The 60948-nt window shown below is 31.1% G+C and overlaps 2 protein-coding genes across 6 annotated transcripts in view; both read right to left on the bottom strand.

The window, feature by feature from the left end:
* Window positions 1-362: 362 nt before the first annotated feature.
* LOC134708512 (bridging integrator 2-like) lies at window positions 363-43059 on the bottom strand. Of its 3 annotated transcripts, XM_063569123.1 has the most exons (16): window positions 42938-43059; window positions 31254-31334; window positions 29309-29363; window positions 21675-21769; window positions 20463-20558; window positions 19318-19425; window positions 18459-18544; window positions 17633-17708; window positions 15661-15758; window positions 14472-14492; window positions 13284-13579; window positions 12898-13002; window positions 10971-11104; window positions 9750-10121; window positions 7786-7887; window positions 363-5672 (listed from the first exon to the last, which is right to left on the bottom strand). In XM_063569123.1, exons 1-16 carry the CDS (start codon window positions 43004-43006, stop codon window positions 5592-5594), a joined length of 1875 nt encoding a protein of 624 aa, XP_063425193.1. In that variant the 5' UTR covers window positions 43007-43059; the 3' UTR covers window positions 363-5591. The 3 variants fall into 3 exon arrangements, with proteins under 3 accessions (XP_063425193.1, XP_063425195.1, XP_063425194.1); XM_063569125.1 differs by lacking the exon at window positions 12898-13002; XM_063569124.1 differs by lacking the exon at window positions 14472-14492.
* Window positions 43060-58756: 15697 nt separating this feature from the next.
* Window positions 58757-60948, bottom strand: part of LOC134708511 (uncharacterized) — a 10691-nt gene continuing 8499 nt past the window's right edge. For all 3 annotated transcript variants that reach the window (XM_063569119.1, XM_063569122.1, XM_063569121.1), the window contains 2 exons: window positions 60133-60838; window positions 58757-59575 (listed from right to left, as the gene is read on the bottom strand). In XM_063569119.1, the coding sequence (XP_063425189.1) occupies window positions 59324-59575; window positions 60133-60838 (958 nt within the window). In that variant the 3' untranslated portion in view covers window positions 58757-59323. The remainder of the gene's footprint in view (window positions 59576-60132; window positions 60839-60948) is intronic.

The raw sequence follows: 60948 nt of genomic DNA, 5'->3' as shown, positions 1-60948 counted from the left end.
ACAGCTATTATAACTATGGATGAACGTCTAAGATCACTCAGTCATCAAAGCCCCAAATTTTCATTGGCAGTTAATTCCTTACTTTCAGACAATGCCAAATTATCATTTCAAACAGCTTTTCTGTCCCAGGTTTTCACTCTTTTTTTTTGGGTTTTAATAGTATTCATCTTCTCCCAAAATTAAGCCTTTCAGCAGTTCTGATCCTTGGATCACTTATATTTGAAACAAAACATGATCCAGACATAAACTGATCACATCAAATCAGTAAACTAACCTGGTTTTATTGACATCATTTTAAACCATGGTTTAATGTCCTTGTTTTTCTTTCCAACAAGGCTATAAAAAACACTCAACAAATAATGTATATTTATGTTAACTTTATATCACAATGTATATAATTAATATGTACACATATTACATTATATACAATAATCAACAACTTAAATTGCATCAATATAGGATATATTGCAGGTTCCAAGATATCTGATCTTTATAAAGATGGTTTCATTGCAGTAAGTACATCAAATAGGGTGCAATTGTCATACTGTGAAAGTGCTCAATAAGTTACAACTTTATTATATGCCTTTAAGTTACAGCATAAATTATAGTTTTAACCAATTTCTTTTTAGTAGACAGTCCTGTTCTGATTATTACAAAATAATTAAATATTAAGAAAGAGATAACTAAAACTGAAAATTAATTTACCGTCAGGAGGTTTACTGTAGATTCATTATTATTCGTTGGATACAAATTTTCGTGGATTTTGTGGGTTCAAGTGAACCACAAACTTAAATATTAAATGAAAAACAAATTTTCAAAAGGCTTGTATGCAAATGTCAGCAAAACAATGGAATCAAATGACCACGAACTATAAAGTTCTCTCTCGTCCACAAAAAATTGGTACCAACGAAAAATAAATGAATCCATAATAACTATTAGCTCTTCAAACGGTTGAATTTACTGTATTATCATACATTGTTTAGAGGAACACTGTAAAACTGAACTTTGCCTACACTTTTAAAATAGTATTTAAATCAATCATTATAAAAATAATAAGACACAATGTCAAATAATCTACAGTAAAATCTGTGATAATAATCAGTTCATTCCGTATTTAGCAAATATGAACTAACCAATATGAAAAAGTCAATGAATTCTAACTATATTTTACTAAGAAAATAAAATGAATATTTTTGGTTTGAAATGGTTATTGTAAAAATTATGGTTGGAAGCACAATGCGAATCTTTAAAAGCACCATGTTCTATTGTTGTAATTGTCTGATTAGATTTCTATCAGCAAAGAATATAAGTACAGTTTCTTCATTGGATAGTTATTTTGCATATTTCTTCAAAAAATAAAGAGTTTAAATACCAGAGTCCTTACATCCAATTATTGTATTACAATACATTTGTAATAAATCATGATTTCAAAATCAAATTTTGTTCAATACACTTAAATGTACTACAAAAACAAAATTTGTATATAAAAAAAATATTTGAAATTTATTCAAATTGACTTTCTTTTTTTTTAAATAAACATGCAACATATCCATAGTATATATAACACATGAGTATTTTCAGTAGACACTATGTACAATACACATAAAATATTAATATATGGAATATTACTGTGAAAATATGAAAATATATCTGGAATGTGAATGATAAATATATATATATATATAAACAATAAACTTTTTGTCTCAAAAATATAATCCAATGCAAGTAAATATTTTATTTTTCCTCTAATTTATAATCTCACAACAATATAGGTATAACCACATATATAAATTATTATCTTGATTAGACATATAATATTTTGCCAATTAGTACTTTTCTCAAACCTGTGATACTTAAAGAACGTTTCCTAGTCATGTTTTGGATTTTGTCAGATTTTCGGACTCCTCTGTTTTTATCCATTTGAGTGCATAACCAAAATTTGACCCCCTTTTTTCTTTTTATAAATGTTTCATCTGTATAATTGTAAGCCATCTGTAAAAGTTTTATAAAATATTTGTTATATTTAAGTTGCTTTTGAGAACTTAAACTAGTCAATGATAAAGCTATGAAAATTCAAGAGAGAACATTTTCCAGCCAAAATTTCAATGGCTAATATCTCGAAAAACAAGCACATTGACCTATATTTTAGTTTTGCTCTTTTGGTTCCTTTATTAATCCCCTATCAATATATTAGTGTTTTGAAAAGCTTGTCATTTTGAAACTGAATAGCAAACTTCTGTAAGAGAATCACTGTGTGATTGGTTGTTCTCAGCTCTAATTTGGTCGAAATTTAAACTAAGAATTTTGCCAGTCATTTTTTTTTCAAATTTTTTAAATTTTTTCAATCATTTAAGTATGTCTAATGCATCACATGAAAAGAACTAAATATTTTGTAAACCCTAAAAGAAAACCTTCTTACTTTGTCTTTTCCTTAAATCAACCCATCAAATTTATCGGACATGCAGATATCTATTTTTTAGCTGCTATTCTGTTTAATTGGGGTAGACTAGAAAATCTTTTATAAAATATATGGTTTTTTTTTTGTTTGGTTAATTAAATATATGAGTTTCTGAATTTCTAAAGGCTGTTCCGTTAACAAACATGGTACAAAGAGAAGACACGTGGAAAATAGGTTATCTCGTAAAAGAGTTTTAAAAATTTTCCTTTTTTTTTTCACTGTCCCAAAAAATATTGAGATATAAAAGTGACTTCCAAGTGTCCCTTGCCTGTTTTTGAGTACCAATTCGAAAGAGTATTTTTAAAGGCTTTTAAAGAGTACATCCATAATTATAAATTACAAGAAATTGATTTTATGTAAATGCACTATTAATTAATAAACAACAATTGTGCATATTAACATATAATAATAAGTATTTAACATTTTAAATGTGATCAATTAACACAACAAACATTATGTTTTATAGACAATATGGCTGAACATGTAATATATTTTTGTAGGTGAATATCTTAAATAGCACTCTTATGTAGAATAAAATCTATTGCTTCAGCAATCAATGTTGTTAGTTTTTAAAATGTGATCAATATAAAATAAAAAAAATTTAATATGCCATTATAAACAAATTCTTAGATCCTCATCCAACCAAATGAGATGAAATATAAATAAAAATGTGGTATGATTGCCAATGAGACAACTCCCCACAAGAGACCAAATGACACAGAAAGTTGTCAATATACTGCCTTCAACAATGAGCAAGACCAATACTGCATAGTCAGCTATAAAACCTTTTTCCTAAAAACCTCTATCAAAAGGGAAAAAAAAATTTCAAAATTTGCGGTCGTATAAAAACAGACAAAAAAATCAGATTTATATTTTATTTTTGATTCTGAAAAAAGTTTGGATGGATGGGAATCAAGGAATTTATAATTTTTCATAATGGCAGTATATTCTCTACATTAAAACTATTTATTATTCAATAAAAATTACATTTTCATGAGAACAAAAACTTTTTCCATAATCTTATAAGCTGCAATGCAGAAACATAAAACAAAACCCTATTATCAATTGTATTTAATCTAACTTGACAAATTGACTTAAATTACCAACATGTACAGTAAGATCTTACAATAATTCAAGAAAAAATTCTATCAAAAATATAATACCCTGCCAAATCATTAAAATCTAATAACTTGTATTCAGTACTTTTTTAATGAATTTAACCTTTAACCCTGTACATTCCTTAACCCTGGGCAAAAGAAGATTTATCACTGAACAAACCCATGAATAGAAAAACCATCTTAATCAACTTTTTTGTACTTACATTTTTCTTTTTCAACCCTCCTTCCTCTGAAAACAAGTTTTAAAACTTACAAAATATCAAAATATAAGAATGTCCTTTTTCTACAGGCAACTTAAAATCACATGTTGATACACAACTCTTAAACAAAATACTATTGTTCTAATAATTCATATATAGTTTACAAATAGTGATAAAAAATGTTGTATCCTAAATACCAATGTAGAGTATTTTATAGTAATTTACAATAATATATTAAAATAGTACTTTTATTATCTATATCTAAAATTGTATCCTACCTTAAACTTGTACTTCAGTTTACATTTATAAATTTCAACAAATGACTGAATTTTAAGGAAAACAAAATTTCACCAGCAAAGAATAGTTGTTTATTTTGTTTATTGATATACACATATATCCTCATTATATTTGTATCACAATCCATTACACATAAATAATACAACTTCTTTAAAATTAAAAACTGTGACCCTCTTTTTTTTGTTTACCTTACTGTATGTAGATTCCAAGCTCAGTGGTGAATTCTTTGGGGGTATAAACCCTTGTTTTGTTTGACTACTAATGCTATTGTATTGGGGGACATATGGTTGGAACCCCTTCTAAAAATGCCTGGAATGCACATGTTGCTTAACTCTCAAACAAACAAATTTCATATAAAATTCCTCCAATATTAAGATGGTTTACATCATAATTAGGAAAGGTTACATTTTTTTCCAAAAAATGAAAAGAAAAATTATAAACTTAATCATTAAAATCTCAATCTGCATTTTAATCTCATATTTTGTTTGTCTGAGATCTGTTCTTCAAGTTCAAAATCTAACTGCAATATTTGCACAGTACACTTTAAAAAAATGTCAAAGGGTTGGTTTACTTTTTTGGTTTTCTAATCATACATAAAAACATTGCTTTTTCTCCAATGAAATAAATGCTTCAATCGTTTGGTTGTATTATGATTCAAAATATTCAAATTTTTGACATAAAATGTAAAATTAAGGTAAAAATTGAAAAGAAAATAAATACCACATTTAAATGATGTTTGTAATTTTTGCAAATTAGCATATGATTTGAACATGACAATTTTATACAGTGAAAAACTTATAAAATATAGCTGACAATTGTTACACCAAAACAACATAACTACAGTGAACACTGAATAAATGTAGTGAATAATTACTGATGTTATAGCACCATAACATTATTAAGTAGAACAGAAACTAAAAGGAACTAATCGGTGGGTTAATTAACAATTGCAGATAATAACATGATTTTTTTTAACTCTGTATGCAAACAAACCAATTCTAACCAGCCATGGCATGAATTCTCTAAATCTGTATTTAAACCAGTTTTAACCAGTTTAACAAATCAACAATAATCTGATAGTCTAAATCTGCTTCTTAAACCAGTTGCAACCAGTTTGATAAATTGTTCCTGTGCTCTCTCCTAGCATAGCCATCAGGATCTTAGCACACAACATTTTAATTCAATAATTTGCAACTTTACCCAGCAAATCACAATATATGTAACCTCTTGGTAGTTTAATTTAATGTAACTTCACATTTTTAAGCTTACATATTTGTGAAGCAACCTTGAGTGGATAAATGTTTCAATCAACAAGGTGGCGAGGTAGTATCTATGTTAAACATGAGCTGTAATATTCAATCAAAAAAATATTAAAATCTGTGTTGATAAATATTACAAATAATATACTTTACAGTGAAACCTGTAACCTAAACCCCCTGTGTTTGGGCCTCAAATGATTGATTTATGAAATACATAATACAAATATAGTATGGCATCTTTTAAAATCTATCTTTTCTGTCAGACCTTCTTTGTAAAGTTTTCAGGAAATACCCCTTTCTTTCCATCACTTTTCCTCATACCAAGTAACCAACCATCATCCTATAATTAAAAAGAGGTAAAAATTAATAAAGTTATAACTTCAAATTAAGTACAATAAGCATTCTGTGGTCCGCTACCTGTTAGAAATTCATTGTACTGGAATAAAATGTAAACTTGATCTATAACTTGTAATGGTGTAAGCGATTTAAAAAATATCAAGTCAATATCTTAAAGCATGACGAGTAAAAACTAGATATCATTGAGATGGAAGCCATCTCTGTGGGCCCCGCTGTCAATAACATGGGGTAAATAAGTTGTATAGATAATCTGATATGAAGCATTATTTGAAGTTATTACATAGTCTCATGTGTGATATTAATCTAAGATTTTAAGTTAAAACTTAAAATATTCTCATCTTACTTTCATAGTATAATAGTGATATGACTGCATGATGTGAACTAATTGTTGACTACTCTAAGGTGACTTGTGGATATATGGATTGATGTTTGAACAATATGTTTAAAGGTGCTGCCTAATTGATATTTGTCACATATTTTTAGAATTATGCCTTCAATATATTATGACCCACCAAGTATAAAGTATGAAATATTAACGGTTCTCGAGAGGTAGAGCGGACACAATTTGTTAAGAACAACGAACGGATGGACAGACCGACAGACTGACCTTAGACCTAGGATGCATACATTATGACAAATTCTCTGGTGTTGGTTTATATATATGTTAAGTTGAAAATGTTTGTCAGGTATAAAGTATGAAATAATAACAGCTGTCCTCTCAAAATATAGTGTGGATCAAATTTGTTAGCGATGGACAGACCAACAGACAGACAGACCTTTGACCTAGGAAGTGGTACATACATCATGACACACCCTCTGGTGTTGGTTAAAATGGATGTCAAGTATAATATTTGAAATCATAATGGTTCTCAAGATATAGAGCGGACACAATCTTCACCACAGGACACAGGATTGTCAACTGAAACCAAAGTTTTTTTGATGTTGACCTTTCACCTAGGAAGTTGTACATACATCATGACACGCCCTCTGGTGTTGTTTAAAATGGATGTCAAGTATAAACTTTGAAATCATAACGGTTATCTAGATATGGAGCGGACACAATCCCACAGGACACGGGGTTGTCAACTCTAAACCTAAGTTTTTGACCTTGACCTTTGACCTAGGAAGTTGTACATACATCATGACACACCCTCTGGTGGTTGTTAAAATGGATGTCAAGTATAAACTTTGAAATCATAATGGTTATCTAGATATGGAGCGGACACGATCTTCACCACAGGACAGGGGGTTGTCAACTAAAACCAGTTTTTGACCTTGACCTTTGACCTAGAAAGTTGTACATACACCTCTGGTGTTGTTTAAAATGGATGTCAAGTATAAACTTTGAAATCACAACGGTTATCTAGATGTGGAGCGGACACAATCCCACAGGACACGGGGTTGTCAACTCTAAACCTAAGTTTTTGACCTTGACCTTTGACCTAGGAAGTTGTACATACATCATGACACACCCTCTGGTGGTTGTTAAAATGGATGTCAAGTATAAACTTTGAAATCATAATGGTTATCTAGATATGGAGCGGACACGATCTTCACCACAGGACAGGGGGTTGTCAACTAAAACCAAAGTTTTTGACCTTGACCTAGAAAGTTGTACATACAACATGACACACCCTCTGGTGTTGGTTGATAATCATGTTAAGTATTAAGTATGAAATCATAATGGTTCTCTAGATATGGAGCGGACACGAAAGTGTTACGGACAGACGGACGGACGGACGGACGGACAGACTGATCACTATAGGGCGACCCGACTTTTAGTCGGGGCCCTAATAATGAGGAAAGTTGATTACTGAAGTGAATATCTAAGGCTATGGACTATAACTTTGCACAAAATCTTCAGACCAGAAATTAAATTTAAACTTGATATTTGTAACTTGTCATGATAAAACTAAATTTCAATTTTCAAATCAATATCTTCAAGCATAACGTAAAAAAATTAGGAAGGAAAACTGATTATTTGAGTTGAAATTTTTAGTGAAAGATTTAAAATTCAGAAGGAGCACAAGAATGAGCTATTTCCCTCTTATTTAGTATAATCTTATTGCTACTAAGCTAACAATATGTGCAGTTACCTGATCATCTGGGTCATCAAATGGTAATACATAGATTAACTCTCCTGCTTCAAATGGAAGTTCATCTTCATCTTCATTTTTATATACATGTGTGGCTACTACCTGTAACAATAACCAACAATAAATATCATTAGTTAATATAAATATTAATGTAAACTAACGACCTTCAAACTTATTTAACTCCATTCTTTAATATGTCCTTGTCCCATGTCAGGAGCCTGTAATTCAAGGGTTGTTTTTTGTTGCTGTATATCTATTTTTGTTCATTATTTAGTCCATAAATTGTTGGTTTTCTTGTTTGAGTTGCTGTACATTTGTCATTTCGAAGCCTTTATAGCTGACTATACTGTATGGGTATCACTCATTGTTGAAGGTCATAGGGTGACCTATTGTTGTTCATTTCTTTGTCATTTGGTATCTTGTGAAGTTAATTTCTTTGTCATTTGGTCTCTTGTAGAGATTTGTCGCACTGTCAATCATACCACATCTTCTTTTTTATCATGTGCTACTACAAGGGCAATGTATCTTTTTGACAATGCATCCACTCCTCCATCAATGTTAAGAAAACAGGAAGAAGGAATTTAAATGATAAAAAAAAGTGCAGATACTTTACACCTCATCCCTATCACGCTGCTGACCAAACATGAAACTTTTCTGTTAAGGGGGCTTAATCAACTTTATTTTCTTATATCAGATTTTGCTATTTTTTTCTATGATTAAACTTTATCTTATACCTATTAGAAATATAAAATAAAAATATGTGGTCACTGTTCATTTAAGCTCACAATCTTCCTCCGAAAGAAGCATAAATCTTTGTTAATGTCCTTTTAGGAGAAATTATGGTAAAATCGAAATAAAAAAAGAACTAAACTACAGAAATTGCTAAAATTTTACAATTATTTAGATTATGTACAGATTATTTGAAAACAATTATAAAAAATATAGGTCACTGATGGGTAAAAAAAGATATTTCAATTTAAACATTACAAATGACATTTTTGCACCAAAGGGAAATAATTTGGAGCTTTTTCAATGACATAAAAAAAATTAAAGTCATCTGTGGTCAAACAAAATCGATTTGTCTGGGTGATTTGTGTACCATATTATAAAGTAATAGCTAATAGTGTTATACATAAAATTTGTAATGAAAAAAACAAATTTTTTAAATTTTTTGCTGAATTTTTTATACCCGTGAGCCTCCTTAAGGTGGTATGGGTGTCTTTCGCCATCTTGGATTGTAAAAAACAGAGAATCTAAGGTCAATATTTTCTATCAAGTTAGCAAAATTTGATGCAGGAATGCAATATTTAATGTGAATTTTCATTTAAAAGAACCAATTTTTAAGAATATAACTTAGAAATATTAAATTTTTACAAGTGTAGATTATTTTTGGTTGTTTTTTAAATATTTTCAAATTGGCATTTTAAGGGGAGGTAACTCTAAAACAGTGCATTTTCTGAAGGACTCTACATGAAATTTTCCTAATTTGTCTTTTAGCCGAAAAAACGTAAGGTGACCCTATCTTTTCTTTTGATATTCTAAAAGCATTGTCTGAAAGCTATCTTTTTCTAATGTATTATACAATTCTATCATTTTGTTTAGTTTCTATTCACAAAATGGTGCTTTTTCCTGTATAATCCATACAAAATTTGTCATTTTGTCACAACCTGTAGCTTGAGAAAATGCGCGGTGACCTATCATTTTTATAACATTTTTGAACATGTATCAATAGATACTACATTTTGACAAAGTATGAACAAATTCTATAATTTTTATTTTAGACTCCCATACCAGCTTAAGTGGTTCCAGAGAAAAGTGTCAAGAAAATATGTGTTGGATGGACTGACAAAATTTCAGACTAACAGTCAAATAGATGGATGGACAAAGTTATACAATAAAGCTCTGACTTTTAGAATGGGGGTAAATGATGTATACAGAGTATACAATCCCTCACCCTAACTTACCACATAAAGACAATTATCAGGCAATACATCTGGAATTTTAGACGAGCTTGGAATTTCATAAAAATTATCCTCATCATTGTCTTTATCATCGGAAACATCTAACTGATCAGGTACCCTATCATAATAATGATCAGAATCTTGGTCGTCAGTCTTATTTTCTACAGCTGGTGCAGCTTTGGTTGGAATGTCATCATCATCTTCTGGGGGAGGCTCCTTAGGGGGTACTGGAGGTTCTGACTGGGGTTTTGGCGGAGCATGTAATTGTATCTCCTCACTATTTTCCACAGCAGCCTGTTTTAAAGTTTCTTTGATGGTTTCCTCCAGCAAATCCTCGTCTGTTGGACCATTCACTAATGGCTGTTCTGTATTTACCTTAAAAGATAACTGGTCTCTAAGTATGGATAAAACATAAAATGCAAATCTCTTGCAAAATGTATCAGTATTCATGAAATCTCCATAATGTCTCCTGTCTGATAAACAAAGACAAAAAACAAACATAAGCATGACAAACAATGTATCTTGTGCATTAAAATTTAACCGAAGGCAAAGCAAAACATGTGAAATGATTTTATCATTCTTTTAGTCAAAGGAGTAGGTCCGGTAAGGACAGATTTTGGCCTCAAATTTCAGATTCATCTAACCAAAGATTTTGGACACTTTTTAATCACTTAAGTGTCTATTCCAACTGATTCAATTAGTTTATGTGAAAGATTTAAACTGATTTAGTCATTACAAAAGCTCTGATTCAGGCTTTAATATGAAAAATAACAAATATGCAAAAAAAATGTCACTTTTCAGTTGGTTTATGTCAAAAATAAAAGTGTTCATCCTCAACCTTTCTTAATGTTATGTATTATCATAAAATACAACTTACATCTCAATATTATGAATGAACACGAATGCCGTCACTTTCGTTTTAAGAGGGAAACAGTCTAAAATTTAACAAAAATGCTGAAATTGTGAAGATTCCAGTAATTTAGCATGACTTTATGATGCTAGTACCCAATATATATGAGTATTTTATTGTCGAAAACAGCCCATATTTATGTAGCAGAAAAAAATGTCATTATCTCTCAAAGGTGTGTTGCTGACGAAAGGACTACACATCATGGCAATCTACCATAACAAAATATTAAAGCTTATTGACTAACAGACATGCACATGAAATCTGATGCCCAAAATATATATTCAGTGGGTATTAAATGTCAAAAGTATTTATACCATTGGTTCTTCATATGTATCAACTGGACCTTCAGCATGGTCTGTATGTCTACTTTCACTTTCAACTTTTATTAATTCTTTTTCTACTTTTGAAGGAGTTGTGTAATTCACTTCACTGTTTTCATACAGCGGACCTAAAACAAACAAATAAGTTATAATGTATAGTAAAAGCTTGTAATATATAGTAAAAACATGTAATGTATAGTAAAAACTGAAATCTTTTATTTAAAACTTACAATGGTCAAATCAGGCATATATTCACTGAGTAAATTTGTCCTGTGATAAACTTACATTCCAAACTTCTATTGTTTAAAAAAAAAATGTGTTAATCATCATTTGCTGAATACAATGTAATGATTGATCTTAAAAAGGTACATATCCTTTTTTATGTCACTGGGTAGCTGTCTCACTCAAGAGTTATTGTAAAAAATATTTCCTGATCAGACACTTTATATTATAAATCTTAATGCAAAACTTTATACATTTGAAAGAACTTCATTATTTTCAAACTATGTATTAACACTACAGAGATGCATGACAACAAATATAAAGCCATTTAGGCAATCTTTTACCAGTATGCTCATATCTATTAAATGGAAAGAAACCCATCTTTACTTTGTTAAAATTCGAATTTACCATGTATTCTAAAATTCAATATATCAACAACCTGTCTTATTAAGAGTTATTGCAAATGTTAAAATATATAGTGTTGGAATAATACACCTTAACCATCATCCTAGATAATGACCTACACAGCACATGCTCTACATACAAACAACAATGACTACTTTGTTTATATTTCTGGTTTTATCTTTGTACCATGATGCTAAGTGCCAATGAATGAAGATATCTATTACTCTAATTTCCCCAATACTAGAACTGCAGTAATATGTAACAGACATGAGGGAATTGACAATGGCATTAAAGCAATATATTTTGCATGGACTTGCAGGTAACTAATGAAACCAATCATCAGTATTTGGGATAAAAAGCCTTGTTCACATAGATTTGAAGATAAAAGATTGTGAAGGCAGTGTAAATAGGCAGTTTGAAGAGGAGTTTCATTTTTGATTGGATGGAAGTTGCAAGTGAAAAGGAATAGAATTTCATTCTCGAGGAAGCATGTATTGAATGCCAAAAAATAAGAGTCTGAAATGTTATTATATCAGTGTCAAGATCTATTAGTACTTGTTTCGAAGGAAGAAGAAATTTTAATTCCAGGGATTAGAGATACATGTAGTTAAAGAACTATGTATTAAAAGGTTAATGTTCTAAATGTTTGCACAGGGCCCTTATTGAACTGAACAAAGTATTCCTATTCATAGTCTCAAAATTTTTATTTCTATTGTGATCTCAGATTTTCTTGTACAAAAAAGCTTTTCCTTTTTCAATTACATGGTCTGCCATGGATCTGTTGATTTTTGTTTTAATTAATACTGATAGTTGGGATAAAAAAAACTGCAGGAAGATAAAATAAAATAAAGGTGCATATTCTCTTTCATAGAAACTGGTACCCCTGACTATCATTATTCCCTGGCGTACATACTGATACCTATAACATCCACTAACTAACAATGTATTATGTTTATCCCTCTAAAGCTTGTGTATCTTTCTTAGCAACCCTTTAATTTAATGGCAAGAATAACAAATGAAAAAAAAAGATTTTTTCCCAAATAATATCCAAAACAGAAATTTGATGCCTTATTATTATTGAACCAATATTCATCACAAAAAATGTAGTTTGAATACTAATGAGTCAGATATGTAATTACAAAATGTACAATGGTTGCTAAGGTAATACATAATAAGGGTCTTTGCTGCAATGTTGCTAGGTTAAGAAATTATTAGCCTGGGATCCTGATCCATACCAGGACCCCAGGCTAAGGTGTTAAATGAATGATGGGTAATTGAGATGATATTCCTATACCTTTCTTCACAACCTCAGGTTGAGGCTTAGAGGCCTCAGGTTGAGGCTTAGCGGCCTCAGGTTGAGGCTTAGGGGCCTCCGGTTGAGGCTCAGGTGTCTTAGGACCTGTAAACAGTTCCATAAAATAAAAAAATCTTTAACTACACATTTCAATACTGCTTTTTATATTCATATTCCACTTAAATAAAATATCCTTAATTTTGAAGGAAAAAAATGTGAACAAATGATACAGGAGAAATTTTCCGGCTTAAAACTTTAAATTGAGAAAAAGTATTCTAGTTAAAAATGAACTTTCAAATATCTTTAATTCTTCTCCAATGACTGCCAACTCAAAGATAATAGATCAAACTTTACTTTTAATAAGTTAAGTTAAGTAAATTACATACTTTCTGGTGGACTTTCAGGCTCTGAAGACAATCCATTTGTCAGTCCTTCACCATTTGTCTTTATAGGAGTTGCCGCTGTGCTGGCAGCTGTTGCAAATGAAGTGTCAGGAGTTGCCACCGAGAGGTCAGGTGTGGCCGCTGAAGTTTCATGCATTACTATGGAAGTATCATGTGGTGTAACCGCTGGGGAGGAGGGTGGACGATCTGGTTTTGGTGAAGTCTTTTTACTTATTGTTTGTTGGCTTGAATGATTTGAATCATTGTCACCACTACTGTGCCCATTTACTACAGGTTCCCTGTTAACAAAAATACAATCAAATAAGTTGCAGAATTACTTTGAAACTCCTAGGGTTAATCAAAATGATTTAATATGCCTATACAAAGGTTTTGTGAAGATTAATTTCTCTATATCATATTTTTTTTTCTTTCTTAACTAACTACATCGTAGCTAGAAACTTTAATGTGATTATTCATTTGAAGTGTAACGTGCAATGTCCAATGTCTGTTTTTCTTGTCTGTTATTAATGTGTATTTTCATGTCTGCTATTCATGTGTATATGAGTGTATGTTAGTGTATGTTATATATATATATGTTTTTTCAAGTCTGTTATTCATCAGTATTTCATGTCTTGTATTTGAGTTGCATTTCAATGTCAGTTTTTTATTTGCATTGCACTTTCTAATGTTGAGTTATATCCTAGTTGTCTATTATTCATTTGCTTCATAATCACGAATATACTAGCATTCGAAAGAAAGTCCCAGTTACTGAATTTCTACAATTCGTTTTAGTATTAACTAAAACATATTAGTTGCATTTCAAAAATTCAGAATGTAGCTTCTAAAATATCAGAAATTTTCAATCAAAGTCATTAATTTATTGTTTGTTTTCATCAATGAAAGATGCAATAATAATATAATAATGCAAAAAATATCATGCTAAAACATTATATCAAGAATGAAAATTCTAAGAAAAAAGATTGAACTTCAGTAATATTAAGTTGACCTGTAACCTGTTAAAGTAAAAACAAATCATTAGAAAACATATCATGCTATCAGTATGAATATGAGAATGTTAAAAAAAACTTGCTGAAAATGCATATGATGTGAAGAACTTAACTCCAATACAATTTGTTACTTGACATAACAAGAAAAAACATATTAAACCTGAAACTTCAGAATCCAACTTACATAAAGAAAGAAAATCTCATACTGAAATAACAAATCAAATATAACTTTGAAATCAATGACATCAGATTTACTGCAAAAAATGATTGTAAAAATATGAATAAAAGTGATATGGGTTAAAGTCATTTTTTTCAAATTTTCAGGTGTAAATATATGTAAGAACATTGTCAAAGACTATTTCTGGGCTCCCATCTAAATGATTCTGTATATCATGTATATAGTCATAAAAAATTCTGGATCCACCACTGATAGTGAATACCATGTTAAACTTATACTAATGATTATACTTCATTAGCTTTTCAAAAATGACAGGGGTATGTTAGACTCTACAAAACCTTTAACCAAACAGTAATATTAAATTATATGACAATTTTGCACAGGCAGTTTTAGGTTTACAGCTAAAAAACAAGTGGCATAAAATCCTTTTTTGGGATATGAAAAAAACTAACACCTAGTTACAAAGAAAATAACAACTATCATATTCAATGATATTAATTATGAAACATTACAAAGACTATTTGACTCTGTTATAAGTGATGTCCATTAACATAAATCTGAATAGGTTGTTTAAATAATATTTCTAACCTATAAATGATGAATGATTCTGTGATGTATTTATTCTAAATAAGTACCATATTTTAATTTATCGGTAATTCGTTTATTTTTCCTTTGATCTTACTGCCTAATATTTTTGAGTATCAATGTACTGGCTGTATCACTGAAAATATTAGGCAATACATTGTGTGACGTCATAATTACCGATAGACAGAATAATAGGTAGTTTTGTTTTTTGATACTGACTATATCATGTGGAATATCTCAACTCACCCTAACGGACTCATATAGATATTCCACATGATATAGTCAGTATCAAAAACAAAAATACCTATTATTCTGTTTATAAGTTATATCTACAAGAGATTAATGCTTGTTCCCTTTGTATCTCTACCTAATCTCTTATCAATTTGTCATTTCTACATTCAAAGCTGTGGATGATATATGGTACATGTGTAAGGAGTGAGTAAATGAACTAGCACATTTCTTCATCCAATGAAGGATAATATTGTATGCATGGGTAAAGGTGATAAAAATTATGTATTGACAAAATTGATATTTCTAAGGTTAAAGATGATATATGGGTATGAAGCTTACTAATTATTACTTATATAGATATTGGCAAGTAAATACTTACTCATTAGCCATAATTCCACTAAGAGGTCGTGGTTGGTATGTGTATTGTTTATGTTCCTCTGCTAATGTTTCAGTTATGGCCATGGCAGTGTCACTAAGCTGTAAAATAGGAAGGTATAAATAAACATAAGTATGTCTGGTATGATTGTCAAGTATTCCATATAGCCTTGTCATTTACCTGTTTAAAACGAACATAGTTTAACAAAAAAGTTTTGTTTTGGATGCTTTGAATTCATTTATTTTCATGGGTACCTTTTTTTATGGCATTTTCATGGACCTTTGATTTTGTGGTTTTTCCATAGAAAATGGTCACCATGCTGAACATTGAAATTTTAGTGCGACCTATATCCAGGCAAATCAGTCAAATTGTTGTCTCTATATTGTAGTAGAATACTAATGATTCTACAATACATTTTTTTTTCAAAGATGTAATGGGCATTTAAATGAACTTTTAGTAACCTATAAATGAGTTTTAGGCATTTGATGCTGCATATCTTATATTGTTCTTTTGTATATAAATCATAGTATTACTATTAAATTTCTTGCTAGTATTGTTTATCATTTATTCGTGTATGAACCTTTTATAGCCTGCGATGCAGTGTAAGTTCAGCCTTCAAGTAAAACTTTTGAAACCATAAGCACAAAGTTCATTTTTTTGAAAATTTTAGTTGGATTCTGTTGACTGGTAAAGAAGAATTTTACAAGCCTGAAAGCTATTTTACATGTCTAGGCCATAGGACTTGTGGTTAAGCATGAAGACTGTGAGTTTTAATCATGGTTGAAGGCAGTATGGTGGCCTATAGTTGCTAACTTCTATGCCATTAGCCTCTAACGGTTAGCTGTCTTATTGACAATCATATTGACAATCATACCACATATCATTATTTTAATATGGCTGAGAAACTTTTATACATTATATAAGTAGTAATTGTCCCCATATTAATTGGTGTCAAACATAATTTGCAATTGCTTAAAAAAGATATGATTAGTACACCTAAGATCCTGTTATATTTGCAATTCATATATGCCAGTGAAAAATCCCTCGATAAATTAAAATAATTATTCATAAATTATTCAGATTTTTTTCTGAAATCACAGTAAATAATATAATAAAATAGCTAATAATATTAATAGTGTACTGATTCTAAAAATGCATGCATATTCAATATATAGATATCTTTTATTTCTTAAATAAAACTACTTTTTATTATTTTTTACTTTAACCTTTTTAAAGTTCAGCATCTGCAAAAAAGAATCATTTAAAAAAAATCAAACTGTCCAAAATAAATACTGCAAAACTTGTTAAATTATTTCAGACAATTGAACTGCTTGATTTTACAAGCAGGATAGACAAGGTAGAGTAGAATTTGCCCTTTCAGAATCATTCTGAGTAACATTTTTAAAGCGTATACCAAAACAAAGTGATTATATAAAACATTCTAAATTGAAATTGAGCCACTTTGCTAAACATTATTGCTGTTTACAGTTTATCTCTATCTATACTAGTATTCAAGATAGTAACTAAAAACGACAAACATCCATAAATATTACCACCCAACAACTAGTTGTCCAATTCATCTGAAAATATCAGGGCAAATAGATATTGACATGATAAACAATTTAACCCCATCAGATTTGCTTTGGTTTCAGATCTAGAGTTATAAGCAAAAATCTACATTTTTCTCCTATGTTCTATTTTAAGCCATGGTCGCCATCTTGGTTGATAGGCTGGGTCATTGGACTCATTTTTGGTAGATCTAGGCTAAGGGAAATAACTCTTAAAACCATCAGTAGGTTTGTGTCACCCATTTTATAAATAGATTCTAGGTTTTATGGACTGTTTCCAATCTGTTTCAAGTAAAAGCTAAAGACATTTATGACACTTGACTTTTACAAACGCATAACTAATATTTAGAGTTATCTTCCTGAACCAAGGTCTATAAGTTGCCCCTATTTATCCAAACTTGACCTACCTTGGCAGTTTCACCATGGAATGTACTTTCAGCATTGAAGTAACTTTTAAATGTTGTTGCATAGAAGTTGACTCGACTGAAACAAAAGAGTATTATTTAAAAAAAGATTCAAACAATTTCTGGCTAAATGATAACAAAGTGTTCACTGAAAAAGTATATAAGAACAAATGCTACTTGCTCATATTGGGTATATAATTTCAATTTAAGTCAAAATAATGATATGACAATACAGAAACCTTTTTTAAATACTTCAGTTATAACAAATATGTGTACGGCATATTTCTTCAAAAATATTGCTTGAACTAAGCTATTGGCCAGAATATGTATGTAGTGTTTTAATAAAAAAAAAAATATAATCTGTCATAAAAAAGGAAAAGGTATTCAATGGATGCAATTATTTTCCTTGGTATGAATTTCGGTGAATTGAAGAAAACTTGGAAGTTTGATTTCATGGTTTTGTCAGAGTTTGCATACAAGCATATAGAAAATGTTGACTCTATTAAACAACTAAATTTTTTGTCTATCCTTAACCTTTCCCTTACAAAAAGAAGTACCCAACATATAATAGTGATTGATTGATTGATTGAGTGTTGGTGTTTTAATGCTACTTTTAAGTGCCACCTTTTGGATATTATGAGGTGGCCAGTTTTTATTGGTGGGTCAGGTAAAAACCATGACCTTCAATATAGAAATATGACAACCCTATTAAAATTCACAACCTCTAAGTGTTGACTGGCTACTGATTACAGTAGTAACAACTTAGACCATTCAGCCCTCATATATAACAGTGAATTCAAGGTATCTGATATCCTCAAACACCACACACCTGTTATGAAACTCTGGTAATTCATTGTGTAGTTCATTGTTTAAAACTTCATAGATTCTTTTTGATTCTTCTAGCTCTTCATTTGCCTGAAAATAAAGAATGCAAAATTTAAACAAACTCTTTTGAAACAATTATCCAATTCAATTTTCAACAGTTTTAAATTTCTAAAGTTTTGAATACAACAAGTACATGAAAAAGTTTTGTTGGCATTTTTAACAATAGACAAACTACAACTATGAATAATGATTAGAGAAACTTTCAACTCATAATATAGTTTCAGGCAGAGAGACGAAGCAATACCCCTATCATGTTAACCCCTGTCATGTATGTATGTGCTTGATCCAAGTCATGAGCCTGCAATTCAGTAGTTTTCATTTGTTGCTGTGTTACATATTTGTTTTTTGTTCATTTATTTGTGCATCAATTAGACTGTTAGTTTTCTCAATAAATTGTTTTACATTTGTGATTTTGGGATGGCTTTGCTCATTGTTGAAGGCCGTATGGTGACTTATAGCTGTTAATTTCTGTGTCATTTAGTCTCTTGTTGGCTCATTGGCAATCATACCACATCTTTTTTATAAAACAGTGAATACATTTTCCAATAATATTTATTGGATCTTGAGCACTGAAAAAAAGTTCGGAACTTTTCTTTCATGCACATTTTCCTCAAGTAGTCCTTGAACAGTTTAGACTATAGAATGAGGTAAGACAGAGATTTATACTGTTAGAATGAGGTAAGACAGAGATTTATACTGTTAGAATGAGGTAAGACAGAGATTTATACTGTTAGAATGAGGTAAGACAGAGATTTATACTGTTAGAATGAGCATGATGAGGTAAGACAGAGATTTATACTGACCTTTGTTATTTTGACATCATCTTTTTTCTTCGCACTCTGCAGTACTTCAGCATTATGTCGAGCATTGTCAAAATAATCTAATTTTCTGTTTCGTTTGGCTATTCTTTGCTGTAAGGAAAAAAAGACAAACAATATAAGATAATTGATATAAAACTATCCATGATAAATTCAAGATAATACAATTGCATGTACAGTACTTGTAGTTTGATTTTTAATTAGCTATTTTTTAGGAAGGAGAATGAATATTTTTCATCCAGCTGCAATATTTTTGAACTATATTTATTCTTTGACACATATTAAATATTTCTATAATGACATCCATTATCACTAATCTATTACACATTTTTGTTAAGAGGCAAGCTGATGACATCTTTGAGTGGGGGATTGTTTAACTGTGTTGAAGACTCGTGTGTCTTTTTTAACTTTGACAAAAACCCATTTATATCTTTATTTATTCTTTACAAAATAGATGTCGCCTTCCAACATGGTTAACCCCAACACAAGTCCTAAATCAGAAGCCTGTAATTAAGTAGTTTTCTCATTGTTGAATGCTGTAGGGTTGACTATAATTGCTTATATCCACTTTATTTGAATATTTGTGGAAAGTTGTCTATACCAAATTTTCTGATTATTATATATATGTGAATCTTCCAATGAATTTGTTCACTGAATAGTTGATCTGTTTTATAGATTCTGAGAAACTGGGCATAACTGTCAGGCAGATATCTACACATTTCACTGTTGTCTTTACAGCCAGTAAATTAAGAATTGGATCAATGCATGGAAACTTAAGGTTGATAACCATGATAACTGAACCATGAAATTGAGGTCAATATCACATTAACCAAGCCAGACAGACACAAATAAATTGTGATGACTCTTCAAACCAAGTATACTGGGGATTCATTTATTTTCATTGGTACCAATGTTCGTTGATTGTTAAACACTTGGATATTCATGGATATTTAAATTCATGGATATGGCAAAGTCTGCATACATTCCTTAAGAAAATATGTATTTCGTAGAACATTTAAATTTGTGGTTTCCCTGCACCCACAAAATCCGCGAAAATTTGTAGAATATTTGTAGAAAATTTGTAGAATACAAATTTTAAGGAATCCACAGTAATTGAACCAAAAACTTACCTTTAATGGTTGAAAATGATTTGTGTATGTAGATAAGGGATTCTGTACAGATTCTGTAAGATGTTCTAAGTAGTCTGTCCACATTAATTCTAAAGACTGAAAAACAAAAAATATGTATAGAACTTTAAAAGGCTTACCCAATATACAAATGTTTTAACATGTATATATAGGGTTACATGTAATATACATGTACATCAAGGATAGGTAAGTAAAACTTACTGTGCTATGGGTCAATGATTTGAACCCAGACAGGTATGGTAGTAAATCTGGGTAAGAATGCCATGATATATTGTTACTATTGACATTCCAGGTGCAAACACACTGGGGAATAAAAAAGATAAAATGAGTTTAGTATTGGATTGAAGTTAAATATAATCCTTAATGTATAATGACTTTTGATACTGTAGCAATGTAGAGTGAACTGACACTTCCCATGACCTAGTTGAAATATAACCACCCTCCATTAGTTGTGCCAGTGAAGTACTCCTCATATCAACTAATAGATTGTTGGCTTACTTTGTCAGGGGTTCTGGGTTCCATACAATACTTTATCATATAAGTCATAATGTTATGATCATGACTTATAATCATTTTTCTTGACACATTTTTTTAACTACAAAATAGTCAGAAAAGGTCACAAATATTAAGTTTCAGTTGGCATGGTAGGCATAGACTTAAAACAGACATATATTAATTCATTGTCTTATAAAACACTTTTCCCTAACGGTGACTGGGGAAAAGAAATATGGTCAGTCTTTGTCTTCTTATTATTGTTAGTAAAAATCTTGGCAAAGTGTGGGGTATAAATATATAGCCATGCCAAGTCAGGATGGGAATGTCTTATCTGAAACATCAGGTGTTTTAAGCTTGGGATTACGGGATCCAGGAATTCTTTTTTCAAACTGGGGATGTCAGGATTTAGATTTCTTTAAATTTGGGACCTAGTTATTTCACGTTTTTAAGCCCGTGATTTCAGGAAGAGGACCCCTTCTACCCTTTAAATGGCTGTCTCATTGATACACATAGCAAATTTGACTAGGACTACAGCATATATTAATTGATTTAACCATTCAATATTTTGTAGAGAGTCTTATAACAACAACACATTAATTTATTCTTTTGTCATGATTCCTTGAGAACTTTGCTATTATCTAATTATTTCAAAAAAGACTTAATTCTGCCATAAATACATGTCCTAGATCTTGACCATACCTGTATTGTTTCCTTGAGTTGGTTTTCCTCCTTCCATTCTGGTTCATATGTATCTTTCATCACATTATAAAATGACTTTGATGCAATATCCATAGCTGAAATAAGTTCATAAACTATAAAATTTATTTCCAACAAATAGTAGAAGTAGAGTACTTTAGATGTATTACAAGAAGCAGTATTGCAGATTATACAAAATTAGCTTCTGAGAATTTTTCTTTTTAAGTTTAAGTTTTTTTTAGTGAAAAACTATGATTATAAAATGGCTATTTAAGGATGTTTTAAAATTTTGTGTGGTTAATTACATTAATAAGGTGCACCAATGTGCCAAATATGAACTCATTTGGCAAAAGTGGCATTCAGACCGTTTTGCATGGTTTTCTGGCAGATTCGCTCTTCAGTGCTCCTCTTGTTTTTTGAATTTTTGCCAGATATTCAAAATCTTCTAACTTTATAGGTGAAAGCTAATTTTAAAATTTTGCCCACTAAGCCCGAGTCAACTTTCCATAACTTGATTACTTATAGTCTGAAATGTCATATTTGAAAATCTTATAAAATCCTGTTTGAAGGCAGCAATACAATTTGCATAAATTTGCAGAAGAACAAGACTTAAATCTCCAACTATCATGACTATTTGTCTACTTTTCCATATCTTGTTCAAAATGAAAATGGTCCTATATATATAGCTATCTCACTGTATTTGATGAGAAGAGAACAGAGATGTTTAGACATAAGGATCTCTCATATAAACCATGTGTCAATGATTAATTACATGCATGAAATGTATCACTAAACAATAGATTATTCAAAACACTTGAGTTTGAATTACATGTACCTGGTATACCAAAAAAGCACTCTATAAATTTTGTGCAACCAAAAAAATTTTCAGGGTTTACCAAGGGGAATTTTACATGCATAATCAAAATTTAAAAATATTATGTTTTTGTCAAATATTATGTTTTTTTGTCTATTATGTCCTATTTATTTCAAAGTGGATTACAAATTGAAAATTAAAGAAAAAGGGAAACATTTTGAAACAGTTTAATTGCAAAAGCCAAGTTTCAGTTTCTCACAGGACAAGTTTTAATTTTATAAATTGATACATTCTTCAATTGTACTGCTACATTCTGCTCAAAATGGGCCAACAAATAAGAGGGTACTGCTGGTAGGTCAACAATCAAGTGGGCCAAATAATCAGTGGGAACTGCAAAGCAGCCAGCAAATCAGTAAGTACTGCTAAGTGGTTCAACAAATAAATGGATACTGCAAAAAAAAGTGGGTTCACAAGTGGACCGACATAATCAAGTACAGTGGAATTTACATTGTAAAACTGATTAATAAAAGGGACATCTCATCCAACTTCTTTTATTTGCTATTCTACACCATGAACAATAATTGCTGACCTAACACTACAAAACAAAATAAAAAGTAAGCCATTCTGCCCTAGGCATAAGTTATGAAAAACATGAGGTATACAATGTATTTACATACATGATTTAACATAAACAAGACAATACACTTAAGATATTTAATACTGAAGATGCTCTGCCGTAAGATATACCTCTGTGTATCAGTGCATAAATTGTCTTCTTACAAAAATGTCAAAGATCAATGTATTGTTTACTTATTTGGTGGTATGTTCTTCATAAAATTTATCTTGTCAAGTTTAAAAATCTTGTTTTTTGTTTATTTGCCTTGTTTTAAAAATTTTAATTTATGAAACTGCCGTCAAAAGTGTAGGACATGATGCCATAAATAACTGTCACACTGTGTCATGAATGCCCTAAACTATAAATTTATACTTTTCAAAATAGAAAATTATGATAATTTAGTGAAATATTTCGAAAACGATTAGAGAATTGAAATAAAATACTAATTTTACATGTATTAAATAACAACTTCATGTATAAGATGTAAATGCATTGCCTGCTGGTTTTAAAATGACATTCAAATTTACATGTATGTATAGTATTGCAAATTTAAGCTTAATATTACTTTCTGATTGCATCATCTATTGCACTTTGATGTAAAGCCCTGTTGCAACTCTTTTTAAAATAATTAATCAGCACTGATTTTCTAACTTGTCCAAGAGATTGATGATATTAACCTAATATAAAAGATTCAGAAAAATCTGGCAAGAATTGTAAATGTGAGTGTGCTAACAAGACCAGAAGCATGGATGGATGGATGCCTAGTATTTCTATGCCCTCTGCATCATGTTTCATTGTAGACAGAAAACATTTGTATTCTACATAGTTTTTAATTCTTAAATTTGACTATGTTTTTATTATGGACCCTTACTTTTTCTCAGCATGAATGCTCATCTAATGTATTCAAATACCCAAAACACCTACATGAATGAAAACAGACTTGATGGGTCAAGCTATATAGTAAAGAAGTCTAAGTTTTTCATTTCTTAACAAGACAGTAACCAAACAACAAAAACCCCAAAAGATGAGTGGTAGTACTTGCATTCAGAGTTAGAAAACAGAAGGAGTCTAAACCTTTCAGTTATCGCGTGAAAAAGGGAAAGTAATTGTCAAATATCCATAAAATGCACACACAAATCTTTTCTTTTGGCACAAATTAGATTCTGTAATATTTAACCTTCTTCTGGCATTGCAAAGGTCACTAAAAATCATTGAAAGGGTCATTGTCCAAAAACTAAAGCCAAATGCTGCACACACCCAGATTGTGACAAAATGTTTCCTAGTGTTACGCAATACCACATCCACTGAACATTGCACTATTATTGTTCTATTGTGCAAAATAATTAACTCTAGATCAGTAATTGTATAAATTAATAGTTTGTGAGACTATAATTTTAAGCGCTAAGAGTTATTGTTGTTATTATATAATGTGCTCTATAAATATTGTATATTATTATTATTCATTAATCTTTCATTCCTGGATTTAAAACATGTGAATTATCCTTTCAAAGTTGGATTCAACCTGGACAATTGAATAGAACAGACTGTGAAAATGCAAGATTTAATGCAATGAATGGACTTAACAATTAACCGAATACTTTAGCTCACATGGAGCTTTCAATTAGACAACAATTTATTTAATATCACAATAAAAACACAAGAATACTTATATGGTTTGGCCTTGCCAGTTCACATTGAGTGTTGTATCATTTTAAAGTTAATCACATTTTAATTGACCATAAAATTACCACTTTGTTTAAACCATTTGCAATTTGTTTCAAATTTAGTTATTTTCTTTCAAGTACAATTACCAGGAAATTGGTCCTTATATTGTACTGTCAACAAGTTTATATCATTGATATATTACATCAAATTAATTAAAAAATGTTTAAAAAAGTTTTAATGAGTTTACAAGTTTTAAAAAACAATATCACAATAATGAGGTCAAGGTTATATCTGAATGTTTATACTTGCAAGGATCATATCCATGTTCAAGAGTTTTGTTTGTTGATGAGGTCCATAAGCATTTCTCATTTCTTGTTTTTTTATAAAGATTAGACTGTTGGTTGTCCTGTTTCAATGGTTTTAGACTAGTCATTTTGGGGTCCTTTATACATGTTATAGCTTGATGTTTGGTGTGAGCCTATAAAGCTCCGTGTTGAAGACTGTCCTTTGACCTATGATAGTTTACTTTTATAAATTGTGACTTGGATGGAGAGTTGTCTCATTGGCAATCATACCACACCTTCTTACAACTACTATCAGAAGGCTATAAAAGAAAGATGAAAGTTGAAAGCTGGAATGCATATTTTACACTATATATGGGCACTGTAATTTAAGAAGCTTTTAAGATTTTGGGACATGTGAATAAACTGCAAATATTATTTTGACTAGGTCCTCACCCCCCATTATCTAATTATGTTCTCATTCCTGTATTCTTTTCCAAACATTCCCAGAAAGAGTGCTTTTTTTAAATGAAAAGTGTGTTTTTTGATTGATTGATTTTGATTTTAGGTGTATTAACACCCCTTTTTTAGCACTGCTTTTGGGCTATTTCATGGTGGTCAGTTTTCGTTGGTAGATGAAGCCACAAACTTAGTTGGAAAACTGACAATCCTAGTCAATTAGAATTGGAGTCAGGTGCAGCTGGACAAGCAGGGTTTGGACTCACAACTTCAGTGTTGACTGGCTATTGGTTACAGTAGTAACACTGTAACTACTTAGACCACTTGGACTCTGATGCCCCTAGTATGGGTTTGAAGGTTGACTGGACAGCAATAACACTAACAACACAGTAACAGATGTTACTTTAAGTGTAATGGTTTGCGACTAAGCCCCTAAAGATCCATAAATGGTTAGTCAAATCCATAGGAGGTGAGGTCATTGGCTGAATCTCTTATGTATTAAACTTACCCTCCATAGTCCGTAGGAAGTCATTAGTGAAATCCTCACTGTGACTTTAAAAAGAAACAATAGCAGCACTGATTCAATGCTTTTGTTGGTTTTTTTTTTATATTGGTTGTCTAGATTTTGTGTCATTTATTGAAACTCCTCTATTTTGACAGTTAAAAAAATCACTTTTGCACAGAATTGGTCCGGCGGTGAAAAAAATGGCGGGGTTAGAAACAGAATAACTATGAAATTAAATGTCAGGAACATCCATCCTAGTTTAATTACCATTAGAAATTAATGCACAAGCAGTTTTAAGATATCGGTGACATATACTTTGCATATTTTTGTAAGGGAGTCCAAATAGATATTTCACATTCTTAAACTGACACTACTGGTATATAAAATCATCTTAAATTTCAACAATCAAACTCACTCATCTGAAACATAATAATATTTACATAGGTAATGGAATTTCCATCAGTTATTTGGTTCAGTTAAAATTTCAAAAGTTAGGCCAATCAAAATATAAAGGAAAAACATAATCTTAACTTCAGTGAGAAAATTTACAACTTGAAGCATATATAATATATATTATATGGAATTGGTAGTGAATATAAGAAGGTTAATTACATTATAATTGGCAAATGGAGCAAATAAGTAAATTAAATGCAAAGCAATTTATTTTCAAAATAGAATCTTATTGAATTGTTTCTAAACCTAAACATAGAGTATATGCTTTACTTCAGAGAGTTGGGTGGGGTCTTTAATACTAGTCTCTGAGTCATTACATTTCAAAAGAGTTTAAGACTATTCAAGCATGCATATGATTCTAAAGAACCATACATTTATCAAAATTTTGTGCATTAAATGAGATTAATTACTGAATTCAGTTTTACAAATTTAATATTCTTGGTTTAAATCATATCTATCAAAATGTGGTATGTCGCTGACAAATAGATAGCCATTTATATAAAGACATTGGTTTGTAGTGTATATACAAGAACCATCTTAAATTTCTTAAATTTAGCTCTCAGATCAACATAAGCCAACAAATGTATTTTATTCTAATCTACTCATAACATAAAATATGTATATCTTGGCCTTTTACTTTAGTTTGACAGAAGAAATTTTATAGTAGTCTTTTTAAATGGAGAAAATTAATACCCAATGCCATTCATAAATATATAGGTTAACTTTGCCTGAAATTAAGGAGAAGTATTTTACAATCTTTAGATTTGTATATTTTGATTAAATGTGTGTAGATTTAATTTTCCATTCAGCTAGATAATAAGTATCTACATATAATATCCATAGTCTTATCTCTATTGATTGATTGATGATTGCTTAAAGTCCCCTCCTCTAATGAACTAGTCATATAGTGTGTTCAAAACACTTTTACTTTTTTTTCTTTAAAAGGTATTTAAACACAGACACATATTCCAATTTTGGTAAAATGATTCCTGGTTATCAAGATCTTTTATTGGTTTGAAATATATACAATGTGAAGAAGGTCCATTTCTTTTTTGATTTTCAGTAGTTAATCATTTAGATTCATGAATGCTACATCTTTTTATATCTATATTGAATTTATGTTACATGTATTGGCAAATGATAAGTCTGGTGATCCAAAAAGTAATCAAGGCGCTTTTTGTATTTTTAAATCAATTCCTATAAATTTAAAGACTTAATCCTTATTTGTGACCGTAGCCTTGCAAAATTAAAAAGATCTACATAAACACCAGATTATTATGAGACAAATAATGAACCATTTCTTTGTGGGTCATGCTTGGAAAAATAAGAATTTTTAAAAATAACAAGCCAGCTTTATTGTGGTCATAGTCAGAAGGCCTGTAGCCAGGAATTTCCAAGGGGGTTTCGTTACAACCATACTCAACTTTAAAAGTTACAATTCAAACAGAATGTCAACTTTAACAGTGCTTATTTGTTTTCAAGGGGGTGGTTTCCTTTGAACACCTCATACCCCCCTGGCTGAGTGTGGTCAATATCCCTGATAGTCAGATTCATATTTCATAGTTCTACATCAACTATGATCTACATATTAGAAAATAACTAAGTTTTGACCTTGACCTTATTACTGATCACTTTATCATTTCTATAACATGCTATTTGACAGGTAGATATAATCATTTCAAGTATCCATACCAATACACATGTAGTAACCTAGGTTTGGGTTGGAATTCCTCAACTTAAAATTGTACTACATCATATTTCAAGGGAGTTTGTGACCTTATACTTGAACTCATGCGGGTCATTCTGATATAATTCACACACTTGCTGATGAAAAGGAACCAAATACACAAAGTGTCATTGATATCCTTTGATACAATCAAAATCAATGAACAGGAAATTACTTAAACATTAACATGATAAAGACATAGAAAATATTGAATGCAGTTGAAGACCAGTATGAATTACTTAAATATCTTAAAAATTTGATCAGGACAAAATGAAACTCTTAAAACAAGAATATCATAAACTGGATTTATTCATTTTTTCATAGATAAGTCATCAATTTACAGTACTTGATAATTGATTTCTGGGTTTTGCCAAAGTTTTGATTCAAATTTATTATTTATACTTTGTTGAAAGTTGAAATTAATGTTGCTTAATACCAGGATAATTGCTACCCAAAGAATAATAATGAATCAATAGTATCGTAATACATAATTCTAAATAATTCTAAGCACTCAAAAAGTTATAGGCCAGTAAAAAATGATGAGAAAGATAGCCATGATACAAGATGTATATATATACCAAATAAAATGTTTTAATACAATTGTGGGAAAAAACCCAGAAGTTATCCTTTTGATGCCAACACCTGTTTTACCTGTTTAAAGATTAACAAGATACAATTAATTATCTAAAACCAAGGAATCATTAGTTACTAATGAGATGGATTGTAATGACCCACACTCTCTGGATCAATACATCTTAGATACAATGAAAACTAATACTTCCCATGTTTAAGCAGTGTTTATTCAAAAGACAACATATGCTAACTTAAATCCAACTGAATAAAACCAAGAAGTAGGAAACATATGTTATGAAAGGAATTTTCAGCCTTTCTTGCAAACACTTTGTGACAAAAAAAGATTGTTTAAGTTTTTTAGGGAGGGTATGTGTTTATTGTTTATATTTTCAAAATGGGGAAAGTAAATGTGATAGCAAGAGTGTGGGAATACAACTCTCAAGTCTACAATACTTGAGCATAAGTGATGTTTTTAACAGATTGACCCTATACACCAGAGTTTTGTACTGAAATGGTCAAAGTTTTGACTTCAAGACTAATTTTACCTTTGGCACAACTAATAAAGTTCCTGAGTTCCTTCTGGAATCTGTGGGCAACTTCCTGTGAAATAGATAAAAAAAAAACCATAATGAATATAACAAAATGTTTCCATCTTAGCCTGGTATCGGTTGTGTTTATCACATGTGCATGCTTATTCCAACCTGAATTCATTTGTTTCTTTGATTAGTTTTACTTTTGTTACTTATTATCAAATGACTTGCATTTATTTGTTGGACATACAATATTACCAATGAACCTAGACACTCTGCTAAAAAACACATATAAGATATCAAAAAAGTATTAATATAATGAAGGGTAATACTATAAAAATAACATCCAAATGTGTATGGCAAGCCAAGTGTTGAACACCTGTGTTTCTGGAGGTTTATCTAGAACTTAATTGTACACTAACAAAAATGGCTATATTTACAATATGGCAACTCTGTTTTATAGAATTAACTATTTACATACATGTATAACCAATCAACATGCCATACAAATACATAAAATATGTTATGTTATATTTTGTATCTCTTTGAACACTCCAAAATATGCTTGCTATTATGTTACACTTTGTAAATAGAATGAGTTCACAATCCACAGCTCTTTTGGGGAGATATGTAACATTCATAGATATTTTATTTTGTTTGCCTATTCAGGTTCCCAAATATGATCCTTTTGTTTCATATAGGGAGTTAAGAGACATAACTTGGGAATGTTACCAATATATAAAATACACATGAATAGCAGAAGAATTCAATTCTTAGGAGAACCCAAATATAAATAGTTGGGACAACATCCCTAATGCGTCTTGAAATGAGGAACTCAAAAGCCATGTGTAAACAAAAATTCTCTGTGTAGTGATATTTGACACTTTTCTATGATAAAAAAGTGACTGAGCTTAACCATTTGAGTTAATTTAGAAAGTAGGGGTCTGGGGAACACAGAATAAATCTGTAAAATCTATGAAGCTATTAAATGTGTTCAAAGTATTAAATTTTCAAAGAACTTATTGTGTTAAAAATGGGATTATTTACCATGAGGAGCTGCATCACAAAAGAATACTCGGGGTTTGCTAATTTACGGAAAAAGTAATCTCACTTCGCACCCGAAAAATTTAACGACATATGTCAAAATGTCTCAGCTTCGAAACAAGCCATCACACATTTCCAAGTTAACGATATGGACTGAGCAACAGAAGAAAACGTTACCATTACCGCCTATGGAGAAACTAATGGGCATCTATACCCAGATAGAGGCTAAATTAAATTCTGAGGAAAACTTAAAGTGAAGAGAAAGGTAGATCACCATTTTAGTATAAGTTTAAACTCTTGGAAGTTCAAGGCATATAAATGTTGAAAATATGCAGTGCAGCCCTGTTTTGACCTTCAAACACAATAGTAGTGCTTATAAACTTTCCATTCTAGGATACATTTTATACAAAACTTCATAGTAAATGTGGCACAGTTATAGCCTTCAGAGTTCTTATAGAAAATTGCAATCTCTATATTTACAGAAGTGCAACTTATTATGACATTTTAAGAAGATTAAACTGAGCCTGACAATAACAGAGACCATGGTGTCAAATCAAATATAAAAATATTTGTTTTTTCACCTGTGCCAGTTTCATTGGGATCGCTGTGTCCTTAGTAAGTATGTGCATTTAGAAGCAATGGAAGAATTGTTTTGTATTTGTTGTTTTATCATCTTTTTGTATTTGTTGGTGTCTTTATTATTGTTTTACTTACTTATCTAGTAATAGACAACTGTGAATACCTTTCAGCATCCACCCACTATTACCCAACAGCACAATATCAACTTTATAAGCTAGTTTACTGTTGTTTTATTATGATATCAAAATAATGTGTCCTATTTGTTTAAGAATGGCAATATAACATTTAGGTGAAGTGGATGTCTGCCCTCTGGTACTATAAATAGATATGAGCTAACCTGTTGCCTTTCAAGGTTATGTACATGTTCATCAAATTTGTCATCTGCAGTCTTTTCTGCTTTACCTAAATTCTGTAAAACCTGAAACAATAAATAAAAATCTCAAGTATTTTGTTTAACCTGAAGTAGGAACCTATGTATATATTAGTTTTATGAATTGGTCATTTGATAGACAATAATCACTGCATGTGAAATATAGATCTAAGATTCATTACAACTCATTACAAATTAAAGCATGGGGGTAGGGTTGTCCCTTTTGATATTGATCCCTTTTTTATATGTCAAATATAATGTATATCAATAGGTCAGTAATTTGTCTTTCAATCAGATATCTGTATACATGGTATATTACTATTTTATCCTTTCACATGAAATAGTTTTCAAACAATATGTATATTTTACCATGAATATTAATGGGTCAAGATTTTCAAAAGACTTCAATATATGAAATTAAGAATGGGGTATAAAATTTTTGAAAGCCCAGCTGCACTCATGATCAGTACCCAAAAGATCATGTTTAGACAAATTTACACATTTATAACACATCAAATTGACAATGATATCTTATGTCAGCACAGGCTTGTATATATTATCTACAGGACTTGTAACAATAAAGGTATCATTCTATACTGTATTAATTTTAGGTTGCACTATAGATTTGAGGTTTTAATGTAAGTAATCATTATACATCATTACTTGGTATTAGGTAATATCAATCTATACAATTAGAAATCAGTCATCTATCACTCCTAATGTTTGAACATCAGTGATTTGGTAAAGTTGTATTACATATTTGTGGCTAAGCTTACAGGTGTAACAAGTTAAAGGTCATCTAATTGACAGGTAAAACACAGGTATACAAACATAAAAGACATAATGTTGATGTTGTAGGGGATGATAATGGTCATGTCCCTGTCAGAGTAATAGTATATAAAGGTGTATAAAGGTAACAAGATCACCTTTGATCTTTTCTATTACTTGTCACCTTTGACTTAATTAAACATTCATTAACTGTGCTAACTTCATTTGAAGTACAATCTATTTACATATGCTAATGATAGATGGCAAGACAATGCTAATTAATAGTCATGATGAGAAACTTTAATTAAAAACAAAAATGTAGTGACCTATTTTTTTCCGTGCTCTATGTTCTATGTTGGATAGTTGTCTCATTGCCAATCATACCACACTTTCTTATTTATATTTGTTTATTCATATTTACAGTTCTGTCAGTTTGTTTCTTTTCCTGACATTCTTTTACTTAATTTGGGAACCTTGTGTTCTTTAGGTTGAGGGTTCATTTATGGTGAAGGATTTGGTAAAGGTTTGTTTTTGGTCTATCTGTGGGCTTATTTTAGATTAAAGTTGACGGCTAGGGTTAGTTTAGATTAAATCTATGGGATCCCAAAGGTAAAATAAGATCAGTGGTGGATCCAGAACTTTTCCTAAGGAGGGGGGGGCTGCTGACTGACGACTGACACCCCCCCCCCCCCCCCCCCCCTGGATCGGCCTATGAAGATAAAAGTAATAAAGATAAAAATCCTGGGTTTCTGAAAAAGATCTTTGGTTACACATCAGATTCATCAAGCATGGAGAAACAGTTTTGATCTAGAAACATTTTGCATTCTTTACATTGTAACGCTACTAGTAATAAGTATTATGAAGTCATGTTTCAGTTCATATTGGTTTCATCCTGGAAGTAAAATAGTATATAACAAACAGAAAATGACAATGTCACAATAAATTTTGCACTGAAATATTTCATAAACTTGTTCATTGGTAAAACTTACATTATGTTTTGTACATTTTTCTTTGTGTGTAAGAATGGACAAATTCATAGCAGAATACATCTTTGCTAGCCAAGGGTTACGAAGAGAGCGGGAGTGGATCGTAACCTTGAAGAGAGAGCGGGAGTGGATTGTAACCCATGGCTATCGAAGATGGGCAGAATATAATATATCTTCAATTTTAGATTTTGTCACAGTGGGTGTTATTGTTGAAAATACTTGCCAATCGCATATATGGTGTAATCTCAAACAAAACAAAAGTTTTAAATTATCATAAATAATTGCCATAAAATAAGTAATTGACATGGTGATTTTTATCATCTACATAATCAATTGATTTTTCCTTTGGTGAGACCTATCATTTATTACTGCTGCAATGGTTTTACTTGAAAGAGGATTAAATGTTGAAAAGTGAGTTGATGAACTATTAAAGAACAAAAATCAAGCAATTATAATTGCACAGCGTTTTAGTGATTAAAAAAGAAGCCAGGCTAAGGTAGAAAGTTTTTCTTTTACATAATATTTTACTTTGAGACTGATACAGTGAGTTAAGTTTGCAAAACAAAAATGTTTATGCTTAGATACTTTTATTAAGATTTCTATTATGGCCCAACAGAAATTGTACATCTGCCTAAAGTACAAGAAAAATCAAAGAAAATTATCATAAAATCTGATATTAAGATGTATATTCTTATAAAGAGTAACTAAATTTCCTCCAGCCAATCACATTAATCTGATGCCCTTCATTGACATTTCAAATCAAGGTCACAAACCGCCAAATTGAGGTATAAATATATAATAATAAATTATACTTTATTTTATTTCTTCAAGTTTTGATATACATCCTAACAACCTTAACAATTAAAACAAAATTTAATGAACACTTAAGTGTGTTTAGGGTAGCATATTGTTTACTCTTGGTGAAATTGACATTGTAATTTAAGCTTTTCTTATAAAACATACTTGATTTTCATACATAGCACAGACTCTTTTGCTAAGATTTAGGTGTTGTTTGGTGGTTGGGTTAATGCTGATGATTCATAAATAACATGTTAACCCCAAATCTTAAGTTCTAAGTCCAAATACATGTACCAGTTTTGATAAATCTACTTAAGTTAACCCTAAGACTCTACCAATTAAAAATTTCAGTTTTAACCATAAATCATGATGATGCAATAGATTGCACAGAAAGTAAAGTTCCATGAATACATGCATGTCTACAGTACTTGATGTAAATGATGGTTTGTCAGTGGTAAAGTCAGTGACATTAACATTGTCTTATCAGGGCCTTTTATAGCTGACTATGCAGTGGGCTTTGCTCATTGTTAAAGGCTCTATGGTGACCTATAGTTGTTAATGTTTGTGTCATTTTGGTCTCTTGTGGACAGTTGTCTCATTGGCAATCATACCATCTTCTTTTTTATATTTGAAGTTCAACCAAAAAAAAACATAAAAACTCTTCATACAGCTACTACAAATTAACCTCAAATGTACATGTATTACAAATTGTAAAATTATTCCAGGCATGCAAAAGCGTTTATAGCTTGCATTCCCACATTGGTATTTGTGATTTAAGTTTAAGGACGATTTGAATTTTTTGGTCATTGAAAAAAAAGACAGCTTATGACCAAACAGTCCAGTGTTAAAGTTAAAGAATTGACTTAAGCTTACGGAAGGACAAATCAATTAAATTATAAGTACTTAGTACCAGTAGACAGTTACCTCAAATCAATAACAAAACCGTGTACATTTGCCATTTTCTTCAATATATAGAATATGGAATTTTTTAATAGCATGGAATGAATGGCATCAGTTCCGGTACTTTAAGGTGAACCTATTCACCTGTATTACCCTTTAAAGACCATATGCTTCCAGGGTAGTCCACTTTATCAAATGAATCAGAAGTTAATGGCTTTTCTTTATTATCCCCTTTTTAAATTGTTCAGACAATTACATGGTTAAATTTCTGATTTTCAAAGTGTGAAATTTACCTGGCTATCATCTTTCACAAACTATATTACTTTTATAGTCTATTCCTGTTATATCTACAGGTATATATGGTATATACTGTAGATATGTAAATTTGTAATGGCAGTTCATATTGCAAAAACTTACATTTGAGCTTGATAAAAAAAGCTTGATAAAAACTAGTATTGAATTCAACTTCTAAATAGAAATGAACAAGAGAAAAACTAATGACTAAACTTTTTTGATCTATTTTCAGAGAAGAGGTTGCAACTGAAGCTGCACAGAAGTCAACATAGTGTAAAATAAATGTTTCTTAATCATTAACCAACAGAAATTAGTTATTTGACTGCAATGACACTGTGTCTATAGTCACTAAGTGTAGAATTCCATGTCCATAAATTAATAAATTACTATGAACTAAAATTCAAATTCTCTAATGCAAAGATGGCTGAAGATGAATTAAGATATTCTGTTTTGATACGTTTATATATAATATATGATTTTAGTCATATACTATTTATAGCTCCTAAAGTGTTAACATTTACCAATCCCTACTTTTCAATGTTGAGTGTTCCTCATGGATGAAAGAAAATTTGGAAAAGCACTTTTGACGCACAAAATTTGGAAGAGTTTTATTTCATATGACTTCGTATTTCTTATCAGTTGTATACATGTATAATTATCGGCATATCAGCATATAAATTAATAACTTAATGCAAGTTATAATCACAAATTACGTAAGAACATGTACTGACTGGACATTACAACTTTGGAGTGATTTATTTTCCTACGTACTAATTTCATGAATTAAGGAAATCTTGAATCTTTAGGGATATATATATTGTTTACCAATAGCCACTACATCAACAAATATTGGAACCCCAAAATTAATAAGGAGATCACAATAACCTACATCTTTGCTAGCCAAGGTAGCATGCTTAATCAAGTAATCTTAAGAGGAGAGGAATTGGTCGTAACCCTTGGCTCGCAAAGGAGTTACAACATTTACAATATCAAAATTGAAGGAATAAACTACAGCTCTCAGCATCAAAATTTTCATCAAGTCTTACATTTTTTTCTAAATTTAAACAATCATTGATTTTACAGTAATACATTAACTCAAGATTTGTTTACAAGTTGTCATAAGAACAAGCTTTCATTTCCTTATAAAGTTTAGTTTTTAAACAAAAATCAATTATGCATTGTTTTACTCACTAAGACACTATAGTGTTGACATTGTTACAATATAAATGTACAATATTAAGGAAGTATTATAATCTTTAACTATCTTTTTTTTTTTACTTTTAAGAAATGACTAAAGTATCAACTTCCTTTGTTATATCATGTATACTATATATATGCATATGATATGTACAATGTATAATGTATTTACTAAAAATATAAGTAAATGCAATGACTGACATTATGATATGGTAAAATTGTATTTTTTAGATATTTGATTTGGTGGTTTTGCCAAAGTCTGCATAGAACTCAAGAGTATTAGAAATTTGTTTTTCATTGAATATCTAAACTCTTGGTTCACCTGTACCCCCTTGGTTGTGATTTGAATAAGTTCTATTCCAATTAACAGTAATTTTAAACATACAGGATACTCATTAAGGATGAGGTCATATCATTATTTCAAGCAGAGGCAAAAAAATGTTAAAATAATTAATTGTGAACATTTTAAATAGTTTCATTAAATAAAAATATGGGATTAATGGTAACGATTGACTTAATTTTTTTATTTTTTTTTATCTATATATGATAAATGTAATAATGTTGCAGTTAACAACCAAAACATGTATATTATATATAATTTCATATTTGCAGTATATGTAACTATTTTTTTTAACATTGTTATCAATGGAAAAAGGCTTGATCTAAATTTACAGGATGTGTAAAACTGTACTCTTAGCCTTGCAAGTTTTAGTTGAGTTATATGTTTTACATTAAGGGACATAAGTACCATAGATGTACATTTTTGTACTACACAGAATTTGTCTTGTCGCCAACAAGACAGGAATGTTATGATCACATTAAATATAGAAACAGCTCATAAGAACTGAGAGTGTATCTTTTTTTTAACATGTATTATGTGCTTAACCTTTTTCTGTTATATTTATTTTCACTTCATTCACTATCATTTTTGAATTTCTGTTAACTACTTCAAATCTATTTTTAATGCATGACAGTGTTGCATTCGAAAAAAAGTGAAAAAATGTGAATTTGAACTGTCATGACTGTTAGGTCTTTAATACTTTACTATATCCAGTGTGGGTTTTTCTCATTTTGACCACCAAACAGTGATCTAATTTGGCGTTATACATCCAGGACATTTGGTCACTGTGATGGGTATGGTAGTTGTCTCATTGGCAATCATTAACATGATTAGCATTTTATGAACATTGCTTTCATAATTTTACAGGATAGCTATTTATATTCAACTGATGGGTAGATGGAAAAATAAATTGTAAGGGTTCAGCGGAACCCAGTGTCTCGTCTACTTTTGCTGTAAATCGCAGGCTCAACAAAAAATGAGGAAAAAAATCAATAAAAAAATTCCTCTTGATACTATCTTTTGATTGTAAGAAGCTTCTGTCCATGTTTGGTAAAAATCTAGGATAGTTAATGAATCTAATAAATGTTTTGAAAACTTAAACTGCCGACTGTATATAATGTTAACTGGAAGAAAATCTAAGTCCATTTAAAAGTAAAATACAGAAAAAATGGAGTTATCTTTTTAAAATATTTACTTCTGGATACTATCTTATGGTCATAAATAAGCTTCTGTCCAAGTTTGGTACAAACCCAGGATAGTTTAAGAAAGTTATTAAAATTTTAAAAACTTTAACCACAGAGTGAATGTAATGTTTCCCCGCAGAAAAACTAAGTCCATTTAAAAGTAAAATACGGAAAAAATGGATTTATTTTTTTACAAAATTTACTTCTGGATACTATCTTATGATCATAAACAAGCTTCTGTCAAAATTTGGTTCAAACCAAGGATAGTTTAAGAAAGTTATTAAAATTCTAAAAACTTTAACCACAGAGTGAATGTAATGTTTCCCCGCAGAAAAACTAAGTCCATTTATTAGTAAAATACGGAAAAAATGGAATTTTATTTTTACAAAATTTACTTCTGGATACTATCTTATGATCATAAACAAGCTTCTGTCCAAGTTTGGTAGAAATCCAGTATAGTTTAAGAAAGTTATTAAAATTTCAAAAACTTTAACCACAGAGTGAATATTTGTGGACGCCACCGACGACGACGCCGACGGAAAGTAGGATCGCTTAGTCTCGCTTTTTTCGACTAAAGTCGAAGGCTCGACAAAAAGTATTGAGGAATCTCCTCAGGAGGTATAAAATGTACCATCAAGAGCTTATTTCAATATGTTTTTCCCAAAAAAACACTGATCACAAGAGTTACCACCTTCCGTTAATGTCATGTAACATGCTACCATTGATTTAATAGCATGTCATTGTATATAATAGTGCACAGGATAGGTGAAAATTATTAACCATTATTTATCAATAGTGTTTACCCTAAAGCAATTTTTTACGTTACATGCATTTTCTGCAGTGTTGCAATCATGCACTGATGACTATAATCTAAATCATAGTGGACTAGGTGCATTTGACTAACTTCTGGATACCTGGCAAGACATTTTTTTTTTTAAATTTAAAAAAATTTGGTCCAGTACACTAAAAACTGATAGTCTGCTTATAATACACAATAAAAAAATATCTCAGACACTGCATAACACAAGTTTGCACTGGTTTCATTTTATGCAAATTGGAATTTTCCTAAATGTTTCTATTATTACAAGAGGATTTTTGTTGTTTGTAGCTTTCAAACTTTCAATTTACAATGCAATTGTTTAAATTGAATGTGCTACAATGTATATGGTACGTATACATGTACATGTACACCAATATATTACTGTATTTCTCAACTTTCATTTTTAAATAAAGTCCAATTGTACTGTTGTGACTAGTCTGAAATAGAGTGGGGAGATATCTTGTTAAATTTCAGCATTCAAATTATCTTGTTTTTGAAAGAATTTAGAAGTTGATACGATTTATCAATCATTAAACACTGTCTTATTGACTTTACTATCCATATTTGATATTCAGATAAACTTTTTACCTGCTTCTATATATAAATTACACAAATATGTCTATTAGACAAATAAAGTGTGCAGGTTCATTATATATGTAGGGATTTTTATTTTCCTTTTCAATGAACTTATACAGGCTACTTAAACCATATGGCAATGACCAGCAGATGTAACTTTGGTGCATTTTATCATACTTGAACATTGCAGAGGATAAAATATTAACTGTTAAATATGAACTTTGTAAATAGTTTTTTAAAACCTAGGGAAATTTTTATCAAATTGTCAGATTTTTTTATCATGTTTACATATTGAAGTCTAATAAAGAAAAATATATTGGATGGATGTAAATAAGTTAAAAGCCCTATATGATAAGACAGTGTAAGGTATAATAAATGTGAACAAGAATGTGTCCATAGTACACAGATATCGATGCCCCTCTTACACTATCATTTTCTATGTTCAGTGGACCGTGAAATTGGGGTATATTCTACAATTTGGCATTAAAATTAGAAAGATCATATCATAGGAAACATGTGTACTAAGTTTCAAGTTGATTGGACTTCATCTTCATCAAAAAACTACCTAGATAGAAAAACTTGAACCTGAAGCAGGACAGACGGAAGGACAAACAAACAAACGAACAAACAGAAACACAGACCAGAAAAATAAAGCCCCTCTACCATCGTAGGTTGGGCATAGAAAAAGTCTGCCCCAAGTGACGAGCCATTAATTCAGTGGATGTCATTGATTCTTGTTTTATTTGGTAGTGTTTTTGTTGCTTACTGTTCTTCATTGGTTTTCTAGTTTGAATTGTCTTAAATACATTGTTTTTTGTCTTGAATATCAGAGCCTTTTATCATGTTTTTAGTTAATTATACATATTGTTTTGCTCATTGGTGAAGACTTTATGGGCAAAATGGCATGCATGGTGACCAACATTGTATAGTTGTTTACAATCAATCATTTCATGATTTGGTCTGTGATGGATAGTTGTATTATTTGCAACCAAATTTTTATACTAAATGAAATATGATTTTTTATTACCAAAATACTTTTTTTTTATGATCATTCATTTATCAAAATTTTCAACTTCTAGATCATCAAATTTAGAATACAAAAGATTTTCTCCTGTGTAATTAAATATAATTTACACCTAGAAGGCATAATATTGTATTTTTATGCAGTTTTACACCTTAAAGTACTACAAGTCATTCATCAACGGTCTATTGCCTCTAGTCATTCACAAAACAAGCTACACCTACACGTAGCTACCATATTAGACTTAACACAAATATGTCTACCTATCATTAATGATGACAGTTCTATCATTTGTTTTTCTTTTTTTATTTGTTTGTTTGTCCTTCTTTTATTATTTATATGTAAATATTTCCTTTAGACCTAACTATTCAATTTCAAAACCAAATTGTGTACAAATTATTGAATAAAACCAAGGGAGGTAAATATTTCACACATGTTCTAGATAACATATAAACAAATTAGATTTATCATCTGTATATAAATCTTTTACTGTAACATTGACATAAACTTCTAGGTAGTCCTTAAGGATAAGTACTCTATGACTTGAAACTGTGTAGTTCAATAAAAACACTGTCACACACATGCATGACATGCCTTGAATATTAATGTTAATGTTGAACAAATTTTACATTAATTTCAAGATCAAGACTAGTGCTATTAAAAACTTTTAAGATTCACAATGTACTACTAAAAAAAAGTGTATAGTTTTTCTTACAACAAGAATGTATCCTCAGTACACGAATGCCCCACTTGCACTATCATTTTCCATGTTCAGTGGACTGTGAAATTAAGGTAAAAACTCTGATTCTGCATTAAAATTAGAAAGATCGTATCATAGGGAACATGTGTACTAAGTTTGAAGTCGATTGGACTTCAACTTCATCAAAAACTACCTTGACCAAAAACTTTAACCTGGAGCCGGACAGACGGACGAACAAACGGACAGACGAATGAACGGACGCACAGACCAGAAAACATAATGCCCCTCTACTATTGTAGGTGGGGCATAAAAATAAAATATTTTTACTTTAATTAATATTACAATGTAGTAAAAAATTGAGACTTGGAGTTAGCAACTGTGATCATGAGGCTGAGTCAGACAGGCAAAGCTGAACTTAGGCTTAGTTGATAAATAAGTATTGATCAATACATTACAAATATAACTTCTCAGTTTGCTTTAAAATTAAATTGTTATTGAAATGTCTATTCTTTAACTAAGGATGTATGATCTAAAAATATTACTTTTCAAATGACCTGAATATATACATGTATAGATGTTTAAATTTACAAGGAATATAGTGTCACTGTCAATCAATATCAACTACAGTATTTCTAATGTGTCAGAATTGTCTGATGACCGAACATTGACCAATTAATACACTCCCTCTCTAATATGTTTTATTTATTGGTGCCTTTATGATAGTTATTTAAATGATATGTTATGTTCTGGTGGACAGAACACTTCCACACCTTACTTTTTTTGTGTCAAGATATATTTATAATATATGCCAACCTGGAATATGACAGGTTACATATTTCATCCTAAATGATGTGACTTTTTCTATGTCTATTTTCAGTATTTTTGAACATTACAAATATAACTAATTAGTATGCTTATCAATTTCAAATGTAGTCATGAATAAAATTATTATTAAAAACTGTAAACACTGTTGTAAATTCAATACTAAATAGCTGGTGGTAGAGGCATATAATACCATTTGATGTCTCTGTTGGTGTATAAAATCATAATTTACTTGTACATTTCAAGACTGCATTATAAACTGAAAAATCTTCTACTTTCTTCAAATCTTTATGGTTTAATAATATTAAATCTAATATGCAATTTCAATCTTTTTCTATAAATTCTTTTTTTTTTCTTTAAATTCTTTGACAATATTCATATTATTTATCAAATGAAAAATAAGAAATTCAGAGATGTATGTGTCAACGAATTTATAGAAAATGATTCAAATTGCATATACATGTATTAGGTGCAATTATCTTGAACATAAATTTAAAGATAATCATGTCCTTGTCAATTACACATGTAGACACAATGTACAGTATACACCAAAGTATACACTGAGTATACACTGTGATTTAATTAAAAGACAAAAAGACCACTGAATGGATTGATTCAGAGCAGTCCCTGCTTCAGTTCCTAGATTACAAATATATATGATGTCGATATGACTGAAATCAAATAGATTTTCTTCCAACAATTATGAGCCCAGAGTGATTTATTTATAAGAAGATTACAACTTCTCTCTTCACAAAGGTGTAATATCTTCTATAAACATCTTGGGTGATTTAACTGTCATACAGATATGTAAGAAACTACAATACCCAAGAGCAATCTTAATATGAAGCTGTCAAAGTTTATCAATAATTCAATATATTGTAGTATTTTGATAAACGATGCCAACAACACGGATCTGACTTCCGCGTGTGTCAACAGTAAAATAGATATATTTTAAAAAAAAAGTACACTTAAAATTATCTTGTGTACAATGAACATATGGAATTTTGATACACTGAATAGATAAATATTTAAAATCTGTGAATAAATACAATAAGTAAATACTTTAGGAAGTTGACACAATTTTCACGCATTCATGAACAACGGGACAATCAAAAGTTAGCAGACACCTGTTTAAAGAAGATGTGTTTTCTGTGTCCTTTACGTCATGTCATAACTTTTCTCGACTTGTAAAATAGAAAATAATATTGTTGAATGTTTTTGTGCAAATAGAATATTTTTTCTTACCTTTGTTTTTGTGCGCGTTAATTTTTTTTGTGCTTTTTGCATAAATCCTCCTTTATTATGGTCTGCCATGATCGGCTATCGAGATGTTTATGTGACAACTTTTCTGATTGGTTAATAAATTGATGTCCGGATCTATAGTCCGTTTCATTGATTGGATGTTTTCTCCTGATCTCTCCTGTATTTACAATATTTATTCTCGTTAGGACATCTTTTTGTAATTACAAACAGAAGAAATATGTCATGTTGCTGCATTATTATGATAACTGCACTTGACGTTTTACTTGATACATTTTATTCGCTATGGAGGTTCCATATATGGCCAAGCAGGTTATCGGTATTACAATGGGGACCAACGCCGCACCACTCATTGTAGTCCGAGATTACTCTGAAGTCCGACGGCTGTTTTGCCAGACAAGAAGGGGCCGTGAGACCCAGCTTGTCTGGCAAAACAGCCGTCGGACGTCAGAGTAATCGCGGACTACACTCCTTGTAGTAATCTGGAAATCCGCTTGTATTATCCGGCTGTCTATAAACAAAGTGTAGAAATCAGTCGAGAACCAGCTTATCATTGCAGACCATTTCTAAAATCAGTCAAGAGTGACCCACCAAAATAACATCTGATACAAAAAAATATAAGTCTTAAATTAAGATATTTGGCTTCATGATATTTTAGCTCTCATCATAATGCAGACTTTAGTATGTTTAGTGAAACTGAGAGGTTACAAGCAATTACTGACTTTGGACACAGCCCTTTCTTGTAATTTGATATTAGATTTGGCTTATATTTTACCTCTCATATCAACGACGATTTTCAGTGGCGGATCCAGGAATTTTCATAAGTGGGGGCCCACTGACTGACCTAAGAGGGGGCACACTTCAGTCACGCTTCAGTGATTCCCTATATAAGCAACCAATTTTTTTCCCAAAAAGGGGGGTCCGGCCCCCCGCCCCCCTAAATCCGCCTCTGATTTTAGTATGTGTACTGAAAGAGATTAATATGCTGTTAAAGGGGGGGGGTACCTTTTTATGTTACTTTGACCTGTTATGGCTCTTTTTAATGTGTTGTCTACTGTTATCTAAGATCAATTTAAACTGTTATCTGTTTTCAACCCACTTTGTTAACTGTTATCAGCATTTTTGCATTTTTTTTGGCAACTGATTTTGTCAAAATCGAGGTGTTGTTAACATGTTAAAGGACCCCCTATTGCCCCTCCTCGTTAAACTTACGTTTAATAAAGCAATTACTGACTTTGAACATTAACCATTCTTGTATCTTTTCTATATCTCTGATGGGAAGCTTAATATAACAAAATTTGCAATACAACTTCAAGAGATGTATTTTCGTTTTTATTTTCAATTGTCTGTTTTTAGATGTGACATTCCCTTTGCAAAATCGTATTATGGTTTTTATATATATCCAAAGATGTTCCGAATTTAAAGAACGAAATCGTGTGGATTTGCATTATTGATTTAAGGAACAACTGCCCGCCCTGCCGGAGAGCTGGATATTTCAGCGGTGTTAAAAATCAATTGGCATAATGCATTGGTCTTTGATTGGTCTATTATCTCTTGGATACGTTTTCTAGCTGTTTTAATGCAGATATCCTATAATATCAAATAAAGAAAGACATGTTTTAACCGTGATTGTCTTCTCTTAGGAAGTATATTTGTTTGTTTCATGTCTGGGTAAAGGAACATAAACGAAATTGAGAATGCAAATGGGGAATGTGTCAAAGCGACAATAACCCGACCATAGAGCAGATAATGTTGTTCAGCTATAGCTGATGGCCATCAATGGATCTTCAATGCAGCGAGAAAATCCCGCACCCGGATGCGTGCTTTGCGGCCGACCCCTAAACCAAAATGTATACTAGTTCAGTGTTAATAGCCGTCATACTCAACTCCGAAATTATAAAAGAAACTGAAATTAAAAATCATACATGCAAGATTAACCCTGAAAGACTAGAAGCTCCTGACTTTGGACAGATGCCAAGTCAAACAGTGTGTGTGTGTGTGTGTGTGTGTGTGTGTGTGGAGAAGAAAGGTGCAGTCATATATAAGTCCTAAAATGTTGGCCATTATGCATTTATTTTTTTCTTCTCTGAACATGAATTCGGATTCGTTTAATTCGTTAAATATGGTGATTTTCTTGTTGTATAGAAACACAAGTTTGGATCGACACTGACAAAAAGAACATGCAGAAAATAGTACACTTGATGAACAAAATGGTTCCTACGCATAGCTGTAACTTTGTCAATAAGTCAAATATTTGAGTAATTTTGGTATCAAATAAAAGCTTAAGGACGCTAGTGTCAAGCTATTCATCAATTCTCTTCCTGCAATTCTCTTTTTAAAATCTATCCTGCAAGTTGTCATTCTGCAATTGTGTTCAGTTTGGAAAATGTCAAAGAGACAACAACCCGACCATAGAAAAAAACAACAGCAGCAGCTCACCAACAGGTCTTCAATGTAGCGAGAAATTCCCGTACCCGGAGGCGTCCTTCAGCTTTTTTTGTACAGAAACTAGATTCATTTAGAAAATTAAAGATTTTTGTATCCAATTAACAAAATTCAAAATTTAGTTTGCAAATTTCTAACTCATATTTACGGTTTTGTAATTATCTTTTACAAATAATATCATGATGACCATCCCAACACAGTATTATCTGTTATATATTTAGATATATATGTTTTATATATATGGGTACTTCAGTTTTATATGTTTTATATATATGGGTACTTCAGTTTTATATGTTTTATATATATGGGTACTTCAGTTTTATATGTTTTATGGTACTTCAGTTTTATATGTTTTATGGTACTTCAGTTTTATATGTTTTATATATATGGGTACTTCAGTTTTATATGTTTTATATATATGGGTACTTTAGTTTTATATGTTTTATATATATGGGTACTTCAGTTTTATATGTTTTAAATATATGGGTACTTTAGTTTTATATGTTTTATATATATGGGTACTTCAGTTTTATATGTTTTAAATATATGGGTACTTCAGTTTTATATGTTTTATATATATGGGTACTTCAGTTTTATATGTTTTATATATATGGGTACTTCAGTTTTATATGTTTTATATATATGGGTACTTCAGTTTTATATGTTTTATATATATGGGTACTTCAGTTTTATATGTTTTATATATATGGGTACTTAAGTTTTATATGTTTTATATATATGGGTACTTCAGTTTTTATATGTTTTATATATATGGGTACTTCAGTTTTATATATTTAGATATATATGTTTTATATATATGGGTACTTCAGTTTTATATGTTTTATATATATGGGTACTTCAGTGTTATATGTTTTATATATATGGGTACTTCAGATATATATGTTTTATATATATGGATACTTCAGTAGTATATGTTTTATATATATGGGTACTCTAGTTTTATATGTTTTATATATATGGGTCACTTCAGTTTTATATGTCTTATATATATGGGTACTTCAGTTTTATATGTTTTATATATATGGGTACTTCAGTTTTATATGTTTTATATATATGGGTACTTCAGTTTTATATGTTTTATATATATGGATACTTCAGTTTTATATGTTTTATATATATGGGTTCTTCAGTTTAATATGTTTTATATATATATGGGTACTTCAGTTTTATATGTTTTATATATATGGGTACTCTAGTTTTATATGTTTTATAAATATGGGTCACTTCAGTTTTATATGTTTTATTTATATGGGTACTTCAGTTTTATATGTTTTATATATATGGGTACTTCAGTTTTATATGTTTTATATATATGGGTACTTCAGTTTTATATGTTTTATATATATGGGTACTTCAGTTTTATATGTTTTATATATATGGATACTTCAGTTTTATATGTTTTATATATATGGGTACTTCAGTTTAATATGTTTTATATATATATATGGGTACTTCAGTTTTATATGTTTTATATATATGGGTACTTCAGTTTTAAATGTTTTATATATATGGGTACTTCAGTTTTATATGTTTTATATATATGGGTACTTCAGTTTTATATGTTTTATATATATACTTCAGTTTTATATGTTTTACGGAGTTGTATTTTTGTACATGCGCTATAGTCTCAACCCCAACACTAATACAATTAAGACGAGGCGATATCGTTACATTTTAATTAATTCCAGGATGTTATTCGTTCATACGCATGTTTAACCCACATTTGTGATTTTCGAAACTCATATTAAAGACCAAAAATATAGAATTTTGATGTAATTTTTTTTCATAGTATACCTACAACACAACTTCTATTTGAAACTAGGTCACCCACTTGTTTAAACCCATTGCTTCGACATTTCTGTATGGCTAGGGATTATAATCTCTGCTCTAATATAGTGCTTTTATATAGTACTACGAGAAGGCATAAGTTCTGGGGAAAGCATTATTAAAGGCCGAAAGTTTCCCCCGAAACATAGAAATACTGAAGCCAATTTCGACCAAACACGCATTTGGGGGATCCACTTTCATAACCATTACCCGGCAGTTATGTATGGCTAAGGATTATATATTCTGACCTAACAAATAGCTATCGGCTAGTGCTACAACAAAGGGACATAGAATGTCTTGGATAAGCATTACTAGAGGTGAAAATTGAGCCCGAAACATTGAAATAAAGCCAAAATCGATAAATTTGCTGTTTCATTAGAGCTAGAAAAAGTGTATGGTCTGTTGAAGAAAAAACGTTGACCATATCAATGTCCTTTTTTTTTTTATGTCACATGGTTGCTGTTTCACTAGAGCTACAAATAGTGTATGGTCAGTTGTAGAAGAACTAAAATTGACCAAATCAGATGATGTCCTTTTTATGTCACTGGGTTGCGGTTTTAATAGAGCTAGACATTTTGTATGGTTTGTTGAAGAAGAACGAACGTTGACCAGATCAGACATCCTATGTTTTTCATGTCACTCTGTTGCTGTTTCATTATAGAAAAAAAAAATGTATAGTCTGTTGTATAAAAACTAACGTTAACCAGATCAGATATCCTGCGTTTTTCATGTCACTGGGTTGCTGTTTCATTATAGCTTTAAAATAGTGTATTGTCTGTTTAGAAGAACTAAAATTGACCAGATCCGATATCCTACGTTTTTCATGTCACTGGGTTGCTGTTTCATTAAAGCTTTGAAATAGTGTATGGTCTGTTCTAGAAGAACTAACGTTGACCAGATCAGATGTCCTTTGTTCTTTATGTCACTGGGTTGCTGTTTCATTAGAGCTTTAAATGGTGTATGGTCTGTTGTAGAAGAACAAACGTTTACCAGATCAGATTTCCTTTGTTTTTCTATGTCACTGGGTTGCTGTTTTGTGAAAGCTATAAATAGTGTATGGTCTGTTGTAGAAGAACTAACGTTGACCAGATCAGATGTCATTTGTTTTTTTATGTCACTGGGTTGCTGTTTCGTGAAAGCTATAAATAGTGTATGGTCTGTTGTAGAAGAACTAACGTTGACCAGATCAGATGTCATTTGTTTTTTTATGTCACTGGGTTGCTGTTTCGTGAAAGCTATAAATAGTGTATGGTCTGTTGTAGAAGAACTAACATTGACCAGATCAGATATCCTATGTTTTTCGTTTCACTGGGTTGCTGTTTCATTATAGCTTTAAAATAGTGTACGGTCTGTTGTAGAAGACCTAACGTTTACCAGACCATAACAGGTCCTTGTTTTTTTTATGTCACTGGGTTGCTGTTTCATAACAGCTAGACATAGTTCATGGTCTGTTGAAGAAGAACTAACGTTGACCAGATCAGATGTCCTTTGTTTTTTAAGTCACTGGGTTTCTGTTTCATGAGAGCTAGCAATAGAGTATGGTCTGTTGTAGACGAACTAACATTGACCAGATCATATGTCCTTTGTTGTTCATGTCACTGTGTTGCTGTTTCATTATAGCTTTAAAATAGTGTATGGTCTGTTTTAGAAGAACTAACATTGACCAGATCAGATATCCTATGTTTTTCATGTCACTGGGTTGCTGTTTCATTATAGCTTTAAAATAGTGTATGGTCTGTTTTAGAAGAACTAACATTGACCAGATCAGATATCCCAAGTTTTTCATGTCACTGGGTTGCTGTTTCATTATAGCTTTAAAATAGTGTATGGTCTGTTTTAAAAGAAGTAACATTGACCAGATCAGATATCCTATGTTTTTCATGTCACTAGGTTGCTGTTTCATTATAGCTTTAAAATAGTGTATGGTCTGTTCTAGAAGAACTAACATTGACCAGATCAGATATCCTATGTTTTTCATGTCACTGGGTTGCTGTTTCATAATAACTTTAAAATAGTTTATGGTCTGTTTTAGAAGAACTAACATTGACCAGATCAGATATCCTATGTTTTTCATGTCACTGGGTTGCTGTTTCATTATAGCTTTAAAATAGTGTATGGTCTGTTTTAGAAGAACTAACATTGACCAGATCAGATATCCTATGTTTTTCATGTCACTGGGTTGCTGTTTCATAATAACTTTAAAATAGTGTATGGTCTGTTGTAGAAGACCTAACGTTGACCAGATCAGATATCCTATGTTTTTCATGTCACTTGGTTGCTGTTTCAGTATAGCTTTAAAATAGTGTATGGTCTGTTTTAGAAGAACTAACATTGACCAGATCAGATATCCTATGTTTTTCATGTCACTTGGTTGCTGTTTCATTATAGCTTTAAAATAGTGTATGGTCTGTTTTAGAAGAACTAACATTGACCAGATCAGATATCCTATGTTTTTCATGTCACTGGGTTGCTGTTTCATAATAACTTTAAAATAGTGTATGGTCTGTTGTAGAAGACCTAACGTTGACCAGATCAGATATCCTATGTTTTTCATGTCACTTGGTTGCTGTTTCATTATAGCTTTAAAATAGTGTATGGTCTGTTTTAAAAGATGAACTAACATTGACCAGATCAGATATCCTAAGTTTTTCATGTCACTGGGTTGCTGTTTCATTATAGCTTTAAAATAGTGTATGGTCTGTTTTAGAAGAACTAACGTTGAACATATCAGATGTAATTTGTTTTTTTTATGTCACTAGGTTGCTGTTTCGTGAAAGCTATAAATAGTATATAAATTGGTATCTATAAATAGTATATAAATTAGTATCTTTCGTCCCTCTTCTATAAATAGTGTATGGTCTGTTGTAGAAGAACTTACATTGACCAGATCAGATGCCCTTTGGTTTTTATGTCACTTGGTTGCTGTTTCATTAGAGCTAGAAATAGTGTATGGTCTGTTGTAGAAGAACTTACATTGACCAGATCAGATATCCTATGCTTTTTATGTCTCTGTGTTGCTGTTTCATTAGAGCTATACAATAGTGTATGGTCTGTTTTAGAAGAACTAACATTGACCATAAAGATGTCCTTTGTTTTTTTATGCCACTGGGTTTCTCTGTCATTAGAGCTATAAAATAGTGTATGGTCTGTTGTAGAAGAACTAACGTTGACCAGATCAAATATTCTTTGTTTTTTATTTCACTGGGTTACTGTTTCATTAGAGGAAGAAAATAGTGTATGGTATGTTGTAGAAGAACTAACGTTGACCAGATCAAAAGTCATTTGTGTTTTTATGTCACTGGATTGCTGTTTTATTAGAGGTAGAAATAGTATATGGTCTGTTGTAGAAGAACTAACGTTGACCACATCAGATATCCTTTGTTTTTTTATGTCACTGGGTTGCTGTTTCATAAGAGCTAGAAAATAGTGTATGGTTTGTTGTAGAAGAACTTACGTTGACCAGATCAGATATCCCTTCTTTTTCATGTCACTGGGTTTCTGTTTCATGAGAGCTAGCAATAGTATATGGTCTGTTGTAGAAGAACTAACGTGGACCAGATCATATGTCCTTTGTTGCTTATGTCACTGGGTTGCTGTTTTATTAGAGGTAGACATAGTGTATGGTCTGTTGTAGAAGAACTAACGTTGAACAGATCAAAAGTCATTTGTGTTTTTATGTCACTGGGTTGCTGTTTCATTAGAGGTAGAAATAGTATATGGTCAGTTGGAGAAGAACTAACGTTGACCAGATCAGATATCCTTTCTTTTTCATGTCACTGGGTTTCTGTTTCATGAGAGCTAGCAATAGTGTATGGTCAGTTGGAGAAGAACTAACGTTGACCAGATCAGATTTCCTTTGGTTTTATGTCACTGGGTTTCTGTTTTATTAGAGCTAGAAATAGTGTATGGTCTGTTGTAGAATAACTAACGTTGACCATATCAAATGTCCTTTGTTTTTATGCCACATGGTTGCTGTTTCATAAAAGCTAGAAATACTGTTTGGTCTGATGTAGAAGAACTAACGTTGACCAGATCAGATGTCCTTTGTTTTAATGTCATATGGTTGCTGTTTCATTATAGCTAGAAATAGTGTTTGGTCTGTTGTAGAAGAACTAACGTTGACCGGATCAGATGTCCTTTGTTTTATTATGTCACTGAGTTGCTGTTTCATGGGAGCTAGCAATAGTGTATGGTCAGTTGTAGAAGACCTAACGTTGACCAGATCAGATTTCCTTTGTTTTTTATGTCACTTGGTTGCTGTTTTATTAGAGCTAGAAATAGTGTATGGTCTGTTGTAGAAGAACTAACGTTGACCAGATCAGATGTCCTTTGTTTTTTATGTTACTGGGTTTCTGTTTCATTAGAGCTAGCAATAGTGTATGGTCTTTTATAGAAGACCTAACGTTGACCAGATCAGATGTCCTTTGTTTTTAATGTCACTGGGTTGCTGTTTCATTAGAGCTAGAAATAGTGTATGGTCTGTTGTAGAAGAACTAACATTGGTCCGATCAGATGTCCTTTGTTTTTTATGTCGCTAGTTTGCTGTTTCATTCGAGGTAGAAAAAGTGTTTGGTCTGTTGTAGAAGAGCTAACATTGACCAGATTAGATATCCTTTGTTTTTTATGTCCATGGGTTGCTGTTTCATTAGAACTATAAATAGTGTATGGTCTGTTGAAGAAGAACTGACATTGACCAGATCAGATGTCCTTTGGGTTTTTTTTGTCACTGGGTTTCTGTTTTATAAGTGATAGAAATACTGTATGGTCAGTTGTAGAATAACTAACATTGACCAAATCAGATGATGTCCATTTTTTTGTTAGTGCTTTGCTGTGTCATTACAACTAGAAATAGTGTATGGTCTTTTGTAGAAGACCTAACGTTGACCAGATCAGATGTTCCTTGTTTTTTATGTCACTGGGTTGCTGTTTTATTAGAGCTAGAAATAGTGTATGGTCTGTTGTACATAAACTATTTTTGACCAGATCAGATGTCCTTTGTTTTTTTGTCACTGGGTTTCTGTTTCATGAGAGCTAGCAATAGTGTATGGTCAGTTGTAGAAGAACTAACGTTGACCAGATCAAATTTCCTTTGTTTTTTATGTCACTGGGTTCCTGTTTCATTAGAGCTAGAAATAGTGTATGGTCTGTTGTAGAATAACTAACGTTGACCATATCAAATGTCCTTTGTTTTTATGTCACATGGTTGCTGTTTCATAAAAGCTAAAAATACTGTTTGGTCTGATGTAGAAGAAATAACGTTGACCAGATCAGATGTCCTTTCTTTTTCATGTCACTGGGTTTCTGTTTCATGAGAGCTAGAAATAGTGTATGGTCTGTTGTAGAAGAACTAACGTTGACCTGATCAGATGTCCTTTCTTTTTCATGTCACTGGGTTTCTGTTTCATGAGAGCTAGAAATAGTGTTTGGTCTGTTGTAGAAGAACTAACGTTGACCAGATCAGATTTCCTTTGTTTTTTATGTCACTGGGTTGCTGTTTCATTAGAACTAGAAATAGTGTATGGTCTGTTGTAGAAGAACTAACATTGGCCAGATCAGATGTCCTTTGTTTTTTATGTCGCTAGTTTGCTGTTTCATTAGAGGTAGAAATAGTGTTTGGTCTGTTGTAGAAGAACTAACATTGACCAGATCAGATATCCTTTGTTTTTTTATGTCCATGGGTTGCTGTTTCATTTGAACAATTAAATAGTGTATTGTCTGTTTAAGAAGAACTGACATTGACCAGATCAGATGTCCTTTGGGGTTTTTTCGTCACTGGGTTGCTATTTTATAAGTGATAGAAATACTGTATGGTCAGTTGTAGAATAACTAACATTGACCAAATCAGATGATGTCCATTTTTTTGTTAGTGCTTTGCTGTTTCATTACAACTAGAAATAGTGTATGGTCTTTTGTAGAAGACCTAACGTTGACCAGATTAGATGTTCCTTGTTTTTTATGTCACTGGGTTGCTGTTTTATTAGAGCTGGAAAGTGTGTTTGGTCTGTTGTATATAAACTATCGTTGACCAGATCAGATGTCCTTTGTTTTTTTGTCACTGGGTTACTGTTCCATTAGAGGTAGAACTAATGTTTGGTCTGTAGTAGAACTAATGTTGACCAGATCAGATATTCTTTGTTATTTATTTCACTTGGTTGCTCTTTTATTAGAGCTTTAAAATAGTGTATTGTCTGTTGTAGAATAACTAACGTTGACCATATCATACGTTCTTTGTTTTTATGTCACTTGGTTGCTGTTTCATTAGAGCTAGCAATAGTGTTTGGTCTGTTGTAGAAGAACTAACGTTGACCAAACCAGATGTCCTCTGTTTTTCATGTTACTGGGTTGCTGTTTTATTAGAGCTAGAAATAATGTATGGTCTGTTGTAGAAGAACTAACTTTGACCAAATCATATGTCCTTTGTTTTTTATGTCACTTGGTTGCTGTTTTATTAGAACTAGAAATAGTGTATGGTCTGTTGTAGAAGAACTAACGTTGACCAGATCAGATGTCCTTTGTTTTTTATGTCACTGGGTTACTGTTTTATTAGAGGTAGAATAAAGTGTATGGTCTGTTGTAGAAGAACTAACGTTGACCAGATCAGATGTCCTTTCCTTTTCATGTCACTGGGTTTCTGTTTCATGAGAGCTAGCAATAGTGTATGGTCAGTTGTAGAAGAACTAACGTTGACCAGATCAGATTTCCTTTGATTTTTATGTCACTGGGTTTCTGTTTCATTAGAGATAGAAATAGTGTATGGTCTGTTGTAGAAGAACTAACGTTGACCAGATCAGATGTCCTTTCTTTTTCATGTCACTGGGTTTCTGTTTCATTAGAGCTAGAAATAGTGTATGGTCAGTTGTAGAAGAACTAACGTTGACCAGATCAGATTTCCTTTGTTTTTTATGTCACTGGGTTCCTGTTTCATTAGAGCTAGAAATAGTGTATGGTCTGTTGTAGAATAACTAACGTTGACCATATCAAATGTCCTTTGTTTTTATGTCACATGGTTGCTGTTTCATAAAAGCTAGAAATACTGTTTGGTCTGATGTAGAAGAACTAACGTTGACCAGATCAGATGTCCTTTGTTTTATTATGTCACTGAGTTGCTGTTTAATGGGAGCTAGCAATAGTGTATGGTCAGTTGTAGAAGAACTAACGTTGACCAGATCAGATTTCCTTTGTTTTTTATGTCACTGGGTTGCTGTTTCATTAGAACTAGAAATAGTGTATGGTCTGTTGTAGAAGAACTAACATTGGCCAGATCAGATATCCTTTGTTTTTTATGTCGCTAGTTTGCTGTTTCATTAGAGGTAGAAATAGTGTTTGGTCTGTTGTAGAAGAACTAACATTGACCAGATCAGATATCCTTTGTTTTTTATGTCCATGGGTTGCTGTTTCATTAGAACTATAAATAGTTTATTGTCTGTTGAAGAAGAACTGACATTGACCAGATCAGATGTCCTATGGGGTTTTTTTGTCACTGGGTTGCTGTTTTATAAGTGATAGAAATACTGTATGGTCAGTTGTAGAATAACTAACATTGACCAAATCAGATGATGTCCATTTTTTTGTTAGTGCTTTGCTGTTTCATTACAACTAGAAATAGTGTATGGTCTTTTGTAGAAGACCTAACGTTGACCAGATCAGATGTTCCTTGTTTTTTTTATGTCACTGGGTTGCTGTTTTATTAGAGCTAAAAATAGTTTATGGTCTGTTGTACATAAACTATCGTTGACCAGATCAGATGTCCTTTGTTTTTTTGTCACTGGGTTACTGTTCCATTAGAGGTCGAACTAATGTTTGGTCTGTAGTAGAACTAATGTTGACCAGATCAGATATTCTTTGTTATTTATTTCACTTGGTTGCTCTTTTTTTAGAGCTTTAAAATAGTGTATGGTCTGTTGTAGAATAACTAACGTTGACCATATCATACATTCTTTGTTTTTATGTCACTTGGTTGCTGTTTCATTAGAGCTAGCAATAGTGTTTAATCTGTTGTAGAAGAACTAACGTTGACCAAACCAGATGTCCTCTGTTTTTCATGAAAGTGGGTTGCTGTTTTATTAGAGCTAGAAATAATGTATGGTCTGTTGTAGAAGAACTAACATTGACCAGATCAGATGTCCTTTGTTTTTCATGTCACTTAGTTGCCGTTTCATTAGAGCTAGAAATAGTGTTTGGTCTGTTGTAGAAGAACTAACTTTGGCCAGATCAGATGTCCTTTGTTTTTCATGTCACTGGGTTGCTGTTTCATTGGAGGTAGCAATAGTGTTTGGTCTGTTGTAGAATAACTAACGTTGACCAGATCAGATGTCCTTTGTTTCTTTATGTCATTGGGTTGCTGTTTTATTAAAGCTAGAAATAATGTATGGTCTGTTGTAGAAGAACTAACATTGGCCCGATCAGATGTCCTTTGTTTTTTATGTCATTGGGTTGCTGTAAAATTAGAGCTATAAATAATGTTTGGTCTGTTGTAGAAGAACTAACATTGGCCCGATCAGATGTCCTTTGTTTTTTATGTCATTGGGTTGCTGTTTTATTAGAACTAGAAATAATGTTTGGTCTGTTGTAGAAGAACTAACATTGACCAGATCAGATGTCCTTTGTTTTTTATGTCATTGGGTTGCTGTTTTATTAGAACTAGAAATAATGTTTGGTCTGTTGAAGAAGAACTAACATTGACCAGATCAGATGTCCTTTGGTTTTTTATGTCATTGGGTTGCTGTTTTATTAGAGCTATAAATAATGTTTGGTCTGTTGTAGAAGAACTAACATTGGCCCGATCAGATGTCCTTTGTTTTTTATGTCATTGGGTTGCTGTTTTATTAGAACTAGAAATAATGTTTGGTCTGTTGTAGAAGAACTAACATTGGCCCGATCAGATGTCCTTTGTTTTTTATGTCATTGGGTTGCTGTTTTATTAGAACTAGAAATAATGTTTGGTCTGTTGTAGAAGAACTAACATTGACCAGATCAGATGTCCTTTGTTTTTTATGTCATTGGGTTGCTGTTTTATTAGAACTAGAAATAGTGTTTGGTCTGTTGTAGAAGAACTTACGTTGACCAGATCAGATGTCCTTTGTTTTTTTTTATGTCACTGGTTTGCTGTTTCATATAATCTAGAAATAATGTATGGTTTGTTGTAGAATAACTAACATTGACCAAATAAGATGCTGTCCTTTTTTTTATGTTAGTGGGTTGCTGTTTTATTAGAGCTAGAAATAGTGTTTGATCTGTTGAAGAATAACTAACATTGACCAGATCAGATGTCCTTTGTTTTTTTATGTCATTGGGTTACTGTTTCATTAGAGCTAGAAATAGTGTTTGGTCTGTTGTAGAAGAACTAAACGTTGACCAGATGATGTCCTTTTTTTTATGTCATTGGGTTACTGTTTCATTAAAGCTAGAAATGATGTATGGTCTGTGGTAGAAGAACTAACGTTGACCATATCAGATGTCCTTTGTTTTTTATGTCACTGGGTTGCTGTTTCATTAGAGCTATAAATAATTTTTGGTATGTTTTAGAAGAACTAAACGTTGACCAGATGGTGTCCTTTGTTTTTTAATGTCACTGGGTTACTGTTTCATTCATGTATACCTTAACATACCTTCCGTTCTTTACATTGAAAAAAGGAGGATCATTGTAAAGCACTATTATTCAAAGGCCTAGCAACATCATCTCATATGTATAGATACTTTCTTTGGATAAAAGCAGACAATAACTTAACATAAGTTTATTCAACAATAGTATATACATGTATTGACAGACAATTGCACAATAGAAAACTGTGGTGGAAAGTATTATAATTTCAGTTGCAGTGTTAATCTTCACAGAAATAATAACAAAAATAAAATTATTCAAATGTTTTTTTTAATTATGAAAGTATTATCTATTTGATAATAAATTTATGTTATATACATCTTCTATCATATTCTTCAATCTACTTAAAAAAAAACCAACATACTTATCATTGTATAATACAATTTACAAAGAGATAAAAAAAAAATTAAAAAAAATTCACACAAGACAGAAATCCAGAAAATGTACAAAAATTAGATAACTGCTAATCATATTTTTATTGCATGTATACATTTTCCCCCTGAAATTTAAAGATTTAAAATAAAATAGTAAAGGAAAATCCATCTTTATTTGCATTACATAAAAATGCAGCTTAATCAATATCTCCTTTAGAAAATAAACAAATTATTTTGTCCCCCTGTAAAAAAACAACCATCAAAAGATAAAAAAAAGTATTAAACAGAAAGATAGAATTGTACTACCCTTCAGAACAAAGAATAAATTAACATGGAACGGATGTTATAATGAAAATTTGATTAAAAAATTAAAATAGATTTATCAAATGGAGAAAAAAAATTCAATGAAACGTAAAAAGAAAGATGTAATTAATATTGCCAAATTTCAATCAAAACATAATATAGATCTGTAATTTAAAAAATCAACTTAAAAAAAAAGATTATTTGATGTAAAAACTACATTACTCTTGATAAAATGATAGAAAAACTCAAATAGAAATTTTTCGAAATCCCAGCCCAAAATACCAGATCACATTCCTACCCTTGAATAAGAAAATTTTGAATCCCAGATCACCTTTACCCTTTAAAAAAGAAAATTTTAAATCCCAGCCCAAATAGTAACTCTCTGATTTGTAGCAGGTCAAGTTTACGGTCATATTCCATACACGCCAGTGACTTACGACCTCATCATACCAACAAGAGGTCGCACCCTGTCTCCAAATCATGAAGTACTGATGCACATTTTACATTCTGTGCTTTTTTGGTAAAATTTAATTTTAGTTCAAAAGTTTTTAGAGTAATGCAGTTTTTCACCAGTAAATTAAAAAAAAGATGAGAAAATAAACATCAAGATATGAAAGCCCTTTTTCTCCCCTACTAAAGAATATATGAAAGTTATAAAACTAATTTTTGGATTTAAATTGAACTTAATCAGATTTTAAACATGTATAAAAGTTAGGTCCCAGTGACCTACTTTTGCCAGAAGGGCAGCCACTAGATACCAGACTCAATAAACTGATGCAATACAGTACCCATTCAACTTAACCCAATTCAAATTTAATTAAATCACAGTGACCTGCTTCTACCATATAAGTATCTATGTAAGCAACAAAATTTTATCCTTTAAAACCATACAGCATGTAAAAACAATACACAAGTAAAAAGAAGATTATCAATGTGATTGAAATACAGATGTCAATGCTTTGCTAACAATGATCTGAAAATGCTCTGCTCTAATTTCTGTTGTATAAAAGACCTTCTGTGATCTTCAGGTTTGCCGTTAGAATGCACACCTTCAAAATTTTGGAGGCAGAAATCGTTGGCTAATGTTATAATTACCAAAACTTAAAAAAGAACCAAGTGTTGTCAGAACCTTGTAAGCAAAGCATGATTGCACAATTCTCAAATTAACAGAAGTATTTTATATCAGATTCATTTTAGATCTTGCCACTTTATCTATGATGGCAAAGGATTTGTACAAAAAGAAACTAAGTTGGTAGAAGAATAACACCCCTCATTAACAAACATACGTTTTTTAAATGCCAAGACAGCATGAACAAAAACAAAATTTCATCCAAAAATTAATTTTTAAGTTCTCTTACCCCTTGTTTTAATGAGATTTAAAATTGAGAAAGTTGTTAGTATGATATATTTGTTGAAATTCTGACTATTGCAAAATTCTAGTGTTCAGTATAGCAGATGGAATTTGAAAGAATGGTTTCGCATAAAGGATCAACCAATCTTTCTTATAGTAATACAGTATTCAGGATATTATATTTATATCTTTGAAGAAAAAAAAAATCTAAAAAAAATTTACAAGCTTAGATAGTACAACTTGTCATAATTTGAAGAAAAAAATGCTGTGTATAAAAAGGATAATATAAAAACAAATTTAAATACAATTTGATTCCCTGAGATAAAAATGTATACTGAAAATATCAAAACAAACTTTATCAAAATTAAAAAATATATATAAATCCTTCTATATACTAGGTCATCAGTATTTATACTGATAAAATCTCTTAAATGATTAATCATTCAAATTTAGTGATCAGTGTGGGAGAAATATTGAGAAGCCTTGATCTGATCACAAAATGGTGGTCTCTCCTTGTTAGCAGGTTTCCTAGCTGCACGCCTTGGAGCAGTTCTTCTGGTATCACAGGCTTGCTTTGGTACAATCTTGGATTTATCTATTAACTGAGATCCTTTTACAATATCAGGGAGCTTGAGAACATCAGCTTGTGTACCTTCATCTTTCCTTGTTAGTACATGTACTGGCTTATTCTTGTATATAACCTAGGGAAAAAATGGTAAAAAGTTAATGTGATTATAATTAGAAGTTTGCTTATAAGATGTCACCTACAATTCATCGTAATTTTTTTCAATAGATTTTTCATTTTCTAATATGACATTTCAGAGGGGAATATGAAGATTTTTTAATGATGTGTAAGATAGTCTCAACTATCAAATATAGGGGTATAAGCGGTATAAACAGTGGAATAATATTTTGTATCTTACCTGTCTGACAGTCCTCTTATCTACCTTATTGTCCCTTTTATTAATGGCATTAGTCAACATTACTTTATATCTTACCTGTCTGACAGTCCTCTAATCAGGTGATATTACCTTAGTGTCCCTTTTATTAATGGCATTAGTCAACATTACTTTATATCTTACCTGTCTGACTGTCTGACAGTCCTCTAATCAGGTGATATTACCTTAGTGTCCCTTTTATTAATGGCATTAGTCAACATTACTTTATTTCTTACCTGTCTGACAGTCCTTTAATCAGGTGATATTACCTTAGTGTCCCTTTTATTAATGGCATTAGTCAACATTACTTTATATCTTACCTGTCTGACAGTCCTCTTATCAGGCTGGTTTCTTGGACCAGTTTTATTTGGATGAATTTTTCTGTTATCTCTAACAGAAGGAGCTGGTCTCACAAACTCATGATTCTGCATGATAGGTGTACTGTTAGACAGTTTTGGTTCTGGAGCCTTCATTCTCCTCTTGGTACCAGTGTTGAAATCACTGAAGTTTTCCTTTGCTAAAGAATTTATATTTACACCTTTTCTTGGTGCTTTAGGTGCATTGTTCAATGGTGGCAAAACTTTGCGCTCACCAAGTTTTGATAGATCAAGAGGAGGAACTACAGGCTTTTCCTTCTTAGATTTAGGCACGTCCAGCTTTGAAATAATGAGGGAGAGCTCAGCTTCCAAAATAGCAATGCGTCTTCTTGTGCTTCTCTCCTTCTGATCCAATTTATTATATGCAATGTTCAGATGTTCAACCTCTTTGCTCTTGCGCTTGTTCTGCCCACTGCAACTTCTTCTAGCCAGAGTCAGCTGTTTCTGAATGTAGTACTTCTCGTCTCTGAGAATTTTGTGCTCATTCTTGATTTTATTTAGAAGGTATTGGTTCATTTCCTCATGTGCTTTCAAGCTATCAATGTCATTCTCAATGTTAGCCAGGAGGAAGTTAGCATTACTCAGTTCCTTATGGAGTTTACCAATATCAGCATCTTCATGTTTATACTTCTTCAAGTTATCCAGTAATCTATTAAATAAAATTAGTTATAATCAAATGAAGATAATTGAGAAAAATAAAACAGTATTTCTAATGCAATTTGTTTTTGATTACTTTTTTTAAATGAAAAACATTATAAT

This window comes from Mytilus trossulus, chromosome 2, assembly GCF_036588685.1.
Source record: "Mytilus trossulus isolate FHL-02 chromosome 2, PNRI_Mtr1.1.1.hap1, whole genome shotgun sequence".
Lineage (NCBI taxonomy): Eukaryota > Metazoa > Mollusca > Bivalvia > Mytilida > Mytilidae > Mytilus > Mytilus trossulus.
The sequence above is the reverse complement of the archived record's forward strand: the minus strand, read 5'-3'. Positions and strand labels throughout refer to the sequence as shown.

Coding starts and splice junctions, on each gene's coding strand:
- LOC134708512 (XM_063569123.1), bottom strand. CDS start 43,006: ATGGCAGACCATAATAAAGGAGGATTTATGCAAAAAGCACAAAAAAAA. Junction 13,580..14,471: donor ATGAGATTTTCTTTCTTTAT/GTAAGTTGGATT, acceptor TTTTGTTAACAG/GGAACCTGTAGTAAATGGGC. Junction 10,122..10,970: donor ATACATATGAAGAACCAATG/GTATAAATACTT, acceptor TTATCTTTTAAG/GTAAATACAGAACAGCCATT.